The sequence below is a fragment of the Dendropsophus ebraccatus genome, chromosome 3 (genome assembly GCF_027789765.1).
Source record: "Dendropsophus ebraccatus isolate aDenEbr1 chromosome 3, aDenEbr1.pat, whole genome shotgun sequence".
NCBI lineage: Eukaryota > Metazoa > Chordata > Amphibia > Anura > Hylidae > Dendropsophus > Dendropsophus ebraccatus.
The window spans coordinates 149155240-149227328 of record NC_091456.1 but is presented as its reverse complement, the minus strand read 5'-3'; the positions used below and the strand labels follow the sequence as shown (position 1 = coordinate 149227328).

General features: G+C 42.0%; 1 protein-coding gene and 1 long non-coding RNA gene across 5 annotated transcripts; one reads left to right on the top strand and one right to left on the bottom strand.

Annotated features, from left to right (window-relative positions):
* Window positions 1-19650: 19650 nt before the first annotated feature.
* Window positions 19651-38411, bottom strand: LOC138787380 (uncharacterized). Of its 3 annotated transcripts, none has more exons than XR_011362361.1 (3): window positions 38198-38411; window positions 22364-22461; window positions 19651-19925 (listed from the first exon to the last, which is right to left on the bottom strand). It is a non-coding gene; the product is annotated as an uncharacterized lncRNA (long non-coding RNA). The 3 variants fall into 3 exon arrangements; XR_011362360.1 differs by lacking the exon at window positions 38198-38411 and adding an exon at window positions 26488-26596 and having other exon boundaries at window positions 22342-22461; XR_011362359.1 differs by lacking the exon at window positions 38198-38411 and adding an exon at window positions 26488-26596.
* A 349-nt stretch (window positions 38412-38760) lies between these two features.
* ARRDC3 (arrestin domain containing 3) lies at window positions 38761-48938 on the top strand. 2 transcript variants are annotated; one of them, XM_069962910.1, is made up of 8 exons: window positions 38761-39306; window positions 43171-43252; window positions 43579-43726; window positions 44245-44347; window positions 44595-44851; window positions 45275-45434; window positions 45654-45805; window positions 46419-48938. In XM_069962910.1, the coding sequence occupies exons 1-8, from the start codon at window positions 39027-39029 to the stop codon at window positions 46473-46475; spliced, it is 1239 nt and encodes a 412-aa protein (XP_069819011.1). In that variant the 5' UTR covers window positions 38761-39026; the 3' UTR covers window positions 46476-48938. The 2 variants fall into 2 exon arrangements, with proteins under 2 accessions (XP_069819011.1, XP_069819013.1); XM_069962912.1 differs by lacking the exons at window positions 38761-39306; window positions 43579-43726 and adding an exon at window positions 42476-42762.
* Window positions 48939-72089: the final 23151 nt, after the last annotated feature.

Sequence of the window (72089 nt, the reverse complement as noted above, 5' to 3'; positions counted from 1 at the left end):
GTGCTTTCAGTGATAGCTGATTATGAAAGGTGTGTGCCATTTTGATGACTTGCGCAAAGGCACTCATGACAAATGACCGTCAAGACTATGTAAAAAAAATTACTTCAAATACGCAATGATAAACTGCCCCCTAAGAGAGTGAAAGAGAAGCAAATACTGGGATAGAAGCAAGAGTCTGTGGGAAGAATTTGTACTGCATGTGGGGGTCTCTATTAGTTCATGCTGCAAAAGACAATACATCATATGGTTACATGGGTAGGGGGGGGGGGGGGAGTTATTGCTTTTGGATTGTGACAATGAAATAAGAACCCCCTAAGCCAAGATAAACCAAACTGCTTGAGATGAAATTACAGTTTGTACCCACAAGATGGCAGCATATTATTAGCACATAAATGTCAACTGAGCACTCATTCCCTTCACTATATGCAGAACTCTGAAATCCTCTGTCAGAGGGATATGTCAAAAGTTTTGATCGATCAGGGTCTAAGTGTTCAAACCATAATTGATCAGGAGAGCAGGCCGGGAAAAGTCTGCACGCCTCACATTCACTCCCGTCTGTGTCACGCAAACTAGTCAAACGTCCAGTATAAGTCTATGAAGTCTGACCAGGATGGAGACACAGAGCAGGGAGAGGAACATGCGGTTGTCTCCCCCACTCATTCTATACATCGGTCATGGTCTCAATACTCAATATAACTCAACTTTGCCTGCTTCATATGGCTTCATATCTCACCCTTTTCCCCTTTCCTTCATCCTCCTCCCTTCCTACCTTATCCTTTCTTTTTCCCCTGGCATCAGAGGAGAGTTAGAGACTGTAGACAGCCTATTAGTTAATACTGCCTGTGTTAATCCATAGTGCTTACCAGGGTTTTTAGGAGTAGGTTCCAGAATCTTTTTACTTCAAAATCAAACGGTTTCAGAAAGCCACACAGATTTGAAATTTACTTCTATTGAAAAATTCCAAGTGTTCCCATACTTTTCAGCTGCTGTATGTCCTGCAGAAAGTGGTGTTTTCTTTTCAGTCTGACACAGTGCTCTCTGCTGCTACCTGACGCCGGCCCTGCCCCTGTAATCCTCGTCTGCTGTCCTTGGATCTCCCTCACTTCCGGGTTGCGGAGCAGTGAATGGAAGAGAAAAGGCTGCTGGAGCACCCCCATGCAATAATATATCTCTTCTCTATATTATCTACCTCAGCTACACCTATATCCTATCTTCCCTTATTTAGTTTTATGTCAAGATTCATACATTTGCACCCAGTAATATTCTCAATGAAGATACATGTGTCTACAGCTTTTTAAGGCCATGTAGTTACTCTCACTTCGGCGCGATCACTGGTAAAGGGCATGTGCACAGCTTCTGTGTTTTTGACCCACTCTTGGTTTTGGTTGAAAAAAGACTGACGGAAATACTATGTGTGAACATAGCCTATAAGTAACTTTTATTTTGTTAGGTGTTATGGCACTCTCATTGTTATTGCTAATGGTGCGTTTACACGGAACAATTATTGTTTGAATTTTCGCATTTGAGCGATAATCGGCTCGTGTAAACACAGCGAACGATGAAGTGACGAGCGAAAAATCGTTCATTGTGATCTTTCAACATGTTCTCAAATCGTCGTTGGTCGTTCGCTAAAGATTCACAGATCGCTTTGTGTAAACAGTTTTTCAAAGATTCACCCTATGTGTGACATGGGCTTAAGCGATCTTAAAAACGATCGCAATAACGATTTTTCTGACGAATTTTCTAACAATTTTTCTAACAATCTATTCGTCTAAACGCTGATCGTTATAAAAACTAAATGGTTGCTCCAAAATCATTAAACGATCGATTGGGCGAATTATCGCTTCGTGTAAACGCAGCATAACTCGAATTCAATAAAAGTGCCGCATGTACTTATAGGTTTATTTCCATATTGTTTATATGAAGATGGTGAAAGATCACTCTTAAGTACTATTTCCCAATGTCTTCTGTTTTAAAGAGATGACTAACGCCTTGAAGAGAAAAGCTTGTGTAAGTTCAGATGAGAAAAGTTAAATGTCAGAGTTTTGCAATATCTGCTGAGAACAGGATATGTCAGTGTCTGTGCTGTTTTCTAAGGAGAAAGGCTTGGTGATGACGTCAATGGTTTTCTCCCAGTTGACCACTAGGTGGCAATAGTAATTAGTTTTCCAGTAAGTCATTAACTATAAACTATTTCTAGCACGTCTAGGAAGTTCCAGAGGGATAGGAAGGAGAAGTATAATCCTTCCTATAAATTACCCATTCCTTCTGAATCAACATCTAAAAAAAACCTGAATGAAAACTTCCCCCTAAGGAAGCTACTTCCTAGACGTTGTCCCTGATTATTATTGTGTCATAAATGATCCCGGGGGTTCACTTTCCAGCACATCCCCTATTAGTTGCAAGTTCCGTTACCAATATTGCACATTGCAATCCCAAATTTTTAAAGTTTTAAAATTACAGCAATTATTTGCAATTAAATAGCGTCAATTCAATTTTAACAGCATGTGAACATAGCGTTTCAATCCACTCAGGGTTTTGGTTGAAAAAATACTGACCAAAATACTGAATAAAAATACTGTGTGGGAACATAGCCTTATAATGTATTATAGCCCAATCTGACTGTTCCAGTCATCAGAAACATGGTCAGGTTGGGACTTAATACGGACATAATACATCATCACTGGGTATAATACGGATATAAAAATACATCAGTATTAAGCTACTGGAAACCAATTCTTATGTTACATTGACACCTAGTTTTTTCAGGACCGTATATTATGTCTGGAATTTTTATTCTGTGATTCACAAAAATGCATTCATATTTGCAAATCCATAAAAATGGTGGAAAACACTACAAAAAAGGAGGAGAAATTGTCAAAATGATGACGCTAGTTAGAATTATGGATCTGTATTGTTTTGCAGATGTTACAGAAGGAACATAAGTAACATCCAAAAAAAAAAAATAAAAATCCCATAAATTTCTTTTGAAGTACCAACTATGGACAAACTTACAGAATGTGTGAATGTAGCCTAAATCTCACTTCATGAAAGGACTCTGGTTATGTATAACACCTACAGTCCGATGCTATATGGTTTATATTGCTATAATGCTATTAGTGATTTATAGTAAAAGTTTTAGGCTTTGAAACTATCCGTATTCCAATACAGTGGTACCTTGGTTTAAGAGTAACTTGGATTGAAAGCGTTTGGGTTTAAGAGCTCACATTTTTTTAAAATTGTAACTTGGTTTAAGAGCATTGCTTTGGTTTAAGAGCTCCCTGTACAGGATGGGAGGGGGAGTGGGGGAGGGGCATGGTCTGCACAGGGTGGTCTACAGCTCTGTACTCTGACCCAGGAAGTCTCCCTCACCTTCCAAATCATAGCAGATCCACTTCAGGCTGGGGCCTGCATCAGGGGACAGGACTGTGGAGGTAATTTTTTCATAGCTGTAACCTCTATCTCCTTAGAGTGCTGCATGTAAGTGCCCACATGTATGTTCTTACATGCCCTGCTCATTCCTTCATGCTCCCTGCAGTCTCAGTCAGTCTTTGTGTTTTCCATCCTCTCCATTCCTGCTATAATTTGTCTGCACTTCCACTCAGCCATTCACACTGCTGCTATAATGTGCCTACACTTACACTCACCTATACACACTTCTGCTATAATGTGCCTGCACTTACATTCAGCTATACACATTGATGCTATAATGTGCCTGCACTCACACTCACCTATACACACTGCTGTTATAATGTGTCTGCACTTACACTCAGCTATACACACACTGCTGCTATAATGTGCATGCACTTACACTCAGCTATACACACACTGCTGCTATAATGTGCCTGCCCTTACACTCAGCTATACACACTGCTGTTATAATTTGCCTGTTCTTGTACTCAGCCATTTACACTGCTGTATAGTGAGGTTTCTCTCACTGTCCTCCTGCACAGCTGTGTGATTCTCACTTCCTCATTGGTCCATGCTGAACACACCCCTTCCTCACTGCTGTAATGTGACCACACAGACAGCAGCCCTGCTTCTCTTTTCCATCCTGTATCTACAAAGTGCTGCAGTTTTTTTCAGCTTTTTGGGGTGTGGAACCAATTGTCTGCATATCAGTGATTTCTTATGGGAAAATTTGCTTTGGTTTAAGAGTGGATTTGGGTTACAAGCACGGTCCCGGAACGAATTATGCTCGTAATCCAAGGTACCACTGTATATATATTACTGCATACTTGACTTTAATCCACCAAGCATTTGTTTTACTAAACATTTACAGCAAAGTAAATAAAACCCTGACATACAAAGATATAAACAAATATAAATTTCTATTTTCTTGCTGTTAATGCATATTCAGCCGGGAGGGAGGTGCCGTATTTGTTTAGCAGATGACCAGCAGTTTCACAACTTCCCTCTCAACAATGACCAAACCTTGACATGAAATGTAAGCAGCGGTAAAACATCTATGTCCTCCAGTCTTCATGCTGCCAGTCTTCATGCTGTATTATTGGATATAATGCGTTTGAATCAATGATCACTTGCATGCAGACTATTCCATACTTTATGTGATAGCTGTAAAACTGTAAAAGATTGTCGATGTACATCAAAGCAGCCGCCGTCTCTATAGACCTCAGAGAAGATGATTATGTATCAAGCACAAGTAATAATTAAACCCAAGCTCGGTGATATAGAGGAGGAGAGTTAAAGGGGTTATCCAGCGAAAATCTTTTTATTTCAAGTCAACTGGTTTCAGGAAGTTATATAGATTTGTAATTTACTTCTATTTAATAAAAATCTCCAGTCTTCCCATACTTATCAGTTGCTGTATGTCCTGTAGGAAGTGGTGTTTTCTTTTCAGTCTGACACAGTGCTCTCTGCTGCCACCTTTGTCTGAGACAGGAACTGTCCAGGGTAGGAGAGGTTTTCTATGGGGATTTGCTGCTGCTCTGTACAGTTTCTTTCTTGGGCAGAGGTGGCAGCAGAGAGCACTGTGCCAGACTGGAAAGAAAACAAGATTTCCTGTAGGGCATACAGCAGCTGATAAATGTGGGAAAACTTGAGATTTTTAAATAGATACAAATTAGAAATCTATATCACTTTCTGAAACCAGTTGATTTTAAAGAAAAAGATTTTCGCAGCTTCATGTCCAGAGACTGATTACGACCTCATATAATGAGCCATAGCTGTACACCTGTAGACTGTTATGATGACCTACTGTACTTCTGTAGAGAGGCATCTCTGTGCCATCTTATGCCAACGTACAGAATATCTCCAACGTATGCCATAGCATCATAACTGTGTGCAGGAGGCTGCATGGTAGCTCATGGACTCCTCTGCAGCAGCATACTCCTGATCCAGACTCTATATAGCCTCCAGTACATGGATCATTCTCCGTTATGTAACATCAGGATGTGGTATTTTTTCCACTGGATAAAAAAAAAAAATCTGAAACACTGGCCGCAGGCTCTTTTTTACATTGGTGTCATGGCTTCAATTACCTGAAGTTTCCATTACAGATGTGTTTTATATGGGTCAAAATAGAAGCCTAACTTATCCAGCTGGCATATGGGATACATCAGGTTTTCAGTTTTTCAATGGGAAGTATAGTATAGAGGTTTTGGCTGTCAGGGCATGATGATGTTTTTAGCAACAGCTAGAGAGTCACAGTCTGGGGAACAGTGGTATAGATGTTTACTTTGCTTTATCAGCATAATCCACATACAGAAGCTAAGGCTGGGTTTACACTGCATTTTTTTTTTACTTTTAGTACCGGATCCACAGCAGATTTCACAATGTGAATTTGCAGCAAAATCCACTGCGGATCCCTTGCCTGTTAGTTTCTATGAGAATACATACTCGCAGTGGTATGTCGACTTGCTTCAGTGGTTCCAGGCTGGACAACCCGCTCAGCCAATCAGTGCGCTGCCCCACTGCAGCCCACTGATTGGCTGAGCGTGTTATCCAGATGCCAGAAGCCCCCAAAGCAAGCCGGAGCATGGAGAAGGTAAAGTATGCTCCGGCCTGTGGGGGATTAACAGGGCAGTCACATACTGGCAGCGGGATGTCAATACTGCTGTGAGTATGTATTCTCATAGAAACCAACAGGAAGGGATCCGCAGTGGATTTCGCTGCGTAAAAGCTGCTGCGGATCTGGTGCAAGTGAATCTGGCCTTAACATATATTTTTTTATACTCTTGAACAGGATAAAATAATATACTGTGTTCTTCTGTATGCCATAAATCAGAATCCATTTTCCATTGACTTACATAAGGCATAGTCTACAACGCTTTGTATACAGCTAATTTCTATGTAATGCAATTGGAACAAAAACAAAACTTATTGCATCTATCAATAGAAACCCGTAATTGAAACCAATGGAGACATCAATGCAAACATTCATCTATGGTTTTATGCAAAAATCAAGAAAATACTAGTGTAGACAGATCCATAACCAGTCGTGTACATGTGTCCGCTGGAAGTGATCAAAACAGGTATTCAGCTTCTCGATGTAAACAGGAATGGTACTGTTCACTGAAAACAAGGCATGGAACTTATAGAAATTCAAGTTACCCACAAAGCTCCCTTCTAGACATCAGTCTATAGTGTGCGTTAAGAATGCCTTCCCTATGTAAATGGAGCAAGAAGATGTCACAATGTAGGATGGTAACTGAGTTATTTTATCTGCTGTCAGAACCAGAATGGCAGCCAAGGGGTACTTAAAGGGAACCTTTCATCATGTCATGTCTACCAAACAACATCAGAGGTGAAGGGGCAATGTTGACAATAATATTGGAAAATGCCCCCAGGACATAATTTAAAGAGACCATGTCAGTAGGTTCATGTTGTCCTATCTAAGGGTAGCATGAAGTAGTGACAGAAAAGCTAAACAGAGATATCCTCCTGAATAACATGGACAATAAGGTGTCCTCTCCAATATGAGCATGAGCCCAGTAGTCCCGGATATTCATGAAAAGCAAAAAATTCCGCCCACTGGCAGCTGATTTGCAATTATCTATCTTTCTATAGCTGTGTATAGGAAGTGAACTGTCAATCAGCAGCTGGAGGGCAGAGGAAGGGGTGTGGCAAAATCCTATTCTCCTGCATATTAGGAGAACAGCTGAACAGAATAATGTAAGTAATACACCGATCTGTTCAGCATTTCTGTCACTAGTTTATGCTGTCCTCATTTAATGCAGCATAAACCTAGAGACAGATTTCCTTCAACATGTAAGGAGACATTTCACTTTAAATGCAAAATCACAACACATTTGTATTCAGAATATGTATTCACTACATTCTTTCCACTTTAACTGCCTTTCTATGCTGAAATATTTAAGTTCAAAGAGCTGCAATGGTGACAACTGCCTCCACGAGGGTCAGTCACCATAATAAATAACATGGTGACGTTATACACACACAGACGGATACATAAACCTTCACTTTCAGCTGCTTCCCCGAACAAGAGAACAGACTGGCACAGTTGTCTTTCTCATCATGCGATGCTCCATTTAGCTTCCTGTCTCAAAGGAAAGGGAAACAAGTCCTTTCAAGACGGCTGTACTCATTTTCAGGAAAGCACGAGAACTCTGGAGAGTATTTATAGGATACAACACTGAACAGACTATATTAAACTAGACAGAAGTGAAAAGAGCCCCCAAACTTATCTTTCTTACATTAAGGGGAAATTATCAGCAGGTTAGCAGTATCTAACCTGCTGATATCTCCCTATAGTGTACGAGGCGCTGCGGATAAAAGTAATTTTCTTACCTTGATCCTCAGCGACATTTTTGGGATATGTGCCGGTTATTTCATATGCTACTGCTCTCAGCGCACCAATCTATCCCCGCCAGCCCCACACCACCCCAATATTTATTTGGAGGGACAGGCCGTCTAAGGCAGAAAGTTGCACTGAGGGATGTAGCTCCACCCCCAGTGCACCAAAACGTCCCATTAGCATAAGAAGTAGGTACAAAAATTACTTTTATCCTCAATGCCCTGTGTGCTATAGGGAGAAATCAGATGTTTCTAACCTGCTGATAGTTTCAACAAAACACAGCAATCACTGAGATCAGGGAGATCAGTAAACAAAAATCCAATAAAGTACTCACTAAAGCATCTCCATTAATACATTGTCCCCTATAAATTTAAACATGCAAAGAAGGGGTCCGTGGGGCCTCAGTTGCGAGTCTCAAAACACTGGAATAGCCAAATATCCCTCCAGGGAAGGAAACCTGTTGCCAAGGGGGTGACTCCCAGTGGGGAGATCACCAAACCACTCTGATACATGGCCCCTTTAGTCCCACTTGGTTGTGAGTATTGGAACATAAATATGGAAACAGCAGGGTGGCCTTTTTCCTGGATATCTGGCTATCCCTGTTTCTGCTGATAGTTTCCCTTTAGGGTGCGTTCACACCTACAGGATCTGCAGCTGATTTTCTGCAGCAGATTTCAGTTAAATAACTGAACACAGCATCAAATCTGATGCTGTTTTCAGTTATTTAACTGAAATCTGCTGCAGAAAATCAGCTGCAGATCCTGTAGGTGTGAACGCACCATTAATCTTCTTACTGGTGACACCCAAGTTATTGCAACACCCATAGCAATCAAAGAATACAAAACTATGCAAAGAAACTGAAAGACGTGTGGAAACCCAATGCATGTACAGAAACTGTAAGGTATTTCCCAAATAATGGAGTGAAATGATGTAAGGGACCAGCCATACAGCCAGAAGATGTGGTGAGTAACAGTATGAGTCATGACAATGATTCCCTTCCTACTGATGTAACAGAAATGTCTATCACTATCCTTAGTCTATACTTACCTGCTTACTTTTTCACCTGTTAACATTGTCCATTGCTTTCCTTCTTCTTTACCAGCATCTTTCACCACTTTACTATACTGTATAATGGCAGCTGTAGGGCTCATGCATAGGGTGGTATTATTAGGGTTTTGTGTTTTACCAGTCAATAATGGCCCACCGAATGGTATGGTCTCATGCACTACCTCCTTATTTCCTTTATTTTTTAGGGCAGCACATTTTGGCAGTTGTTGGCTTTAATGGCATCTAAACCTCTACTGACTTGTTTTATGGGAGGTATACAAAAAAATATATATACTGTATACATATACAGTGGTACCTTGGTTTAAGATTAACTTGGTTTAAGTGCTCCCAGTTTGTCAAAATTGTGACTTTGTGTAAGAGCATTGCTTTGGTTTAACCCTTAGAGGATGGGGCCAATTTTAAATTTAGCGTTTTCGTTTTTCCCTCCTTGTGCTTAAAAGGCCGTAGCACTTCCATTTTTCCACCTAGAAACCCACATGAGCCCTTATTTTTTGCGCCACTAATTGTACTTTGCAATGGCAGGCTGAATTTTTTCATAAAGTACACTGCAAAACCAGAAAAAAATTCAATGTGTGGTGAAATGTTTTTAAAAAAAGCATTTTTTTCATTTTTTTTCATTTTTACGTCGTTCGCCCTGGGGTAAAACTGACTTGTTATATATGTTCCTCAAGTCGTTACGATTACAACGATATGTGACATGTATAACTTTCATTGTATCTGATGGCCATAAAAAATTCAAACCATTGTTAACAAATATATGTTCCTTAAAATCGCTCCATTCCCATACTTATATCGCTTTTATCCTTTGGTCTGTGGGGCTGTGTGAGGTGTCATTTTTTGCGCCATGATGTGTTTTTTCTATTGGTACCTTGGTTGCGCATATGCAACTTTTTGATCGCTTTTTATTACAATTTTTCTGGATTTGATGAAACCAAAAATGCACAATTCTGCACTTTGGGATTTTTTGGCGCTTACGCCATTTACCGTGCGAGATCAGGAATGTGATTAATTAATAGTTCGGGCGATTACGCACGCGGTGATACCAAACATGTTTATTTATTTTTGTTTATTTATAACATAGGAAAAGGGGGTGATTCAAACTTTTATTAGGGGAGGGGGCTTTTTATTGATAATAACACTTTTTTTTTTTACACTTATACTAAAAGCCCCCATGTGGGACTTCTAGTATAAGTGCACTGATCTCTCATTGTGATCTATGCTGCATAGATATGCAGCATAGATCGATGAGATAGGCACATTGATTGCTTCCAGCTGCTGCAGCCAGAAAATCGAGTGCCGAGCCGCAATCAGCGCCATTACGGCACTGAGCCCCGGCAAAGAAGGATGTGTGCGATCCACCCCACTAGACAACAGGGAACGGCTGCATCAAGTAATCGGATGCAGCAGTCAACTTTGACAGCTGCATCCGATTACTTTATTAGCGGGCACGGGGATCAGACCGTTCCCGCTAATAGCCGCGGTCCCGGGCTACGAGCGGCACCCGGGACCGCTGCAGTTCAAAGCACGGCCGCCGCGTGGCCCCACTCTGAACACATAGAGGCGGCCCAGGACGTACGGGTACGTCCAGGGTCGCCTAAGGGTTAAGAGCTCCCTGTACTGGGTGGGAGCGCAAGTAGAGGAGGGGCAGGGTCGGTATAGTGTAGTCTACAGTCTCCCTCACCTTCCAAATCATAGCAGATTCACTTCAGGCTGGGGCTTGCATCAGAGGACAGGACTGTGGAGGTAATCTTTTTATAGCTGTAACCCCTCTCTCCCTAGACAGAGAGTTCTGCTATACTGTGCCCACATATGTCCTGCTTATTTTTTCATGCTCCCTGCAGTCTCTGTCAGCCCTTGTGTTTCCCATCCTCTCCAGTACTGTACAGTAACTTATATTATCACATATTCTGCTGTTTCTGAATGTTTGTTTCATCTGTTTTACATGTTATTCAGAATAATAAATCATTATTTTTGGGGTGTGGAACCAATTGTCTACATTTCTATGATTTCTAATTTGAAAATTTGCTTTGGTTTAAGAGTGATTTGGATTACAAGCACGGTCCCGGAACGAATTATGCTCGTAATCCAAGGCACCATTGTATATATTAAGCATCAATACTAATGTAAAGTCCTATGCCACTTTCTTTGCTGTAGCATAAACCAGAACATATGCCACAATTATATATTTAGAAAATGTAAGGATTCTTTGTTTTTTTTTAAAGTGCAGAAGGGGCCAAATCTGTATTGAGCAAGAGAATCTAGAGTTAACCAATGAGGTATTGCACTAGTCTCTCCCAAGACATGTGTTGGCAGGAACTTACTGGTTTTATCTAACCAACAAATCTCTTCTTATTTTGTCTGCAAACTTATCAGTTTTAAACCGGCAAGAAGCCACCATTTCTCATTTCAACCCAGGCACATCCATCCATCTGTGTGTAGCGATGTGCAGCTCCTTGGAGGCTCGAGCTGTGAAGCCCACAATTCTTAAATAAATATTGTAGTTCATGTATTGTACCATAAGGTGGCAGTAAAAGTTATAAAATGAATCGCTGGTAACAAACACAGTAGTCATCTACTGGCTGGAAAAATATAATTAGGTAGTGTTTCCTTCGTAGCATGAAAAAATGGAAATTCGGAGCCTAGAAAAGCAGATTTTTAAGTCAGTTCTTCCTCTTTCCCTATAAAAGCTCAGTTGATTTTTCCACCATGTTGTATCCACATACTTTCTGCTAGTTTAACTGGTTTAATGGGCTTATAGCAAAGCTCAATTATTACATGCCTTCGTTTTTATAGTATAATGTATGCTAACAGAATATCCTCCATTAACCTCCATAGCCATCATCTATTACGAGTTATTTTATAGATAACCAGTCATATGGTGAATCCTTATAGGCTCCGCCTGCTTTATACACCATTGAATGAGAATACACGTCACTGAGATGTCTGTAAATCATATTTGTATAAAGCCACATTCTGATTCCAGAAGCCACCTGTCATACATCTTTGTATTTAAGTAATATAATGCACAACTATATAAATGGACAATACTAAGAGCTTTCTAATGATCTTTTTACACTATGGCCTGTAATCGTGACAAGGAGGCATCCTCTGTGGAGGGTTCACTATCATCACAAAAAGGATTCTTTACTGTAAGAGCAGTGACACAGTGGAACTCTATGCCAAGCAGTGTACTAATAGTTGATTCACTGAACATGTTCAGAAATGGACCTAGACATCTTTATTGAAGATCGTAGATTTTAGATTTTTGTTGGTGGGACATTGTGGGAAATAAGCATTGGCTAGATTCTGGGGGAATTCTATGGTTGGCACTATGGCATGAAATCTGGCAAACATCTGTGACTTACACACTCTAGGAGACATCACTGTGGCTGGCAATAAGGGGAACATTTCTCTGGCAGACACATTATAGAGAAACTGAGACTTACTGGGCATCTGAGTGTAGAGATAAGCGAATTTGCCGAAGTTCGGGTTCGTATGAACCTGAACTATCGGCTTCTGATTCCCGCTGTCTGCCCGCTCCGTAAACAGGGTGGATACAGTGTAAGGACCGCCTGGAAAACTGGGATACAGCCTTTGCCAATGTCTGTATCCCAGTTCTCTGGGCGGTCCGTAAGGCTGTATCCACCCTGTTTACGGAGGCTGCAGACAGCGGCAATCAGAAGCCAATAGTTCAGGTTCATACGAACCCGAACCTCGGCAAATTCGCTCATCTCTAGTCAATAGTACCTTGTAGGTTTGGGTACAGCGTTCGTAAACTCTGCCCATAATTCTCAGATGAGGCTAAATAAACAACTTGCTTCAGCCACTCAATAAGTAGACATGGGGATGGAGCTGTAGACAAGCTTCCCTGCCTTCCTCCAAGCCACTTGAATGACAACCCTGAGTGCTGGGAACTTCAAGCATTGAGGGTGACAATCAAGCCTAAAGGCCCTATTCCGCGGAAACGATTATCGGCCGATAATCGCCTAGTGGAATTGAAGGCAACGATCAGCTGACATCGTTCATGTTGGCTGATTGTTGCAGTCGTTTGTTTGGGTATCTGTTGCTGGCATACACTGTGTGAGAAGACTATGGGGTTACAATGAGGTGGACTGGTTTTCCAGGAGGGAGTGAGGAGCCAATCGAGAAATCTTTGCACTGGGTCCAAATTGCCAGTTAACATGTATGTACTAAATAACTAGTATGTTCATTGCTCATAGAACATTATAACTTCTCATAATAATAATAATTTCTCCTTAGTTTTGTAAGAAATTACATTGTTATATGCTGCACATCAGAAAACAAGAATGTTCTGATCTATGTAAAAAAAATATGACTATAGATATATAGATTTGTAGGAATATTGTATGGTTATGTGCCATAACGTGCAGTCATTTGAAACTTCCTGACAATATGGTGATGAGCAGCCAATAGGCCAAACAATACATGGTAAAGACATGAATGGTTATGAACTGGCTCAGGATTGTGCGTGCCCAAAACAACTAGGCTAGGAAAACATGCCAAAGTGGATGGTGTTGCACTGCAATATGGGACAGGACTGTGACAGGACCATGACCAGACAGTATCTGTGTATATGCAGATATGAAGTGCATTAGCGTGCAAGCAGTGTTGGTGAGGCTATGTTTAGACTGCGTAAGGGACTGGCCTGGTCACGGAACGGCTGGTCTGTGAAAAGATTAGCCCGCATCAGACCTCCCCACTGCACACTATGGAGCACCATAGTGTGCACTGACAGGGTTTTCACTGAATAGCGGCAAATATGCGGAAAATGACATGTCAGTTTTCTGCTGCGCCACGAGAGATCCCGGCGGAGTGTATACTGTGGGGGGGATTTATAAAGAGCGGCGTACAAGTACGTCGGTCATATATTGGGCCCCTTTTTCCCCAGCAGGATTCACTAAGCGGCCGGCCGATAACCCGAACCTGCGCCCGGTGAACGAAAACTACACCGATTTACGCCGATTTGCGAGCTGGCGCAAATCATAATTAATGATGCGTGGGAGGAGGCCACGCCTCCTTCCCGCCTTGTCACGCCTCCCCAAGCTCCCCCGGCCTGCCCATCTGGCGAGCAGGGCGCACAAGAGGCATTGGCCAGGGAAAAGGGGCAAATCTGCACCTTTTCACCTCCTGGCTTACGCCTCGGGCGGACGCTTTGTAAATGTCCCCATATGTGTATACGCTCCGGCTGGGATTTCATAGGAGACAAGGCAACAACGTCTGTACTTTTACTGAGAGATACGTTGTGTGAACATAGCCGGATACTGTTTAGTGGACTGGTACAGTGCAAGAAAAGTCATAGAGACAGGAGTGAGAAGATTATGGAGATAGTATTAAATAACTGACAGGACAATGCACTGGTAGTGTAATAGAGACGACGATGGAATAGTAGGGCGGTGCAGCAACAGAGGTGTAAAAAGAAACCAAGGGACCTCATTGCAAAATTTGGAATGGGACTTCATGACTAAGTGAGTTCTTTCTCCCCGACACCACTTTCTCATCAGTGACTGACGGCTGCTGAGTATACACGCAGATATACAGTTACTGGTAACAGCTAACCTCATGGGGGGTTTTTTGCCTTCCTGTCAATGGCAGAAACTGGATGGACAAAGGAATTATTTCAGCCTTGCAAACTATGTTACTATGCAATATTAGTGACTGCAAACCTATAATCCTCATAATTGCCAGTCACAATAAGTAAGGCATGCGCTAGGCAATACATAAATCATTATGATGTGTGATTATCATTATGATGTGTGATAGATAGATAGATAGATAGATAGATAGATAGATAGATAGGAGATAGATAGATAGACAGATGAACTATAATTTTCTAATTATTTTCTCACTATAAGGCAATGTTCACACAGTGTATATAATTTTAATTGCCAACAACAGCCGTTCGTGTCTTAAAAAATACACTGTGAACATAGCCTTACTGTTTTCCCACCTATCCCCAGTGGCGTAACTACCAGGGTCGCAGCGGTTGCCGCTGCGACCCGGCCCGTCACAAAGGGGGGCCCGTAGGGCCCCCCAACAACCACTCTTGTGACCGCAAGCATTGTGTTGCTTGCGGTCGCAAGAGGCCGACACTGTCTGTCCCCGGCTGATGCGCGTCTGCCGGAGGTGTCGCGTCCTATCCCCGGCAGCGTGCGCATCATAGGGATCCCTGTGGCTGTGCGTCTCTAACGGGGGCCATCTATAGGAGGAGGGGGGTTTGAGGGGTGCCATCTATAGGAGTAGGGGGATTGAGGGGGGCCATCTATAGGAGGAAAGGGAGAGGGGGCCATCTATAGGAGGAAGGGGAGAGGGGGCCATCTATAAGGAGGGGGGGAAGAGAGGGGGCCATCTATAAGGAGGGGGGGTAGAGAGGGGGCCATCTATAAGGAGGAAGGGGTAGAGAGGGGGCCATCGATAGGAGGGAGGGGAAGAGAGAGGGCCATCTATAGGGGGTGGGAGAGAAGGGGCCATCTATAAGGGGGGGGGGGGAGGGGGCCATCTATAAGGGGGGGGGGGGAGAGGAGGCCATCTATAAGAGGGGCATCTATAAGGGGGGAGAGGGGGCTATCTATAAGGGGGCAACATAGGGTCTCAGTGTACAGGATTTGGTCAGTTACAGTATGGTGGTAATATGTATGGTGATAATATTTTCTCTTCCTTTATGCTGGTGTTATTGGTAATATCTGTCTTGGTGTATATATATATATATATATATATATATATATATATATATACCATTATCATTACTTGGTCGTGAAGGGGGGGGGGGCACGTTGATCTCTCGCACCAGGGCCCAGGAGACATTAGCTACGCCCCTGCCTATCCCTCATAGATTTATTACAGCCACGTTTTTCACATGCTTTGGGGGGTCTTTTCTCCCCATCCTCGGAATCTTTCACATACTTTTGCAGTTACTCATTGAATGAAGCTACAGACAAGCCTATAAAGATAATTCTTGCATAAAATACGAGTAATTTCATTATTTCAGTCTTGACCCTGAATTTCTCCCTTGAGTCACAATCCCTCACGCCTAAGAAAATGAATTTCTCTAAGAAATAAAGCACAGGCTTGTCGAGTAGCAGGAAGCCATTGCCCTAAGGAAAACCAGTCACACTCCCTGGGATCTGAGGCCAATGTAAGTAATGTAGAGACATAAAGAGATGCCGTGTCATGTCTGACGCATAAGTAGACTCTCTGATGCTGATACAGAGTTTAACATTTTTAGCTGGAATAGAATAGATTTCATAGGAAACAAGCTCTTTTATAACTACAGGCATTTCCTATACTATAACAAAATCTTCAGTCATGTAAACCCCTATAGGACACCAGTAATGATTATGCTTTATAACTGATTGTATGTATGTATGTATGTATTTATGTATATATGAATCCCTCAATACCACACAGTCACTTTCATTTATTGCACCCCATGATTCATGTCTATTTGTCACATGACTGGGAACCTACCCACTGTCAACCATACAGTATATAAAAAGGCATTGACATACTGTACACCTGGATGTATATGTGACACAGGTATGATAATTACTACCGATTGCTACAATTTGGAATCTATACGGAAACAATACTGTTTAAAAACAACACAGACAACAAAGCAATATGTAAACAATGCATCTGTATCCATTGCAATTAAACAGCAATAAAATAAGCCATTATAGTAGTAGATAATACATAGTATCTGTTTTACATAATTTAGATAGCAGTCTTTATCAATGGCATTTGTAATATGTTATCTCGGTGCATTCCATTTGTCTTCCTAAGGCCACAGTCACCTGTAATTGGGGTTTCTTAGTGCGTGCGGCACTAAGGGCCCTATTACACGGGATGATTATCATTCGAAAAATCGTTAGAGCGTTCAGATTTGAACGATAATCGTTTAGTGTAATAGCAGACAACGATTAAACGACCAATAAGAAATCATTGGTCGTTTGATAGAATTTGGACCTATTTTTATCGTTGATCGTTCGCATCGTTCGAATGTAATAAGACGTCGTTCGGACGTTGGCAGTACCGACGAAAGCAATAGCGGCAGCACAACGACCACAAGAACGATCATAAGTAACGATCATCGTTCTGTGCTATTGGGTAAACGATTTCAGGTTGTTTGTTTGAGATCGTTTATCGTTAATCGTTGAGAAATCGCTTCGTGTAATAGTACCCTAAGATTTAATACTTTATTGCTGGATATACTGTGTTCTGACCTCCTGTCTGTCCTGGTTTCTCCCCCTGTTTCTTGAGTTTGGTATCCATATTGTGGTAAATACTTGTGATGAAAGTGTTTTAGAAGTGATACCTTTATTGGCCAACAAAAAATTGTTAGAGCTGTGAGCTTTCGGGATTCACAAGATCCCTTCGTCAGACAAGTTCACAAATGAATGACTTACAGAAACAGCACAACATTTTAGGGATGTTACAAACAAGAAGGGAGAGACATCTGTGAATTTTGGGGGGGGGGGGGGGGGGAGTATATACATCACATAGATAAGCCAGGGTAATAAAAAGGACTTGTTGTAAATTAAAGCTTATTTAGAAGTCCAAGATTCTCGGTCAGTTCAGTCTTATCTGTGGAGTGTGTCCATGTAGTGGGTCATAAATCCAGGTGCCAGGTTTAGTCCATGGGTTAATGACTGGAATGTTTTTATCAATTTGAATTCGGTTTGGTATAAAGGTTTCCTTTCTGTTCTTTATTTTCTGACCCTTATCTGACTGTGCTACTGGGGTTTTCTTCTGGCTTTTGCCTCATTTTGACTATGTTTCTTCTGTCCTGACATGCCTTTCCATTAGTGGCCCGGCTAGTTGACCCTGCCTGCCTCTCTTCTTACTAGTGAATACTTGTATAGGTTTCACCCCTTCAACCTGCACCTATATGTCTGCCCAGGGTCCTACAGCTGCAACCCGGGGCCCTGGCAGCCAAGACCATTTTCCATTTCTGATTTTCTCTCCTATTATCATCTATTGGGATCCATTGGTTTTGGCTTCAAAAATAAGCTGGTCCAGGCGATGCCAAGGAAAGCATGGCCAGGAGTGGATGACCATGTATGCATAGTTGCATTGAGCCTGATTTACGCTCCCACAGCTTCATATTCACACCCTGTAAGCTTGATTTATGCCCCTCCAAACCACACTCCCTGAGCCTGATTCCTATGCCCTAAGGCTGATTCATACCCCCTGAGCCTCAAATTCATACTCCCTGAGACTGAATCCTATGCCCTAAGCCTGATTCATACTCCCTGAGCCTCATATTCACACTCCCTGAGCCTGATTCCTACGCCCTAAGCCTGATTCATACCCCCCTGAGCCTCATATTCACACTCCCTGAGCCTGATTCCTACGCCCTAAGCCTGATTCATACACCCTGAGCCTCATATTCACACTCCCTGAGCCTGATTCCTATGCCCTAAGCCTGATTTATATCCCCTGAGCCTCATATTTACACTCCCTGGGCCTGATTCGCACCCCCTGAGGTTTTTATTTTTTTTAAAGAAGTCACAACCATTCTGAATATTCAGAGAAAAGTGCAGATAGTCAATCAAATAAAAAAAAACACACACTATATTTTGGGCACAGAAACCATACCCATTTCTTCACCAATAGCCATGCAATGTTGTCGGGAGTATTGGCACACACATCACACAACCGCTTGTGGATGTATTTTCTACCTTATTTGAGATTGAAAATGTGGGAACATAGATGAAAGGAAAACGGATTGTCATGATCGTTCCTGAAAAGGCATCGGTGCCACCCTCTGCTGCGAAGATTCGACCTCTGCGCCAAAGACTGCGCTTTTGGCCATGATCCGTTCCTGGTTTTACTGTGTTCTCTGCTTGTGTCATCTGTGTTCCGGTCCATGTTTTCTTAGTTCTCCCTGCACCTTCCTTGCTGTGGTCTGTTTACTAATTGTGTCTGCTGTGTTGTGATTGACAGGTCTGCTCACCTCTGGCTTTGTGTGTTTCTCCTGCTCAGCCTATCTGCTTGGAGTCTGGGACTTCTGCTCCCTTATAAGCTTCTCCCTCCCTTCAGTCTGGGCTCTTGATAGCTTTGTTCAGCTTGTCTGCTTGTTTATTGCCTTTCTTTGTCTTTTGGTTCAGTGTTCCTTGCGCTGTCCCCAGTTCATCTTGCTACATTCTCTGGCTTTGGCTCCACCGTTACCTTGTTGCATCTCTGGCTTTGGCTCCACCGTTACCTTGTTGCATCTCTGGCTTTTGTCCTCCATTGGTTTGGTCCCTTGTTCCTTGCTGCCTTCTTGGTTCTGTCCTTCTGTGTGACTTTGCTTTTTCTACTGTCATTGTACCTTGTTCCTGTACTGTGTCTTGTCTGTGTTTTGCACTTATTTGAGTGCAGGGATCGCTGCCCAGTTGCTCGCCGTCATCTTAGGGCGGTCAGCCATAGGGCCCACTTGTCCTGTGTCTTTGTTCCCTGGGGCCCTGACACGGATGTTGCAAATAATGTATTAACCATACAGGTGAAATAACAAAAAACTTTTTTTCTGGTAAATAAGCAGACACTATTCAAGTCAATCAGGTCCGTTGGGCATCATTGTTGTCTTTCATGTAACACATCTGCTGTTAATTCTCATTGTTCTGCTGTTATAAAGGAGCAGAATGGAAACACCTAGCGCTGTTGTGAATGAAGCCTAAGAACGTGAACTGTTTGCTAAGAAATAAATGTTACTATAAATGGTTTTTAAAAGTTTTATTCAAAGTTTAACATCTATTTTTTACCTACTCTGTAATGTGAAATGTATTTAGATTCCTTCACATCTCAACTACGGATTCTTAAACATCTTCTCATGACACATTGATATTCTCAGACAAAAATGTACGTCCTTCAGCATGGTCAGAGGCAAAAGAGAGAAGATTTATTGGTCATGAAATATAGAAGTACAAGAGGCTTAGGTTACATTTCTCATGACTAAGCATTCAAATTTTGGACAGAACGTTAGGTGTGCAGACGCGTCATAGGAAATGCCACGGTTACTTGTGGACAGACTGCAAGAAGAGCCTCCAAGTATCTGTTCTCATTGAATTTAACCTCTGTAATCCTGGTTAAGAGAAAAAAAAAGTAGGAAATTCATCAGTTTGTTTGTTATATGGCCGAGAGGGTAACAAATGGTTGGATGGGTCCAGCCAGATTATACACATGCATCTTGTCATTTGAATCTCAGACCAAGCAGATGTGACAAGTAGTATGGCTCCTACAGTATAATGAAGATGGAATGCAAAAAAAGATGGAGAGGTTATTGATGAATCTTTACCATCCACTCATCCTATAACAAATATTTAACAAGCAACCCGTCCCATATGAAAACACTCCGACGTGATCAGGTGCACATTCCTGTCCTTGTGATGCAATCATGTATTTGGTACAGTCAGTATAATAAAGGTGTTCAGCTTAGATCAGTCTAAAAATTTCATATGCATTAAGAGGTTTTCTCAATAACTGTTTATATCCACAACCCACAGGTCCAAAAATGTGTGATCTTTGGGGGTCCAACTGCCAGGACTCTCAACAATCTAAAGAATGGTGGTTGCTGAGTGGAGTGTCCCCTGTGTACAGGGTGGAAATGTGACTGTATTACCACCATCATTCCATTCCTTGTTTTTGGGGCAGTTGGAGATTGTGCACAGTATCCACTTTGTCATGTCCTACTCCGTAATCATTTTGTCATGTCCTACATCTATGGTAAAAAAAACTGCCATGTTGCAGACATGGCTTGAGAGTGTAACAAGTGCCAACAACAATTTTGGAAAACTGCATGTGGTTTATGGTGCAGTTTTGCTGTACCCTTTTTGACTGCACAACAAACTGATGTCCTGAGCATGCTAAAGGCGGCTATACACCTTCAACAACTATTTATGAAGGAATACAACCGATCATTGGGTCAACAGTTATCTCTACTGTCCTTCTAATACAACTCTGGTGGCGGCTTATTTCTTCTAAAGTGATTTTTCCATCACGCCTAATCCACGCCTATGTCCACCTAAATCATCTCTTGGTGGAGTCTCAGGAGAGCCCCATACACCTTATACTGATGGCCTGAACCCCAGGACATATGTATTAAGTGTATAAAGACCTTAAGTGTGAACCCAGCCCTAAACATTATTTAAAGGGAACCTGTAGTGTACGTAAATTTGAACTCATCTGGCGTCGCTGGATTGACACCCCTGGCCTACCCATGCCTATCCTTTTACATATATGTAGGAACCCGCTCCAGTTATTCTTAAATAGCTTCTAATTTCGGGGGGAATTTTGGAGGGGAGGGGGAAGGGGTGGGATGGAGTGCAGTTCTTTTCTGTCTCTTATGGGATGGGGAGTAACAATTTTCCAAGATATGAATACCTAATCAGATAGGGACATTCAGGTGCTTATTATGTTCTGTAACTATATAACCCGCACATAGATGGAATGTACTTTAGTTAGTATAAACATCTTTTGGAAATATATGACTTTGCTATTTTTGTTCTTAAATTGTTTAAATGTTTTAACCCCCCCAAAAAAACAAAAAAGTGAAGAATGCCATGAACATTGTCTTTATTGATGTTTCAACTCTTTTTACTTTGTCCTGCGAGACAATTTGATATGTTTTTGTTACTTGCTGGCTTTCTTAAAAAAAAAAAAAAAAAAAAAAGAGGGAACCTGTCACCAAGAATAATCTATTAGGATCAGGTTATAGAGCAGGAATAGCTGAGCAGATTGAGATATATAATTTATATATATATATACACATATATATATACATATATATATATATATATATATATATATATATATATATATATATACACACACACACATATATCTTTGCGGGGAAAGATTCAGTATAACTTGTAACTTCCCAACAGTCCCTATAATTGCTTGCAATGCTAATCTTATGTATTGCACCTTTCTGAAAACTTGATGATGATTCAGGGCTTTAGAGAGAGATCATGACACCCCATTGTTCCAGATCCCAATGGGAACCCAAAGAAGTTTAATTTTCATGTTTGTAGCCAGAAATATAGGTCTGCACAGGAGCTGTGTACATAAAACGGTAGGAGATGTTTAACCAATACTTTTTGCAATGTTTTGAAACAAGAAAACATTTACTATAAAAGTAGCCACTTAGTTAAATAACTTGTAACTTGTTGAATGAAATCCCTGCTCGTTCTAGGTTAAGGAGTCCAGTGGGCGGTGTCACTCAATGGACTGGACTCTTTAGCATGGAAACATCAGAGATTTCCATCAATTAATTACAAGTTAAGTACTGAATTTTTCCCTATAAAAATATATCAATCTGCTCAGCTCCTTCTGCTCTTTAACGTGATGCTGATAGCTTAGGTAGTGTTTTCTTGGTGATGGGTTCCCTTTAAAGCATTGTCTAAAATCTATGTGTAGGATTGCTAAAGGTAAATCTACACTTTACAAAATACTGGAAAGAATGCAATATGTAGTAAGACTTTTACTAAGTGGAACCTTACTCAATGCAAAGCTATGACTCACGGGCCGAGGCTGTTATCACAATCCTGAGCACTTCCTTTGTTTGAGGAGAGGTGACACTTCACTTCTCTGTATGCTATATGAATCATGGATCCAATTGCCTGAAAGACACTCGGCATTAAATGTATTCAGTTTTTAAGGGCACAACAATTATACCGTGAGCAATGATATAAAAAAAAAAATAAAAGTGGTCAGCAAGTGAATATTAAAAGGTGACTAGGAAGAGAGCACAGGTAGCCTATTTTATGAAACGCCAAGAGCTGGCTCCATTCATTTCACCTTGTATTATCTAGTCTTAAACTAAACATAATAGGCATATCTCATATTTGTCTTTAGGTGTGCTCTAATACCTATCATTATAGCAATATTTATAGATGTGACTTCAATGTGAAATGAGTGGTTTGTGCTCGGTGACCTAGTCTCACAAACCAAGCTGCATGCCACTCTCCTACACGCCTTCCCCTGGACTACGCAAACTATGATATAGATTAACAGCAAGCAAACTTGCCAAATGTTCGGGTTTGGCTGAGGCCAAATGCTCAGCCTTTTACTCCCGGTAGCTAGAAAAGTTGAATGCAGCCCTAGGAGTACCAAGAAAACATGCATAAAGCCTATGGCCACATTCACACTACTTATTTTCACATTACCTAACATTACACGATATGGAATCATGCTGTAGTGTATACACTCTATATATTCAGTGAATAACAGCCGCACAAGATAGCCTGTTTTAACAATGTAAAGTACGGCCGTACTTTACATTGTACTCTATGGCTAATTGGAGTGCTAGCACACCCCAATGTGCCTGCATTCCAATTAAAATAAAGTAATGCTCACCCGGCAGATACTGCAGTATGAATATCTGAGACATCACCGTTGTTTGACACATCAAACACTGACGTGTCAAACCACAGAATCATACAGAATGTGAACATGGCCTATGGCTGTATTCATGTTTTCCAGGACTCTAGGAAACGTGAGTAAAATGTTTATCATTCAGGTTCATCCAAACCCAAACATTCGGCAAGTTCTCACATCACTAATAAAGATCCCAGCTGGAGCCAAACATTGGGACTATAGAATTGTGGTTTTATCTTTGATTCCATGAGTTTTTACAATAAAAATTCTCAATGGAGGGTGAAGCATTTGAAGTGACTACCTGCTTTATAAATGTGCTGTAGATTCTTGGTCATGTGGAAGAATTATTTTGTTAGTATCATGCTGATCATACTACCTTTTATTTAAGAAAAAAAAAGGCTGGGTTTACACTACGTTTTTTTTCCATCCATCCAAAAACTGATGAAAAAACGGATGGAAAAATTGTTGCATTTTGATCCATTTTTCCATTGACTTCCATTATGAAAAGAACGGATCAAAACACATCGTTTTTTTTAATGCACACAAAAATGTGTTCGACCCCGTTTTTGTGTATGCTAAAAAAAATTGATGCGTTTTGATACAAACAAATATTTTATTGTGATCAAGATAAAATAAAGAACATCTTCCAGAAAAATAATAATTACAATTAGGACAATACTTTTTTTTTAAAATGGAAGTCAATGGAAAAACAGATCAAAACAAATGCATCTGTTTTTACGTCCTTTTTTTAATTCGTTTTTTATTCCCACTATGTACAGATGAGCACAAACAATTGCCATTGTTGTAAAACCATGTCCGGAATTAATGTTCATAATTAATAATTCCGGCTGTAGTTTGACAACAACAGCCATGGTTTAGCTCTAAACAATGGCCGTTTTCTAAAGAACGGCTGTTGTTAGTACTTAGAACATTGCCTAAAGAAGTACAACACATAAACAGGATAAAAATAAACCATGTCTCAAAAATACCATAAATAATTAAAACTTCATAACAAAGTGTATTACCCACCTCCCCCAAATACCCCACATACCAATTTGTTCATAGATCAGCATATCTACCCTACTGCAGTCAACATTCCTTAAAGGCGCTCCTCAACTGAAACCGGTGTGCCTGGGACATATGTTATACATTGTCTGCACTGCCTTGAAATAATCGCAAACTGTGAAAAGTCAATTGTCCTTTTTGTTTTGTCTGTTTTGTCAAGTTGTGTATTTCACGTCTTATATTACAGGTCATATGAACAGTGTGGAGGGAATAGATGATCATTTTTTAGTCTGTTTTTAGCATACAAAAGTAACACATTTTTGTGCAAAGCTCTGAGGGTTTACACTGCTCTTGCCAACTTGAAAAAAAAAAATGTATGAGGCTTTGTGTAAGGGTCCTTTTACACGGGTTAGCAGGTATGTTCACTGCCGATAACTGGCCCATGTAGAAGGACCAGTGATAAATGTACGAGAAATCTCTTGTTGTTGGCTGATTGCATCTTTTCTGTAGTTATTTAAATACTTATAAATCATCCACATATCTTAGGTTACGTTTACACTGCAGAATACGTGCGGAGAGTTCAAGTGGATTCCGCCGGGCAGTCTCTGCTTGAAGTTACGCCCGTCCCATAGACTTGATGATATTTGCCGGTGGATTCTGCAGTCCGCCTAGAGAATTGACATGTCAATTCTTTGGGTGGATGGCGCAATCTGCTGGCAGTTATCATCGAGTCTATGGGACGGGCGCAACTTCAAGTGGAGGCCACCTGGCAGAATCTGCTTGAACTCTCCGCACGTATTCTGCAGTGTGAACATACCCTTACAGTGTAAACGGGAATGTGCGGCTGACTATGGTGAAGTTATAGGCCGCACAAACGCGTATTTTGTGCAGCCTATTAACTGCATTATAGTCAGCTACACATAACCATTTACGATTTTTTGAGCCTTGTAAAGACTATGAAAGAAAGCATCGATCTTGTGGATCAGAGCTTGCATATGGCACAGCATTGGCATGTGTAAAAGGGCCATATAAATGCACTGGACCTCCATAACTAAGCAGCTTTATTATAGTTGTCCTAAAAACAGACCAAAAAAAAAACAAAAAACGACCAAATGGCTTTTGACTAATTATTTGGGGCTCAAAAAAACTGCCGGAAAACCGGTGTGGGAACATATCCTGATTGTTGGGGGAATAGTTATAAATGTGTGTGAAATTTTGAAAGCCAACAAAAAAAGGCTGACCAGCTAACACCAAGTCAGACCTGACGTACATGGAACGGTTTTGCTAAAGGGTGAAATTCCGTACTGTTTGCATGTTTTTGTGAAATTTTAGATGTAAGTGTTGCTCTTACATGTACATTTAAAGGATGTGTTTATGTAAACCTGCTATAGCATTCAGCTTTGGATGTAACTTCTGCACTTATCAGTGATATCCTGTAGGTCCTATAGCTCAGTGATTGATCTTTGCATGTCTTCCTGCACCATCGGACAATATGATAATATTTGCATCTCTTTAGTATTTTTGATACAAGATGAATGATCAGGAAATGAATTCTGTGCTTTATATTGGTATCTGCAGTATGCAACCTGGCGTACTCATCTGTAGAATAAACTGGCTACATGTTAGTTCAGGTTCTTGTTTGCTCTCCTACCACGGTGAATCACCATCAATCTTATGTCTGCAACCTGAGAGGACCTCACCCAAGAGCTGGATTTATGGGTCCATTAGTAGAGTCCCTTGTCTAAACTTTTTTTGCCCCTGGAGATCACTGGCACCACTGCCGCCTGTGTGCTACTAACTCTGTGTAGGGATTACAAGCATGTTCAGCTATTAGAAGAATGCTGACTGATAACTGTCAATCAATGAGTCATTTTGCCTAATTACACTACTGATTGTCTGTGGCCAAATGGGTTGGGTCATATGCATTAATGTAAAAATTACAAGACTTGTTCACAACATGTTTTCTTCAAGGGATTTTCCACGACTTTTATATTGATGGCCTTCTAACTGCCCTCCAAGCATTATGGTACTTTTAAGCAGCGATAGGTCGATAATGATCTATTCTGCTACCGTGTTTCCCGAAAATAAGAGGCCCTCCTAAAATAAGACACCCCAACTATCTTAACCTCTAGCCTAAAGTAAGCGCCCCCCCCCCCCCCCCCCGAAAATAAAGCACCCCTACCCTAATCTAGGTCACCCCCCCAAAGTAAGGCCCCCCTGAAAGTAAGGCTGCCCACTGCCATCCGCCGCCACCCAGGACTCACCTAGTCTCCTCGTGGAACTTCACTGCCAGAGCCATAGGCAGCTTGGTCCATGGCCTCCATGTCCTCTGCATTACCTGCTGCACGTCTCAAGAGAAATAAGATGTACCCATAAAATAAGACAAAGAGGGAGATTTATCAAACTGGTGTAAAGTAGAATTGTCTTAGTTGCCCTAGCAACCAATCAGATTCCACCTTTCATTTTTCAAAGAATCTGTGAGGAATGAAAGGTGGAATCTGATTGGTTGCTAGGGGCAACTAAGACAATTCTACTTTACACCAGTCTGATAAATCTCCCCCATGGTGCCTGTTTTTGAGTAAAAATTAATATAAGGCACTATTTTATTTTCAACGGAACACGGTTTATGTGTGTAAATCAGTCTAAGTTAATACAAGTGATATGAAGATTACATTATATAGCATAAACTGGAAAAGACACAGTATGGGTCCAGATATTTCCAGAATCTATTACAGATTCATTAGGATCTGTTATGATCACTTTGATATGTTACGTTTTCCCTCCATTGACTTTACATGAGTCTACCAGGTTCCCTTCTTTAGTAGATTCTCAATGTCAAAGAGCACTGGGAACTGAATGAAAAGCATCCAGCAGATGGTCCTAGGCATAACAGGGCTCTGTTCAAAACACATTTTTAGCTTACGTCAGACATATGCATCTGTGCAACAAAAAGGCTATATGGACATATGCTCCACAGTATCCATAAGCTTCTGTTTTTGCAGATAAATTGTATGTTAAAAGGGTGTCATTTTGGCATGAATTTGTTTAAAAAAAGAATACATGTTAAGTTAAAAAGTATCTGCCATGAGAAAAAACTTTTAAACATGTCAAAAAATTTGATCGGTCAGGGTCTGAGTGTTCAGACCGCAACCAATCAGGAGAACAAGATGGGAGACGTCTGTGTGCAGCGCATTCTCTCTTGGCTCTGTGTTATGTGACATGGACGGCTGCATAATGTAAGTCTATGGGGCTGTTCAGGCTGGACGGACACAGAGTAGAGAGAGGAAGGCACAGCAGCATGGACTTCTTCAAGGTATGAGTGTTGAGACCGCAACCAATCAGGAGAATAAGCTGAAAGAAGTCTGTGCGTGGCATATTCTCTCTTGGCTCTGTGTTATGTGACCTGGACAGCCGCATAATGTAAGTTTATGGGGCTGTTCAGGCTGGACGGACCCAAAGTGGGGAGAGGAACGCACAGCAGCATGGACTTCTTCCAGCTCGTTCGCGGGCGGAACACCCTGACTTATCCAAACCTTTCACATGTCTCTGTGGCACGTCAAACATTTTTTCTAATGAAAGGTACTCCTCAAATTTGACCCACTGAGGCATGGGTGCCATAAGATCTCTGAAGGTGTTCTGTGGTTCTAAAACAATAGCAGTAGATCCTTTAAGACTTGTGAATCGTAATGTTTGGGCTCCATAGCTAGTTTTTTTAGAACATCCCACAGATGATTAATCAAATTGAAATATGGGGAATTTGGAGACAAAATCAACACTGTGGACACTTTGTCATGTTCATCATACCATTCCTGAACAATTTTTGCATTGTGGCCGCAGTATTATCCAGCTGACAAATGACACTGTCATTAGGGATGTACTTTGTCTTCAACAATGTTAACACCATCCACATATATGCCAGGACCAAAGGCTTCCTCAAATTACAATGCTCAAAGCATCACACTATGTCTGCCAGCTTATCTGCTTCCCATAGTGCATTCTGTTACTAGTTTCTCCCCAGGCAAGTGATGCACATGCACCCTGCCATCTAAATGATGAATGGACAAACCAGACCACCTTTTTCCATTGCTTAATGATCCAATTCTGATGCACACATCCCCATTGTATGTGCTTTTGGCAGTGGGCAGGGTCAGTACAGATGCTTGGACTGGTCTTTGGCTACACAGCCCTATATGCTGCCAGCTGCGATGCCCTGTGAGTACCCACATCTTTCTATCCTAACCAACCCTTCTTTAGCAATATGTGCTACTGCACATCATCTGTGGGATGTTACCAGATGAGGTACTCCGGACCCTTTTTACCACTTTTGGCAGGTACTTACATTTTTGGAAAGTTTCCCAAAACACCCCACAAGACCTCTGGTCCTATGTCAAAGTCACTCTATAGGAAATGTCCTACATTCACATTCGCAATGCGTTCCAAACAATTTTGAAAACATATTCAAATTTCTTAACCAATAGCCTATTTAGCCTAATTGAGCTTTGGGGAAAGACATGGGGTTTGGTTTCGGTCATTCTGAAGACAGCCTTACACTTATTTTTCCTGCCAGGTGGCGATGTAATAAGATCATCAATAGTACTCACTTTACCTGTTGGTCATGTTAATGTTACTGAGCAGGTATTTCTCACTTAAAGCTGATTGTACTGGTATTGTCAATCCACAGTCTGTTCCTAGAGACACTTTGGAGCCAATAACACAATTTTAAAGAGCAGATAGGAAATCCCAGAAAGAATGAACTAACATATTAAACAAAGTACTATTTTGTACAGCATTAAAATTTATACATAGTAATATGGAAGTACCCACAATCTGACCACCCCAAAACCACTTGTACCTTCAGATACCTGCTTTTAATCTAAGATCTGTCCTGGGGTCCGTTCGGCAGGTGATGGGATTATTGTCCTAAAAAACTACTTTTAAACTTGCAGCCCCGTGCCTAACGGCCGGGGCTTAAAATATCTGTGCTCTAACTTTAAACCACCCCTGTGTTCCTCCTCCCTACTCTCTTTATCATTAGGAATGCCACTGGAACATTTTCTCCTGTCTGAACATTGCATAGGTGCCTTAACGATCCAGCCCATGTACAGTATTCACACAGCTGAGGAATAGGAGACAATCTGCCTGGAGCATTCCTAATGATGAGGAGGGCGGGGAGGAGAGACAGAGAGGTTGTGCCAGCCTATGCATAAACATTGTAAGTCCCGGCCGTTAGGCACAGGGCTGCAAGTTTAAAAAGTTGTTTTTTAGGACAATAACTGCATCACCTGCCGAAAGGACTCCAGGACAGATCTTGGATTAAAAGCAGCTATCTGAAGGTACAAGCAGTTTGGGGGGGTCAGATTGTGGGTTCAGAGTCGCTGTAATCTACAAGCTTACTGAGCTGTAATGGTACGAGGATACAATCTCTGTGTGTAATATTTCAAACACTTGGAATTTTTATTAGTCCATTAGCACATTTTTGCCTATCAAGGAGGTATTCCCGTATTCGGTGCCTCCATAAATAATGAATAGAACTTCGGGATTTCTGCGGTCCCAGTTGTTGGACCCCTGCAATCTCTTGGTCCAGCAGTCCCCAACTTTCTTCTAGCAGCTTTAGACAATACCATAAGTCCACAGGCTAGCGAGCCGGGGGGGGGGGGGGGGGGGGGGGGGGGGTGGCTTTGGTTGTCTTATATGGGCAAGTCTATGGACGGGAGGTTAAACCAGCAGCTGACCCACCATCTACTTGCCCTGACTGATACCGACCGGACAGCAGCGCAGGATCCCCGTCTCATCCCTGTTGCAGTGCCCTACGAGTCCGAGCATAGAATGGAGTCTATGGCACGGGCAGAGAGTCATGCTGGAGCGTGCGGGGGTGAGCGGCGGAATCTGCAGCAAGTTATCTGCGAGAATTCCTTAGTGTGCACATACCCTAAAAGCGTTAATGGCTGTATGTATCAATTTCAATTGCGTCTCCCGCCACCTCTCATTCTTAACATACATTTTAAAGTCATTCCATTGTTTTAAAGCATGTTGGAAGGCATCATAATTGTCTACCCACTTGGACCTATTGGACTTATTACCCAAATATTTTTTTTTTTTAGAGAGGATATCATTCAACTTAAAGTATGTGTACCAAGCAGAGATTGACCTGCTTGGAGGGTTATCAATGAGTTTGTCAAACTGATTGGTTTGCACTTTTCTAGAAACATCAGTAAGACACGAGAACCAAAAGCAACAAATCTGGCTATATTGTATGAAATGCGACTGTGGCATACCGTATTATTCCAGTAACTATGCGGGGGAATACCTCTTTAAAGAGGACCTGTATTCAGTCCACCTTAAAGCCTCGGGTGACTTGACTCTATCCAATACTGTTTCTACTTTCAAGCTATTCCTATTCCTTATTATTATTATTATTATTATTCCTTATTGCTATTCCTTATTCCTGAGATATAGGTATATTATTCATTGGTTTATCTTTTTACCTTTTTAACTTTTCACTAAATAGTCAGAACTTTATTGTAAAATGTTGTATAAATGCTAAGCTCAGGGAATCTGATTAGGAGGCTTGAATCATATTCAGAGGGCTAGGATCATAAAGCTCTTATTCACACGCCCAGAGACAAGCACAGTAAATTCATTAAAAATTACAGATAGTCTACCGAAAAGTTATCAGGAACTAAAGGGCTCGTCAGGAAAGTAAAAAAAAAATTGCTGGTATCAGGGCATCCAATGCTACAGTGTAATACAGTATAAAACACAAATTTTTTGGCCTGCCCATGGGTGCAGGTACAATGCAAGTACTTTCCTAAAAATTCCATCCATGATGAGTATAAAATATTTTGCAAGAAAAAAAAAATATTAATACATAAGTATAAGTGTACAGATCCAGGCATCTGAAAAAGACATGTAAGAACCACATATTAACACCACTCTGCCTTTCTGTGTGGTGCTAGTTGCTAGCCTTCTTTACATATGGTGTTTCCTGACACCTTTTCTCTCTTAACTACAATAGAGGAAAATCAGTTAAACACGAGTGTAATGCCAGTAGTAAAGTTACTGACTAGAGTGCCTCGTGTTAATCGGCAACCTTATGTTATTTCTCAGACAAATAGAAGGTGACATGCAAGGGGGTTTGCAAGAGGTTAAGGTATTTATTGACCTGCACCAAAAATGACCTTTAGGTTCACGTCCCATATGACCCCTAGTCTCCTGTACACTACGTAAATACACTACACAGCTATATATACACACTATATAATATATATACACACTTCGGAGACTTTACAAGTCAATGTATGCCTACAACTTGATATTTTTCTAAGGCTATGGTCACACGTAGTAAGAGACAGGCCGTTCCATGACCCGGCTGGGTCACAGAACGGCCGGTCTCAGAAAAGATCATCCCGGCCAGTACTGCAGTACCGGCCAGATGATCTTTAGGGCCACTGAGTTCTGATACAGGCGCATCCGTGCGCGCCCGCATCAAAACTCTCCACTGCACACAATGGAGCTTGCGGCCGAAGCCGCATGCTCCATAGTGTGCACTGACAGGGTTTTCTGCAGCCGCTATTCATGTACGTTTTTTGCGGCGCCGCTAGGGATCCCGGACGGAGTGTATACTATGTGTATACACTCCGGCCGGGATTCCATAGACGGCAAGTAACATATATTTTGGTAATAATCCCGGCCGTTGTTGCAATTGGCAACAATGGCCTTAATTTTACAAAAATATACGTTGTGTGAACATGGCCTAAGGCTGGATTCATGCTGCGTTTTTGCAGTCCATTTACACATCTGTTTTATGGGGAAAAATACAGATGCAATTGTGTGCTTCCATTTAAATCTGTTTTTCCATTGACTTTTTCCATCCACTTTTTTTAGCATACACAGAAATGTAGTTGACCGTGTCTTTCTGTGCGTTAAAAGTAACCAAAGATGGATCCATTAAACAGATTGCAGTGTAAACCTAGCCTAAGCCATCTGTGCCGTGCTAACAGACCCTCACTTTGTTACTACAGCACTGTTCATTGAAACAAGCCATATTACTAATATATGGTATTTTTTCCATAAATGGAGTACATGGGCAGAAATATGGTAGTTTTTCAAGGTGATAGTCCAAAGAAAAATGTTTTACATCCACCTAATCAGGGTGGTAGTAAACATAAAAACATGTACCCACCTGTCACAGATATCCCTGGCAGTCCTGTTTCACGTCATCAGTATTGCTGCTCAGGGTTTTTATAATCTCAGTCTCAACAATGGCTGAGTGATCACTGTTTGTTCAGACAAAAAAGTCAGATAACTTCCACTTCAATACATACTACACGTTACAAGGCCGGACCGGCCTCTTCCTCAGGCGTTTTATTCTTCAGATTCAGATAAAAAGAGGAAGCTCTGGGCAGCAGGAATAGCACAAGGTAATGCTATGTTTTTTTTTTTATTTTTTATTTTACAGCCACCCTAGACGCTTCTTTATATTTTTTTTCTCTGGACAATGCATTCAAATTCTGTATTCATAAAATCTATTGCTTGTATTAAAATAACACATGCAAATAATAATTAATAAATAACGGAAAGTCCTATACATCACCTGCTATTAACAAAATCCATGTTTCTCCGGAGAATGTAAAATTTTGAATTATCTATATTTAAAGGGGTACTCCAGCTATTTTCTTTTTCTTTCAAATCAACTGGTTTCACAAAAATTTATAGATTTGTAATTTACTTCCATTTGAAAATCTCAAGTCTTCCCATACTTATCAACTGCTGTATGTTGTTTTCTTTTAAGTCTGACACAGTGCTCTATGCTGACATCACTGTCCGGAGCAGTAGCAAATCCCCATAGAAAACCTTTCCTGCTCTGGACAGTTCCTGTTTTGGCCAGAGATGTCAGCAGAGAGCACCAGGTTATACTGAAAAGAAACATTATTTTCCAGGTAATTATCTTCCTCTGGTCCCCAAAGATGTAATGGCAAATTGTCCCACTATGACCCACATTTAATGGACTTTCTACAAAAACACTAACATTTCTAAAGCTTGTGGACACATACAGTAGTTTAGCAAAAGAGCTGGTGTCGTGGGTGCTGGTACCCCTGCACAGGTAGCCACATTGGACTCCTGCAGTATTAAATGAGCTACATATGAGGGTGTTGCTGGGTGTATAGGAAAAAGACTTCTGGAGAGATTAGCACTGTTCCTAGCATGCATTAGGATAGATCATTTATCATTTTTCCCAAAAATACCGGCCTCACATGAGAGTAAAGACCGTATTACATGGCCTGATATTAAGGTGCAAGCGAGCGCCGACCTGTCAGGTTATCACTCGCTTTCTACTCATTCCCCACTCGCTGTCTGTGCTATTACACGCACCAACAGCGAGTGTGGAGAGGCAGAGGGGCTACGGGGAGCAGCAGGAGGGGCTGCCTAAGCGATTGGCCCATAGAAGATAGCGGAGGTCAGCTGCTGCCACTCCTATTGCACGGAGAGATGGGCAGCAGACCGTCACTATCGTTGTTGTTCTTTCTGAACATGTTCAAAGACAACGATCAGCCAAAATCCTGCATATTGGCTGATCGTTGCTTTTGGACAAGCCCTATTACACCAAGCAATCTGTGGCCAGATCAGTTGGTAATCAGCCAAGTACGGGCGATCATCACTATGTGTAATAGGGCCTTAAGTCGTAAAAATGGGTCTTCCTAGGTCTCCAATGTTCAGCATGGTAACTGTCCATGGCCAGCCTTAAGGTAGATGGCACCCTGTGTGGATTCTGCTTTTGGTGACAAACAACCCCCACCCCCAACACCACCAGTGCTATCACAATCAACAGGGCATAGGACCAAAATGTATACAAGGACTGTGTTCATATATTCTGCAGGGAAAGCAAGCCCAACTTGCCCGCATAAACCCCCTTTACGGACACAGTCTAAGTCTACCCACACAGTATGGTGCCTCCTTTAACATACAGTATAATGCCCTCAAACTGGGAGAAGAGACACACTAGAAGAGGCCACAACAGGCCTCTAACCTGCTGTTATGTTTCCATACCGTATGGGATGCCGAGAATGAAAGTAACTTTCTTACCTCAGCATCATTTTCTTATAATTTTCTGTTTCCTTATTATGTAAGTTAAGTGGTTTGTTGAAAATATTACCTTCAGTGCAAACATACCCCTCCCCTTCCCGCTGACCCCTACTCATCAATATTCACCCAGGGCTCTGTAATAGTGGGAAGGTGACACATGACTAGTTTAAGCCTCGCTGCTTACACCCAGTGCTCTGTAGTGATGAGGGCAGAGTGACGTGACTGCAGAGCATCACCTCCATATTTATCAGGAGGGGTCGGTGGGCTGGATCTGAGCACTAAGGGTGGTAGTCCCACCCACAGTGCACCACATATCCCAATTTAAATATTAATTAAACTGAAGATTTTACAAAAACTTTCATTCTCATCATCCCATACATATGGGAAGATAACATATTAAAATCTTCTAACTTGCTGTTAGCTTCCCTATAACCGGAAAAGCCCCATTTACATCTATTGTATTGATTTCCATTGAAGCTGCTGGGCCACAGCCCTGTTTAATACAAACCCAGGCTGCTAAAGAACCTCTATTTTATATTAAAAAAAAAAAAAAAAGTCCTGCAGCCCTGTGCTATGTATTATAAAGAATCGTCCAACAGCTACTGCTAAAACTTTAAATACACAGATCAGCGGCTGAAGCAGTGTTGCCTATGTTTTTGAACAGTCTGTAACATAGAAGAATTTAGTCCTCAAAAAAAATTACATGTGCAGGTTATTGTGGATGTAATGATCATCATTTTACAGGTCACTGCAAGGGTGCTGTGGTAACTGCTCGTGGTTCACAGCCTAACATTGTGATTTTGCAGCAAGTACAGCAAATAAAGTGTGGTTAGCACCGCTCAGTCGCATCTTTCATGAACACTTTAAAGGGAAGTAGTCGGCTAAAAACAAATGTTCCAAACTGCTTACATAGCTACATAGTTATGTATGCAGCAAGGCTACAGGTCTGTAATGTAGTTCTCTAAAGCTGCAATATTATAAAAAAGTATTCTTATTATCGCTCTGAAGTGTCATAGAGGCAGGGCCTGGGCAGTCAAGTGCATTGAAGTCCTTGGCCACACCGCTATGAAAAAAAAAACATTTTTTTTTTTCTGATTGCAGCCTCAGACAACTACAGTAAGGTACTGTAACCACTTACTAAGCTGTGTCACCATGTAAGCAGTATATAACTTTGTAATATGCTTCAATCACCTATCTGTCCCTCTTCCCTATCTCCCCCCCCCCCCTCAACCCCCCCACCAGGAAGTGAAGTAAACTCAATCTTACCTAATGACTGTTGACCCCACGCTGCTCTGTGGAAGCCATTTTGTGACAATGACGTCATCAAGAGGGAGGCGGGTCTAAGCCCTGTTAAGCCAACCTCTCTTTGTCAGATGTCTCAGGTTGCTCAGCTCTGATCACAGGAGACAAAGACATCACAGGAGACAACCCCCCACCAGGAAGTAAAAAAAATAAAGCCACCAACTGGAGCTTCAGGGACCTTCAAACAGCGGGAAATTCAAACGGAGACAGACTCAGTTTTGTTTTGTTTTTTTATCAGCGCCGGAGTACCCCTTTCAGGGGAAAAAAAAACCCTACATGCATTAGCAATAGTTTTTTGTCCAGTTTTGTCCTGGATGGATAGGAGCGGAAAACCCAAGTGACCCTGTTAAACACTCTGACACACTCCGCCAGTGTCAATTGTTCCGGACTGGCTGCTACTGTGTACCAGAGACTAACAATGCAAATGTGAATCTAGCTTTAAAGTATCTGATCTGCATCATGTGCTTTTCATATTATCACAGGACTTTTAAGTGACTAATGATAAGAAGATTTTCTTTTTATTTATATACAAATAATATTGCACCCTTTATACTGGATCTATAGGGAATATAACTGTTATGTATCATTCTTACAGCAAAAAGAAGAAATGTTAAAGGGGTGTACCACTCAAACATAACTTTGATATGCTGCTGCCCATTGTGAAACTAACCATTAATTCCATATTTGTTATTATCTATTCAGTCTGCTTTCCCCAGTTCTGAGCTGCTGCTTTCTGTTGAAGACACAAAAATCTGTGTGTGAGCCTTCCTCTCTGTCTCCCCCTCCTCCTTTCTGAGACAGCTGATATAAACAAGTCCCTGACTGGCTTTATCTGCAACATTGTAGCTTCTGAGGTCAAATTGCTAATGAACTCACTGTCATTAAAGGGGTTGTCCGGCGATAAAAAATTATTCACAGAATAACACACATTACAAAGTTATACAACTTTGTAATGTATGTTATGTCTGTGAATGGCCCCCTTCCCCGTGTCCCACCACCCCCACCCGTGTACCCGGAAGTGTGGTGCGCTATACATTACCTGTCACGTGCCGACCACGGTCTCCGATCCTCAGCAGTGACGTCTTCTTCGGGAGTCCAGCGGATCTTCCCGAGTGCCGGCCGCCCTCTGCAGCGTCATCCGAAGCTCAGCCGCGATTGGCTGAGCATAACTGTGCTCAGCCAATCGCGGCTGAGCAGCTGATGACGTGGCCGCGTCATCAGCCACTCAGCCGCGATTGGCTGAGCACAGTTATGCTCAGCCAATCGCGGCTGAGCTTCGGATGACGCTGCAGAGGGTGGCCGGCACTCGGGAAGATCCGCCGGCCTCCCGAAGAAGACGTCACTGCTGACGATCAGAGACCGTGGACGACACGAGATGCGGTGAGTATAATGCACCACACTTCCGGGTCTAGCGTGGGTGGGGGGAAACACGGGGAAGGGGGCCATTCACAGACATAACATACATTACAAAGTTGTATAACTTTGTAATGTGTGTTATTCTGTGAATAATTTTTTATCGCCGGACAACCCCTTTAACCCTCCCAGGATTACAAAAATACTACAATGTTGCAGATAAAGCCAGTCAGGGACTTGTTTACATCAGCTGTCTCAGAAGGGAGGGAGAGGAGGGGGAGACAGAGAGAAAGGCTTACACACAGATTTTTGTGTTTTTGTTGTGCAGAGAGCAGAGAGCAGCAGCTAATAACTTAAAGGAGACTGAATAGATAATAACACGTATGGAATTAATTGTTAAGTTCACCATGGGCAGCCACATATTAAAAGTTATATTTGAGTGGAATACCCCTTTAATAAGTCTAGGGCTCCATACTGTACCTCCATGTGCCTTTAATTTCACAGGACATACATTTTTTCTATTTACAGGACAAAAATGCAGATGTAATATTGAGGCTAGGTTCATACACTGTAAGAGACCGGCTGGTCTAAGAAAAGACCATCCTGGCCGGTACTGAAGTACTGGCTGGATAATCTTTAGCACCGCTGAGTTCTGATGGGGGCGCATCAGTGCACGCCCGCATCAGAACTCCCCACTGCACACAATGGAGCATACGGCCGGAGCCGCTCGCTCTATTGTGTGCACTGACAGGGTTTTTTATCAGTTTTCTACGGCGCCGCTAGAGATCCCGGCCGGACTGTATACTATGTGTATACACTCCAGACGGGATTCCCTCAGCCTACAGCACAATGTAAGTACCGCACTAATCACAGCCGTTGCGACAACAACCGTGATTACCGCGCAACTTACGTTGTGTGAACATAGCCTAAGACTGTATATGTGTGTGGAACTGGCCTTATGCAGTATACACCCTACAGAGCCCTAGTTTTTATACATAATATTATTTCTTATAGTTAATCAATGATCCAATGAGGTACTTTAAACATAAATAATACAAATAAATAAGGTAATAATAATAATATAATAATAATAATAATAATAATAATAATAATAATAATAATTTAGGGGCAATTTCCAATGACTATTCTTATATTCTTCATTATGGACAGAAGAGCTCTCATACAGTATGTGAATCTGATGCCGAGATTTATAACACATTACCTTTAACCGCATACCTTTTAGAACACATAGTTGCTCCTAACTTCATTCATAGCACCTAAAACCAAGGGAAAAGCCAGTGCACATTCAGTCCCAGCTCTCCTCTATGTAAGTGTACAGTCTATATGAGTGTATCCTCTATATAAGTGTACAGGTCCCAGTGCAGCAGAAAGACATGACTCTGCATCCTCCTGGAGTCTTCAGACATCTTAGAGCTAGTAAGCATGGCAGCTCCTCTATCTGCTCCCAACCTCCTGTATCTACCCTCCTCAGTGCTTTCCCTTTGTCATATATATCTGCAGGATTACAGGAGGAGTACTAAGCACCTTCACTTGCTGCAAAATGTTAATGCATCAAACCTATATCATGCTAAAACCTATGAATCCACATCTAGGCATGTAAGAAGCTGAAATCTCTGCAACATTATATTAAATAAACAAGTGCAAAAAAAGGGCACGTCCTGCAAAGTTTTCTAGAAGAAGGGATAAAGGGCTAGGAGGAGTGGAGGTGTCAGTGGGTGGCGCATGCGCAGTCAGGTTGTTTTTCACAGAGCTCTCCATAAAGTGAGCCGGCAGACTGCAGCCAGGCGTCTTTGTAAGGAGACCACTGAGCTGAGCACTGTGACAGCAGCAGCCGCTGCAGCAGCCCTGCTGTTACCTCTCCTCCCCACTCTCCCCAATGAACTGCCTGCACAGACAGCACTGACCCAGCAGTGCAATACAAGATCACATTTTATATGAGATCTTAACTTTTTCTTCTTCTTTTTTTTTTTTTCTTCTTCTTCTTTCTTTCCTCCCCATTTTCCACCATTACACAGCATCTATTTTTCTATATTTTCTTACAATCATGGTGCTGGGGAAGGTAAAGAGTTTGACCATCAGCTTTGACTGTCTGAATGGCAGCCATGTCCCTGTCTTTTCCAGTGGGGACACAGTCTCAGGAAAGGTAAATCTGGAAGTTACTGGGGAGATCCGAGTGAAATCCCTGAAGATCCATGCCAGGGGACATGCCAAAGTGAGATGGACTGAATCTAGGAATGCTGGATCTAATACTGCCTATACCCAGAATTACACCGAAGAAGTGGAGTACTTCACCCACAAAGACATCCTGATCGGCCATGAAAGAGGTGAGTGGACTGTCAGCTGCCACTAGTGCTGCCACTACTGCTGCCAGGCAGACATCAATGGCCATTGCATGTTATAAAGCATCAGTGTCCATTGAGTTATTGCATGTTATATGGTCACTGACTTATTGCATGTTATAAAGCAACAATAGCCATTGTCTTGTTACAAAGTAGCACTGTGCATTGTCATCTGAGTTACTGACTGTTACAAAGTAGCAATGGCAGCTGCTCTTATATCCCCCATGTCTGTGTAGTGACAGCTGATCTCTGCTGCTCCCCAACTTTGCAGTGTATTCTGCATCTCCCTTAGTAGGGAGATTGAATGGGAGAAGTCATTGCATGGATGATGAAGAAGAAGAAGAAGAGGAGGAGGAGGGGAGGGGGGGTGAAGGAATCATCTTGTTTTTCTGAAGTTTCCAGCAGCCTTTGTTAGAAGCGGTTCAATCCTGTTTTGGGCTAGTGGTGTCAGTGGAGAGAGAGCTGTGAGTGGGAGGGGGAGCCTCCTCTGCTCACCAGCCATTGGCTGCATGGCTGTCAGGTGGGGCCAATGACTTCATATCTTCTTCCACAAGAGAATGGCACACACTGAAGAAGAAGAAGAGGACAGTTCTCCAAAAACAACATCTAGCTAACACAGCCTCCTTGTCTATGGAGGAAGGCATCGTGTGTTCCCCTGCTGTCCTGATGCATGGTGGCCATTACATAGTCATACTAAGCCAGATCTACGACTAGGCTCTCACAATGCTATAACTATAACCAGACACATGATTTATTTGTTACTATACAAGTGTCTGTATAGCATGCAGTCAGTGCATCCCTGTATATGGTGTGCTGCCTTCTCCCTTGCTGTCCTGATGCATTGTGGTCATTACATAGTCATACTAAGCCAGGTCTATGGCTCTCACAATGCTATAGCTAGACACATGATTTATATGTTACTATACAAGTGTCTGTAACATGCAGTCAGTGCATCCCTGTATATGGAGTGCTGCCTGCTCCCTTGCTGTCCTGATGCATGGTGGCCATTACCTAGTCATACTAAGCCAAATCTATGGCTAGGATCTCACAATGATATAGCTAGACACATGATTTATACGTTACTATACAAGTGTCTATAACATGCAGTCAGTGCATCCCTATATATGGATATATGGAGTGCTGCCTATACCATTGGAGGCAGTCAGTACATTTCTGTATAGAGATTGCAGCCTTTACCTAGAACATTGGGTGCAGTCAGTATATTACTGTATAAGGGTGCTGCTTTGTACCTAGAACATTGGATGCTATCAGTATATTTCTATATTTTGCTATTGGGAGATTTTTTTGTGTTGCTGTATGCTGCACTATTATTCCATAGACAAGTTGCTGGGCGCGGCAGTGAAGGGGTTAATCGGGTCCCTCTCCTGTTACGTGCGGCTCAGCAAGCGGCTCTCACACAAGCTTAGTTATGGGGACAGGAGGGGGGAGCAGGGAGAGCTGCACCCAGCCAGCAGCTGATTGGACGCCGGGCTTTTGTTAGGCTGTTGCCGTGGAGATGACTTTGTGCTGTGATTGGTTGAGGCTGTTGCTTAGGGCACCCGGGAGCAGGTGGAGAGAGAGGTGGGCGTGACAGTGACGCTGGTTATCTGGCTGTAGCTGGGGACAGTAGTGTCAGTGTGAGCAGCGGCGTGTGGAGAGTGCGCTCTGCCCTCAATAAACGTGCTATGTTATAGATGGTAGTCACGTGTGTGGGGCAATGACCTGTGGATAATTGGTCACCATGGAGACGGGACCCCTAGCCTGTAATGGCCGTAAATGAGGAACAATAGCAGCCCTTTCATCCTTGGCCTTTGTAAAAGTGCAGCTCATTATGTCCTATTGGTGCATGCTGGGAGTTGTAGTTCAGCGATGGCTGCCGGTTTTACTACATTGCCCAAAGTGTTTGGTTATCTTCTAAAAATGTGGGGTCCCCAATGCTTTATTTATAGCACTGGTCTTCTCCTATAATACACTAATATAACTTCACCCTCTATAGTAATGCACCTGGTTATCTCCCAGGGGTCACCATGAAAGACCATAGGATGCCAGTGCTTATGGTGTGCCATGATCTCCTGTAACCAACAATCAATAGTATTGATCAGGTGCCCACAGGTACCAAACCTCCTAAAACCTCCTCTAATACAGTATACAATATAGAGATGGTGCCGCCGGTCCCAGTCACTGCCTCTAGTGCCGCCGGTCCCAGTCACTGCCTCTCGTGCTGCCGATCCCAGTCACTGCCTCTAGTGCTGCTGGTCCCAGTCACTGCCTCTAGTGCCGCCGGTCCCAGTCACTGCCTCTCGTGCTGCCGGTCCCAGTCACTGCCTCTAGTGCCGCCGGTCCCAGTCACTGCCTCTCGTGCTGCCGGTCCCAGTCACTGCCTCTAGTGCCGCCGGTCCCAGTCACTGCCACAGTACATTGCGAGGACTATTGTAGTTACTATATAACATTACGTTTATACCCATCTCAGTGGGGTCTTGATTTGGCATCAGTTAAATCCAACGAATAGAAGAACAGTCTATTCATACAAAAATACTCAAACTCAGCGAGGTGCGGATAAGGTCGTAGAGTTTCTGGGAGGTTAGAAATGAAGGCTGATTGTTATAAAGGTAGAATGTAGCGCGCTATATGGCGGGCTTAGAGGCTGTGCTGCTATCTAGGAACAGTTGAGCGTCCGCCCTCGAGACATCTCCTCGTGTTAGAGTGAATGACCCCGTCGGCCATAGTCTCATGTCTTCTAGTATACGGATACGACTAGTGATAGATAATTTTGGAATGCACAGCCACAGGGGCCGGCAGGCACGTTGCCTTTTTGCACAATCCAGCGTGGTCTACAGTAGACCCGGAAGAGGTGGGCGGGAGTGACTAAGAGAGTGTAGGCAGAGCTCCAGCAGGTTAGGCTGTCCATGAGCTGTCTCTGCAGCGAGCTACGTCATGTCTATGCATATGAGAGACTGGCTGAGGATCTGCTTGCACCGGTTCAGGCCGGTCCTCTCCTGCTAGAGTCTGTCTGTGATTGACAGCTCAGCACTTGTTTACCACACTGTACTGCTGCTGCTAGTGCTCCTTTCCCAGAGATTGCTGAGCTGGCATTATAAAAAAAAAAAAAAAAAAAAACTTTGCAGCAGAGGAAAGAAAGTACAGCATGTATTTTTTTTTTCAACGTTATAATAAAAAAGAGAAATGAACATTAAATAAAATATTAAAGGGTGAAGCCTGTTATTATAGTTATTATCCAGATTACATCGGCAAGTGGCTTTAGGGCTTCAATAAAGAGAAATGCTTTTATTAAAATTATGGGAATATATTATTACATTTATAATCGATTTTATGTTACGAGATTGTATAATTTTTTATTTATTTTACGTTCTGTGCTCTGCATTCTCATACACCTCTACACACCCAGATCCTGATAAAATATCACCGGTGAACACGCAAAAGGTAGATTATGAAGGTCAAGTTGTTTACTGCCAATCCGAACCCCTCCTTAATAGCTCAGATGTCTGGGTGGGGTTTGACCTCAATGCCTTGGACTAGATTTCATTGTTTCCTAAAGACTAGTTAGTTGGCTTTTTTATCGTATTGTTCTTTCTCTCGGGCTATTTGGGAGAGTTGCTAGGCAGGTGGAAGTGCAGAACATTATCAGTCCTTTTAATTAAAAAAAAATACATTGCGGACTGCAATACTGACAACTTTTCATTTGCAAACACGTAGTACCAGATTTTACGGGATTAACCCTTGTGCGTCTAGGAGTGGTGTTCACTCAAAACGTGTACATATCGGTACTGCCTTATGATCATGGCTGAAACAGGAAGTTAACCCTCTGCCATTTTCTTGCCCGTTTTCTAGATGATGATAATTCTGAAGAAGGACTGACCACTATCCATTCAGGACGCCATGAATATGCATTTAGTTTCGAGCTTCCACAGACGTAAGTATCTATCCTTGGCTCCTGATTTTTTTTTCTAAAGGCCACACCACTCCCTAATATAGAAACTCCTCACCAGATATACAATTCTAACCTCCACGTAATATGTATGCATAATGCAGGGGGCGGGTACCCTAATGTAATAGGGTCTAATTTCTAACATCCTTAGTTCACGACTGGCCAGGGTGATTCCTATACAAAATTTTCACCCATTTCTGCCCTAATGGTGTAATTTGCTGAACCTAGGCCTCTGCTGCACATGGCGTTGGGCTGTATGGAGGAGCCGGTAATGAACACTGTCACTAATCTTGCCTTCCTCTCTTGCGCAGACCACTTGCTACCTCATTTGAAGGCAGACACGGCAGTGTACGTTATTGGGTAAAAGCAGAGTTGCACAGAGCCTGGCTGCTACCAGTAAAATTAAAGAAGGAATTCACCGTGTTTGAACATATAGATATCAACACTCCTTCATTACTGGTAAGGAATTTTGGAATTTTTTACAGCAAATTTCCATAAATACAAATTGGATTTTTATATATATATATATATATATATTTTTTATAACCACTCCTCAGAGTTGGGTTTTTGATGTGGTAACAAACTTATGCAGATCTAAGCATTGAATGCTGAAGGCCTATTGTTAACCTTTGCCTGGCCAGATTATATACTATTATAAGCCTTTAGAAGAGATATTTTTTTTCCCTTTTTTTTCTCTTCTATTACATTTATATTTTTTTATTGACAATAAAAACTATATAAATCTTTTCCTACAAAGATTTTTTTTTTGTATTATCGCCCCCTATCTGTAGGAACTATTTTTTTATTTCATGTCCCATGAATATATATAAATGGAGACTTGATAATCATACCTTCTATTGCTATAAAATTTTAGATGCCTTTCTCACCATCCATAATAATTTAGTCTTGTGCATATAATTTTCTTCAGTTTTACGCGTTTTTAATTTTATTAAAATGAGTTTTCTTTTCCTTTTCAGTCACCACAAGCAGGCACAAAAGAGAAAACTCTGTGTTGCTGGTTCTGTACCTCAGGTCCAATATCCTTAAGTGCCAAAATCGAGAGGAAGGGCTATACACCAGGTAAGCAAGTGGAAAGAAAACTCCCCCCCCCCCCCCCCCCCCACCTATTTTTTATTGTTATTGATGGAAAAGCCTTGAAGACTAAGTAGAGAGTGAAATAGTCTCCTTGGCTACTTGATAGCTGAAAACAAAGATAAATGTTGGGTGTCGCTGATTAAGTTACATAATGGTTTTTGTCATAACATATTTCCTCGCTGCTGCCGATTTATTAAAGCCAATGTTTTTTTATTTATTTTTTTCCTTGAAGGTGAATCAATTCAGATCTTCGCAGAGATTGAGAATTGCTCTTCCAGAATGGTTGTGCCTAAGGCGGCCATTTATCAAACACAGACTTTCTATGCCAAAGGGAAAATGAAGGAGGTGAAGCAGCTTGTGGCCAACTTGCGGGGCGAATCACTTTCTTCTGGAAAAACAGAGACCTGGAATGGCAAGCTGCTTAAAATCCCGCCTGTGTCCCCCTCAATCATTGACTGCAGCATTATCCGCGTAGAATATTCTCTCATGGTACGTATGACCGGATGATGCTGTATCTATGACTGCCCGTTTTGTTTGTTAAGAAGCCAGTAAAGAGCAAGTCGCATGTAGAGTCACTACTTCTAGTCAAGCACTTGGTCCACTGCCATTTTACCACTTGCCTCCCTCCTGCACAGACGCCACCATTGCTTAGTGGCAACGTGGTCAAAGGTGAAGGCAGTGGACTGGACACCAATATGTACAGCTCTCCTGGTGTCTTATATTTTTCAGAGATCCCCTAACTTGCTATCGCCAGAACTAGTACACGGTTCTCTATTTATTATTATCATCATTTATACTTGATCACTTTTAAAGGGACAGTCTATTCTTTGCAATATCAAGTTTCATGTTATCGCATTCTTTTTTTCTTGTTAAAGTTCTAATTTAAAATCTAATTTTGTTTCTTCTTTTTAGGTCTATGTGGATATCCCGGGTGCTATGGATTTATTTCTTAACTTACCTCTAGTCATTGGAACAATTCCTTTGCACCCATTTGGCAGCCGGACATCTAGTGTAAGCAGTCAGTACAGCATGAATAACTGGCTGGGATTAGTTCTACCAGAACGACCTGAAGGTAATTTTGCAATACTTTTTTTTTTTTTTTAAATTTGCTTTTGATGGGTGTTGCAATCACAGCATGTTCTTCCACGTGCTCTCCCTATCCACAGGCATGTGCACGATCATGCGGCTGTATTGTATAGTACTAGTAAATGGAACATCCCGCATCACTTAAACCCTATAATTATTCTTTTAATTTAACGGCTATTTACAAGATTTTTCTTTTCTGTTTTAGCACCTCCAAGCTATGCAGAAATTGTCACAGAAGAGCAAAGACAGAACATGGTATCCTCAAATATTTGTGATAATTTTGAGTTGGCACTTCAAGGACCACTGTTTGCTTATATCCAAGAATTTCGTTACCTGCCTCCACCTCTTTACTCAGAGGTAAGAAAATGTTTAGTTACGACTTAAAGGGGTTATCCAGGATTAGGAAAAACATGGCTACTTTCTTGCCGCAACAGCACCACCCCTGTCTTTAGTTTGTGTTCAGTATTACAGTTCATCTTCGTTCAGTTCAGTGAAGCTGAGCTGGAACAAGAATAGTGCTGTTTCTGGAAGAAAGTGGCTGGCTATGTTTTTTTAAAATCTTTGTGGGATTGAAAGTACAGCTAACTATACCACTTGTTTTGTTGGTGCAGTATTTTATGGGCACTATTGGAAGCTGCTTTTAGTTCTAGCTAGATAGTGAAGGAAGCTTTGTGGCTTTTCTCTGCCATGTGAGGAGCAGATGAACATACTTTGTGAAATATATAAAATGTTAAACATTACAGTAACTTAATAAAGTATGTCACTCTATCCATTGTTATATTTATAATATAATTAATAGAACATAGGAATACAAATGGGTGCCCTATTGCCTTAATTTTACATAGGCCCCTTAATACATTTCTTAGAGGCTTCTTTCTCTGTATTACTCTATCTCTGTATCGAAATATTGAATATTTTGGTGCTCATGTGAAATACTGACCTAGAAATCCTACTTTTTATTTTTTCTTAGGTTGATCCAAACCCAGATCAGCCAGTGGAAGAACATCCATCCTGTCCATCTCGCTGAAGTAATCTGCAATGTTCAGCTGATGAGACTTAAGTTAACTGCCGACAATGAGACATGGCAGCCATAATGGAGACTCTTTCAGAAAATACAGTTTGAGTCTCTCCTTGGAAGCTGCAAACTGAATCAACCTGTGGTCATGATTATGGCGCTTACAGCTTTGTAACACGTTTGCGCTCCATCCTTTTGGAAGTTAGACTGCCTTGCCGTTGGCACACAAAGATGCTGCGCTCTTATGGCACACAGTCAAGCGGCAAGATGCTCGGCGCGTAGTGAAACGAGGATCCGGGTTCCTCTAACACTGAATTCCCAAACCTTCAGTGTGTATGTAGAGCAGCTTGGAATCACTACAGCTTTCCTCCTTAAACTTGGTTGTGTTGTGCACACCAAGAAGCAAGCAAAAGAGACAATGCAGTGACAAATGCACTAATAGATTTAGTTTTCTTGTAGCCTGGGCTCTACATGCTTTGTATTGTCCACTATGGCTGCATGTGAACCATCTTCAGCTTGCATACAGCAATGGATTTCTTTAAACCCATCAAATGCCTTCATGCCAGTTTATTGCTGTTATGTTTTGCGGCCTACTGTTGTAGAATAGCAACAACTCCAGTGGGTTAGATACAAATACAAAAAAAGAGAGAACGAGAGAGGAGAAAAAAAAATGACACAAGGAAAATCAGACTTTCTTTAAGATTGTATGCTTAGTTTCTATCAAAGACGTTTTGCCTTTATACTGTCACCCCAAGCAGGATTTTGTTACAGACTTCCTACAAATCACTTAATCTCAGGAGATTTCATCACTTGCCAAACTTTGGAATGCTATATGTGTCTTTTACGTTGCACTGTACAATGTGGGGAGTTATAAGGTGGTGTTAGCTAACATGCACAAGAAAGCGAAACAAAAAGAAAAAAATAACTCCTATTCCTTTTTTTTTCTTTTTCTTTTTTTATATATATTGCACAGCGCATAAAGTTAGGGCATTAATGTTTTTGTATTTTGTTCCTTAAAGCACTAGTGGGAGATTATATGAGTTATATGGGAATACTTTGTACCTGATATTATTTTGTGTATCTGTACTCATGCTTTTTTTTTTTAAATTGCTTATAATGAAAGGCATACATGCACTCTGTCTTTCTTTCTTTTTTGACCCCCTAAGTGTTCCCTTTTAACAAGCATATTAGTTTGCATGACTGGTATAACACTTAACCGATGCACAAATTATGAAAAGAAAAAAAAATGTTACAGCTCCACAAATTTGGCACATGGTGTTTTTTTTTTTTTTTTTTGCAATTTGATTAACAGTGTTATCAAATCATTAGTCATTGCTGTAACGAAGAAACCTTTTTAATGGGATATTAAATGGCTTACTGTATTACTGCATTCATCACTTTCCCTACAAAATTGTTACAAAAAAAAAAAAAAGTAGCACGTGGTGAGTGCTGGCATCAACCCAAGTCATGTCCGCACAACACTATACGTCGTACAGCAGAGCAGAAAGGTTGGGGAATATTAAACAAATACGGTTCTCTTGTGACGAGGAAGTTATTCTAGAAGTACTTGTGACATCCACTAAAATCCATGCTTTTTGCAAGTGTCCTTTTTTAAGCTAATTTAGTTAAGAGTTTCAGTTTAAAAAGAAAAAAAAATCCTTCCACAGTGAAGATATATAAAAATAATTAGTCACGTTTTAAGTGATTCATCTGACGTCTTGGTTTTCTCTATCTGACATAAGAGGAAATGACAGTAGTTTTGACTTTTTCCCTTTTTTTTCCCCCTTATACCTCCATTTGTTATTATTGTTTTAAGTGCTGATTTTTTTCTCATGTTATTAGCATTAAAACATTTTTTTTTATTTTGTCAAAACTATTGTTCCATTTTTTTTTCCATAATTTTGAAAATGGGGAACAATTCCTGACTTGTCTATGAAGCTATAGGCAAATTTTATGTCTGAATAGGGTTGACCAATATTAATAGCCACTGCAAATGTATGTGAGGTTTAGCATTAAAGCCACTGGCACTGTATCGCATGTAATGTGGTAAATCAACAATGCTTAAAAACTTCTGCAAAGTTTGTGATATTTATTTACTCTGTTGTTTAGAGGCATTATTATTATTTTTTTCTTTTTTTTTTTTTTTTTACATGTATTGGTCAATTTCTTTAAAAAAAATGAAAAAGAGAAAAAAAAATGTTGGCAGATATAGCCCAGTATTCATGATGGTTTCCTAACTAGGAACAAACGAATGAATCCAAATTTCTAGAGAAATAAAGTGCAATATTATGTGTATGCTTATAGATACTAATCTATGGCTGTTTGTACATTTTTCTTTTTTTTTTATATATATATTTGTTTTGGTGCTGAAAATGTTATTGTAAGCTCCAGTTCAAAACAAACCTATGTGGAAAATGTTAAATTTTCCTATTGTTCTTCCTTGTTTCAAAAAATAAAAATTCATTTTTTTATAAATGTTTGGATTTCTTTTCTTTTTTTTTTAACCCAACAGACATAACATTCTAAAAAAATTCTTGAAATGAAACACACACATGCAATAGTAAAAAAAAATGATGAGCTGTATATCAGAGTACAAGCATGTAGCTTGGATGATGACCTGAACAAACAAAGTGAATCTTATTGAAGTGGTCTATATTATATCCCCCGTAAATTTATACCATTTGGTTAATCTAGGATCTGAGGATTCCACAAATTTATTATAATCCAAAAGAAAAATGAGCTCACATGAATTGATATTTCTGATAAGAAAATATATAAAATTTCTATATTCTATTAACCTCTAAGTCCTATGAATTTTGCTTCTCTGATACACAAGAACATTTCAAATCTTAGTTCATTTTAATTCAATTTAAATAATTTAATAAACATTTTGATCACCTCTGTCGTTGAATACAAAAATCTATAGTAAGATTATTCAAACCTAAATCTAATTAAACGGCAATGTAATGTTAGAAAAAAACACCACTACTTTCCTGCAAAATGGGTATCACCCCTTTCCTAAAGTTATGTGTGGTATTACAAATTAGCTTCATTCACTTCAATAGAACCAAGTTGCAGAACCCCCACACCCAATCTGGTGCCAAGAGTGGTGCTGTTTCTAGAAGAAAGGAACTTCTCCATGGAAAAGTCGGCGGAATTGACAGACATCAAAAAGTTTGTTTTCCACAGAAGTTGAGTAAATATATCAGGAGATATAGCGGATATAAACACAAATGCACTGTGCACAAGAAGGTGAGAACCATAAGATAGGGCGTATTAGCAAAGTAGTGAGAAGTGCATTCTCCTTATATAGATTTAAAATGAGCACATAAAGTGTCAATAAGTGGTTCTGCTTTTCTCTCAGTGATCAATTGGCATCAGGTTATAATAATATCAGAGAGTTCAGACTTCGCCCAGAGAAACCACCATTGAAGGACAACAGTTTTTTTCTTCCAAATATTCAACATGTTTCTACAGTCTTAGACTATCTTCATCAGGTCCACTTGTTTGCACACAGTGAAAGCCAAGCTTCTGCATCCCTTTATGAACCAGAAGCCAGGATGTGGGGTCAAATCTTAATTCTTAAAAAAACATATTAAATTATAATCCTTAATAAATGGATAATAAAATAAAAAAATATATATAGTGATCTTGCTGTGTGGCCTTAATTTTGTAATATTTATTGAAAATTGATAGCCACTAAATGGCTGTAATAGATCACTATGTTAGCTTCTTGACAAACTTACTGTGATCAGGTAAGCCATCTATGGATTTAAAAAAGGATATTCTAGTATGTGTTAAAAACATCTTAAATCCATCTATATCAATATCCTGAACCCAGACCAGCAGTGTTACATGAAAAAAAGAATTATGCACAAAAAAGTCCGACTTACTGAATGCAACCAATGCCACGTTTGAAATGCACCTGAAGGGTAAGCCATCAGGCATAGCAGCTAGAAGACAAATTTATAAATTGCGAAAATCTGATTTGGGCACAGAAGTTGGTGCAAATAGACCAGCCAAAGCAGGTCTTACATAGTAAATCTGGTAGCTTTCAGTTGTGAAGATACTTCTAATTTATCAGAGTCCATGTGACAACTTAATAAATCAGGTGCACAGTTGAAGGCTGCGTTCACACTACGTATATTTCAGTCAGTATTGTGGTCCTCATATTGCAACCAAAACCAGGAGTGGATTAAAAACACAAAAAGGATCTGTTCACACAATGTTGAAATTGAGTGGATGGCCGCCATTTAATGGCAAATATTTGCTGTTATTTTAGAACAACGGCTGTTATATTGAAATAATGGCCGTTATTTACTGTTATATGGCGGCCATCCACTCAATTTCACCATTGTGTGAACAGAGCCTTTCTGTGTTTTTAATCCACTCCTGGTTTTGGTTGCAATATGAGGACCACAATACTGACTGAAATATACGTAGTGTGAACCCAGCTTAAATATGCACCAGTGAACGTCTACAGATAGACCAGATGTCAAAAACACTGTAAATGATAAATTCCTCCCTAGTTTTTACCAGCTCATGCTTATGCAGGTTTCAGTGTCTGAAGCTCCAGGCCTGTGTTTGTCATTCTTTGCCTTTTCTCCCCTTAATAAATATAGGGGGGACATTTATGACTTGGTGCAGGTGCAAGCTTGTGGCCCAGATGCAAATAAATATATTCATACACGCTTGTTTTGCAAATATTTTATTTGCGTGTCTTCCCTCTACTCCACTGGCGCCCGACATCTGGGCCACCGGGGCATTTTAGGAGCAGAGCTGAAAACGCCTGTCTTAAAGGAGAAGCGTGGCAAAAATGTTTATTAAAGTATGGAATTGCCCCCAAAAGTTATACAAATCACCAATATACACTTATTACAGGAAATGCTTATAAAGTGCCTTTTTCCCTGCACTTACTTCTGCATCAAGGCTTCACTTTCTGGATAAAATGGTGATGTCACGACCCGACTCCCAGAGCTGCTGGAGAGGATGATGGCAGGGGGACACTGAGGGACACAGGGCACTGGTGGGACACTGAGCATCCCCCTACCATCATCCTCTCCGGCAGCCACAGCCCACACAACTCTGGGAGTCGGGTCGTGACATCACCATGTGGCCATTATGGCCATTAGCAAAGATAAAAGCATCACTTGTTTTATCTCCCTATCACCAATCTGCCTGTGTCTATAGCTCTGTACCTGGTATGGCCCTGACAGATTCCCTTTAAACCACAATCCCCCACAGTGATGTATACAAGTGTACAAAGAATGCTTAGAATGTTCTCCCATAGTAAATCCACTGTAGCTGAAAGTAAACATGCCTGAGTTGTCCATCCATCAGTTGTCCATCCATCATCTATGAGGTTCCTATAAAGAATATCTGAAATGATAATAATAATAATAATAATAATAATAATAATAAATAGAATAAAAAAATATTCATTAGTACCTGGTTTTATAGGGGTTTCTGTTCCTTTTTGCAACAATGACATGAGGTGCCTAGACCTCCTATAGTTCAACTGATCTGAATTAAATCATAATGATACCCTATATCTTTGTAGCACGTGTGGCTCAAATCAGTAATGTGGACACTTAAAGAGGGTCCTCTGATCCTGCTAGTGCTCTGGAGAATGTGTAAGCACTGTAGCTGTATGTGACCGTAGGCCCCCTTTACCTGTACCACCCGCTGCGGAAAGACTTTGGGCGGTTGTAAGGTGGTTAATGAGAACTGTAGGCACTCTAGCTGAGATACATAGTAGCACCTACTGCTTTGAGTCCTCCATAGTGTTTGATTAGAGACTGTTAGCACAGTCTCCGGTTCAGCACTTCAGGTGACAGCATACCTCCTTATGAAGTGAAGATGTCTTCACATGATACTTTTTAAAATCAGTTTTCCAGATGTTATATGGATGAACTGACAACTGGAATGAATTGATAAAAGACTTTCCTACAAAACCTTTGTATTTTCTTATCATACCATTACTTGACGTTACTGTATGGTTTTCCTAATATACAGTGCATGGTTGGTCACTTGGCATATGACAACAATACATCACATGTTTATAAGAATTTTTCTTACATACTTAAGTTTATATGCAATACTAGGAAATTGGGCTGTGCCGATAGTTCCTGGAATTTGTTTTCACTTAGGAACGCTATTCACATAGTTTTCTCCTGCACAGCTGTGCTCCACTGACCATGTGATGTCTGAGGCTCAAAACATCTGCACTGCTGTAGTACATACACGAAAAGCTGTTATTGTCACATTTCCTTGAGAAAAAGTGACCCTATGCAATGTTAGTAATAATATAAAATGTTTAAAGGGTGTCAACACCCTGAACCACCTCAGATCAGCTGTTCAGCATAGCCGCAGAGCCCACTGTGAATGGGTTTGGAAACAGTTGACTAGACGAAAATGCTACTGTAGGCAAGTAAGTCATCCATGTGCATGTTTACCCACCAGAGCGCCAATGGCCCCAAGTACTGACACAGATATGAGCTCCAAAGAGTTAGCAGCCCCACTGAAGCTTTTGGAACTTAAAGGGGTATTCCAGGAAAATTTAACTTATGCCCTTTCCACAAGATAGGGGAAAAGTAGGAGATCCCGGGGGATCCGACTTCTGTACCCCCTCTGCCAATCTCCCTATCGGGACCTGGCTTCTGTATTATGAATAGAGCCGCGGGTCATGTGCCGTACCCGCGCCTTTATTCATAATACAGAAGCCAGGTCCCGATAGGGAGATTGGCAGAGGGGGTACAGAAGTCGGATCCCCCGCGATCTCCTACTTTTCCCCTATCTTGTGGATAGGGCATAAGTTAATTTTTCCTGGAATACCCCTTTAATTCTTGGCACCCAAAAGCTTTAGTGGGGCTGCTAACTCTTTACATTCCTAACTCTATACATTCCTATGGAGCAACGGAAAGAGCCAAGTACGCCGAAAGATCACTGTACTCGGCTCTTTCCATTGCTCCATAAGAATGAACAGAGTCCCGGGTCACGTGCTGTACCCGCAGCTCTATTCATAATACAGAAGCCAAGATAGAGAGATTGGCAGGCGGCCCCCCCCCTTGAGGTGGCTGGGATGAGGTGGACTTCAATTGACGAGACAACTCTCATTCCATTAATGAGAGTTGTGTAAATGACTTAACCTGACAAATAAACAGTGTAGCTTGTAGCTCTTTGTCATTTACACAACCCCCTTTATCATCAATGGGAGTATGCAAATTGTGTAAATCCTGCTTCAACAGTTTCCATATTATGGGCCACCTCAGGCTGCCATAAACAGCCTGGAGGGCCCCAGGAAGCCATGATTATGTGGCATGGAAATACCCCTTTAAAGACCTTAGAAGTATATGTTTTAGACAGTAATGGACCCTTTGAAAAATTGCCCTGGGGGCACGCAATGGCCAAGGGAAGGAGAAAACATACTCACGCCTGTGCTCACCACCAACCAAATGAGCTGCACTGCTGATGGTGCACACACAGATGAGGAGCTGATGAATAGAAACATCCAATATAGCAGTATGAGCACAAGGCCCTAACTCCAAATACTAATACCAAGCATTTGTAGAAAAAGCATAGGGCATAATCTCAATCAATAAACACTGGTAGGATAATAAAAGAAAGGTAAATAAGAATCAAGAGTCTTTTATAGTGCCCTGTGTATACCCTGTCTAAAGTATGTGGTGAACAGGTACATTTTTATATGTCCAAAATATATGGCCCTTCCTACCCTGGTGGGGTACACTCTGTGGGCTGGACACTCTGCACCCTATGCATGAAATGTAAAATCCACAGGTTTCTAAAGCTTTGCCAGGACTGTCTTTTAACATTCAGGACAGTCCTGACTGTTAGCAACTACAGTTCACACGTATTGATTGCCTAGCATTCACCATTTTTATCAAACAGCCACTTCTAAATGATATTCTTTGTATTGCTTGTTTGTTATTTTAGAAGTAGTAGTATTTTTTACTTGACTATGTATTTATTTTTTATTTTTTTTTAACCTGCCCCCAAAAGATCACAGCAGCTGAAAGAGGCTCTGTTAGAGCCATCTGTATGGTTGTCCGATTTTTGGCTGTGACAACAGTCACGTACAGTAGCGACCCATGGCCACCTAAAAAAAGGAAACAAATGTAGCCTTTTTTTACTGCAATTTTGCACAAATCAGGGCAAAATTGCAACCAGAAGACAATTCAGTAACATTACAGAACATACTGAAGGACCTTAACATGAGACTATGATGTCACCACAGGTCCTGTACAGTCTGCACTATGAAGGAGAAAGACTAAAGCTACAGGTATGTAGAAAAGGGACCGGGAGGACAATAAGCGAAGAGAGGTTTACAGGGTTACAAGTCTGGGGTGGGGGCAAGAGGATACAGAGTGACCAGTCTGGGGGTGTGGGCAGGGGGATACACTGCAACCAGTCTGGGGTGAGGGCAGGTGGATACAGGGTGACCAGTTTAGGGTGGGGGCAGAGCAGTACATGATGAACAGTCTAGGATGGGATAGGGGGATTTCATGGGGACCAGTGTAGGATTGGGGCAGGAGGATACAGGGAGAACAGTATGGCAAGGGGGCTGGAGGATACAGTATGACCAGTCTAGGGTGTTGACAGAAGAATAAAGGATGACCAGTCTACGGGGGGATAAAGAGTGACTAGTCTAAGGTGGGAGCAGGAGGAAGCAGGGTGAACACTTTGAGGTGGGGGCAGGAGGATACAGGGTTTCCAGTTTGGGGGGGGGGGATAAAGGTGAGCGGTCTGGATTGGCGGCAGGAGGAATCCGGGTGAACACTCTGGGGCTGGGGCAGGAGGATAAAGGGTGACCAATCTGGGGAGGATAAAGGAGGAACCAGTTTCGGATAGGGGCAGGAGGATACAGGCGGACCAGTCTGGGGTGGAGGTAGGGAGATACAGGGTGACCAGTCTGGGGTGGGGGCAGAGGAATACAGGCAACCAGTCTGGGGTGGGGACAGGGGGATACAAGTTGACCAGTCTAGGATGGAGGCAAGGGAGTAAGTAAATGGTGACCAGTCTAGGGTGGGGCAGGAGGATACAGCGCAATCAGTCTAGGTTTGGGGCAGGGGGATATAGAGTTACCAGTGTGGGGTGGAGGCAGGAGGATACAGGGTGACTAGTCTGAGTGGGGGCAGGGGGATACAGAGTGACCAGTCTGTGTGTGGGGGCAGGAGGATACAGGGTGACCAGTCTGGGGTGGAGGCAGGGAGATACAGGGTGACCAGTCTGGGGTGGGGGCAGGGAAATACAGGCAACTAGTCTGGGGTGGGGACAGGGGGATAAAGGGTGACCAGTCTAGGGTGGGGGCAAGGGAGTAAGTAAATGGTGACCAGTCTAGGGTGGGGCAGGAGGATACAACGTGATCAGTTTAGGGTGGGGGCAGGGGGATATAGGGCTACCAGTGTGGGGTGGAGGCAGGAGGATACAGGGTGACTAGTCGGAGTGGAGGCAGGGGGATACAGGGTGACCAGTCTGTATGTGTGTGGGAGGGTGGGTGGGCAGGAGGATACAGGGTCAACAGTCTAGGGTGAAGGCAGTAGGATACATGGTTACCAATCTGGAATGGTGGCATGGGGGTACAGGGCAACCAGTCTGGGATGGGGGCAGGAGGATACAGGGTGACCAATGTAGGGTGGGTGCAGGAGGATACAGGGTGAATACTTTGGGGTGGAAGCTGGGGGATACAGGGTGACCAATCTTGCGTGGGGGAAGGGGGATACAGGGTGACCAGTATCTGGTGTGGGCAGGAGAATACAGGGTGAACACTCTGGGCTTGAGGCAGGGGCATACAGAGTGACCAGTCTGGGGTGGGGACAGGGGGATACAGGGTGAACAGTCTGGGGTGGGGACAGGGGGATACAGGGTGAACAGTCTGGGGTGGGGACAGGGGGATACAGGGTGAACAGTCTGGGATGGGGGCAGGGGGATACAGGGTGGCCAGTCTGGGGTGGGGGCAGGGGGATACAGGGTGAACAGTCTGGGGTGGGGACAGGGGGATACAGGGTGAACAGTCTGGGGTGGGTAAAGGGGGATACAGGTTGAACAGTCTGGGATGGGGGCAGGGGGATACAGGGTGGCCAGTCTGGGGTGGGGGCAGAATTATACAGGGTGACCTTTCTGGGGTGGGGGCAGGAGGATAGAGGGTGACCAGTCTAGGCTGCGGAAAGGAGGATACAGGGTGACCTGTCTGTGGTGGGGGTAGGGATACAGGAGAGCAGGGTCTTGGGAGCAGTGTGTGTGTGTGGGAGGATGTGTGTGAAGTAATTTTGGGGTCCAGTGTCTGTATTTAGGGGTCTGGTTGAGGTCTGGAATAATGTTGTAAATTGAAAAGGGAGGGGGGTAGTACATTATTTAATACTTTAACTTCTTCTTGTCACCCGTCTCCAGCCTTGTGCCATAGAATACCATAGAATTACACTGGGGTTCAAGCTGGAGATCGATCAAGAAGCTCTGCCTCCTAATTCACAGGTACAGACAGCAGGGAGGGGATATAACGGAGCCTCCACAGGTATAGACAGCAGGGTGCAGAAACAATGGCACCTCTTTTAAGGTATTTAGGCGCCAAATTTAAAATGGAAGTCATTTAAAAAATAAAAAATGAGCACAGTTATGAGAAGGTCAGAGTCCACAAAAGATCTTTTTGCTGCAAAAACATTGTAGATTTATAGTAAAATATGCAAGTGTGGATTTTCATACACATTAGGGCTGATTTACTAACATGTTCTCGGCAGCGAATTGCCTGGGTTTTTGTGCATTCAATTTTAAAGACATACTATCTATTAAATAAAAGAGCTAGACACCATGTTTTAGTGAAGGTAGGAAAGGACGCAGCCATTTATTAAAGACTAGAAAATGGACCCGGCGCTGCCCGGGTATAAAGTGTCAGTGTGTATAGGGGGTCCTGTATACCTGTAGTATAGAGTTGGTGGAGGTGCTGTATACCTGTAGTATAGAGTTGGTGGAGGTGCTGTATACCTGTAGTATAGAGTTGGTGAAGGTCTTGTATACCTTAAGTATATAGTTTGGGGGTCCTGTATACCTGTAGTGTATAGTTTGAGGGTCCTGTATACCTGTAGTATATAGTTGGTGGAGTTCCTGTATACCTGTAGTGTATAGTTTTGGGGTCCTGAATACCTGTAGTGTATAGTTTGGGGTTCTGTATACCTGTAGTATAGAGTTGGTGTAGGTGCTGTGGCAGTGTTATCCAGTCACAGTATGGTGGTATTGGTCAGGTCTGGTATGGCAGTGTTATCCAGTCACAGTATGGTGGTATTGGTCAGGTCTGGTATGGCAGATTCATCCAGTCCCAGTATGGCGGTATTGGTAAGGTCTGGTATAGCGGTGTTATCCAGTCACAGTATGGCGGTATTGGTCAGGTCTGGTATGGCGGTGTTATCCAGTCACAGTGTGTCGGTATTGGTCAGGTCTGGTATGGCAGTGTTATCCAGTCACAGTGTGGTGGTATTGGTCAGGTTTGGTGTGGTGGTGTTATCCAGTCACAGTGTGGCCGTATTGGTCAGGTGTGGTATGGCAGTGTTATCCAGTCACAGTGTGGCCGTATTGGTCAGGTCTGGTATGGCGGTGTTATCCAGTCACAGTGTGGCGGTATTGGTCAGGTCTGGTATGGCGGTGTTATCCAGTCACAGTGTGGTGGTATTGGTCAGGTCTGGTGTGGCGGTGTTATCCAGTCACAGTATGGTGGTATTGGTCGGGTCTGGTATGGCAGTGTTATCCAGTCACAGTATGGCGGTATTGGTCAGGTCTGGTGTGGCGGTGTTAAATGTGATGTCTGGAGCTATTACCTACCAATCCTGATGCTAATTGGTGAGTGAGGATGGGGTGTCCTCAGATTTAGCGCTTAGGGCAGCAGCAGCTGGTAATACTGCCCTGTATACATGTACTGTATAGTAGGAGTAGATGATCCTGTATACCTGTAATGTCCTGTATACATGTACTGTATAGATGGAGTAGGGAATCCTGTATACATGTACTGTATAGATGGAGTAGGGGGTCCTGTATACATGTACTGTATAGATGGAGTAGGGGGCCCTGTATACATGTACTGTATAGATGGAGTAGGGGGTCCTGTATACATGTACTGTATAGATGGAGTAGGGGGCCCTGTGTAAATGTACTGTATAGATGGAGTAGGGGGCCCTGTGTACATGTACTGTATAGATAGAGTAGGGGGGCCTGTATACATGTACTGTATAGATGGAGTAGGGGGTCCTGTATACATGTACTGTATAGATGGAGTAGGGGGTCCTCTATACATGTACTGTATAGATGGAGTAGGGGGTCCTCTATACATGTACTGTATAGATGGAGTAGGGAGCCCTGTATACATGTACTGTATAGATGGAGTAGGGGGTCCTGTATAAATGTACTGTATAGATGGAGTAGGGGGTCCTGTATACATGTACTGTATACATGGAGTAGGGGGTCTACCACTTATTTCTGTGGATGTTGTGAGGCAGCTGCCCTAGCAACAACAACTCCCTGTGAAAATGAAAGCAGTAATCCTATTGGTTGCTAAGGCTCTCAACTGCCGTTTTCTCTGGGCAGCTGCAGCTAATTATGTGTGTGCAGTGTGGAGATTTTCCAATTCATCTCTATGGGGCGCCGCTCCTCCCCCTCCCCTCCTGTACATCTGGCGGGGACGGGACCTTCGCTAAAACCTTCCCGGGCACCCAATGTATCTGTGTGCCAAATTTGGGGTCAAACGGTTCAGGCGTTTTGAATTCTATATGGGACAGACGGACAGACAGACAGACTTTCATTTTTATGATATAGATATATAACTTTGTACTTTATCCCCTTAACGACATCGGGCGTAAACTTACGCCCTCGCGCCCTGGTACTTGGCGCATCAGGGCGTAAATTTACGCCCGATGTTTCCCCGATCGCTGCGTGTTCACACACAGCGGTCGGGGAAGATGGCCTGCTATAAATCATAGCAGGCCATCTTAGCTTCACGGCACGGGGGGTGGTTAACACCCCCCGTGCTTACGATCGCCGCTATAGGCTGATCAATTCAGATCAGCCAATAGCGGCGATCGGAACCTTTCCGGGTCATCGGCGACCCGATGACCCGGAAAAAAATGGCGGTCGGTGCTGTCCGAGGACGGCACCGACCGCCATTACTGTAAAAAGTAATGGTGATCGCCGTGCCACCGGCCCGATCGCCGTGAATGGCCGGCCGGTACCGGCCGGCCATTCACGGCGATCGGGCCGGTGGCACGGCGATCAGAGTCCCACAATATAGTAAATACCTGGCCTGGACCCCTCAGCTAGGTAGCCGAGGGGTCCAGAGCAGGTATTTGTACATTACTCACCTGTCCCGGGCTCCTGATCGGCGTCTTCCGGGTTCGCGGCATCCTCGTCTTCGTTCGGGTCTTCGGCTTCTTCCGTGACGTCACGTTCGGCTTCTCTCGGCTATTTTCGGCTCCAGCGTCGGCTCTTTCCGTATTTTGCGCTCTGCTGCCCTCTAGCGGCTGATATGTGTAATACACTTATCAGCAGCTACAGGGATGTTCAAATGTAGAAATTTATTTATTTATTTTTTTTCAAATTTTTTTTTTTCTATTTTCCGCACCCTATCGCCGCTGAGTGTTGATCAGCATCGCACGAAAGTGCGCTGCTAATCAGCAACTCCTCCTTTTTGGCGTAGGGTGTTTTTTTTCTATATTCTACTGCCACGGTCTGCTTATAAGTGCCGCACATAAGTGCGGCATTTATCAGCAACTCCTTTGTTGGCGTAGGTTTTTTTTTTATACTTACTGTAAAAAAAACACGTAAAAAACACTACATTACACCACACTACATTGAATAAAGTTTGACACTACACCACTACATACCCCATATACCAATCCCCGTATAAAGATGGCCCCCAGGGTGTTTTCGGCGTCAGAGGGATACGTTATTATTACCTCCGACACCGAAACAGCCAGTGAGGATGAATGGGGGGTCCTTCGTTCCTCCATTCATCCTCATCATCCTCATCCTCCAATGACGTATCTAGGGGTAGCGTAGCGTACGCTGCCCCCCAGACACATCTTTTCCGCCAGTACCGTCCCAATAAGAGATGACGGTATGGTGTGAAATTCTACAAACTCTGTGAGCGTGCCTTAGGGTACACTTACAGATTTCGGGTACATGCACACTGCGGAATGGCGAAGGATAACCCTTTGTGCATTCCACCGCTGGCACCCACCGGCGGACTGATGCAGGCATGTGTCTCCACCCGTGTCATAGAATCCATTCTATGCACGGGCGGATTCCATCGTCCATCCAAAGAATGAACACGTTGGACGGAGAGCGGAATCCGCCCGTGCATAGAATGGAGTCTATGACACGTGTGGAGACGTGCGCCTGCATCAGTCCGCCGGTGGGTGCCAGCTGTGGAATGCACGAAGGGTTATCTGTCGCGATTCCGCAGTGTGCATGTACCCTTAGAATGTATGTAGGAAGGGACACCCGAATCCAGCCCCCAGATGCCCCCCGCCCCCCCATCCTCGGAGTTAGTGGGAAGATCGTCCGGGAACTGATCTTCCCACTGCTGGATAAAGGTCACCACCTGTACGGGGATAACTTTTATACCAGCGCCCCCTCCTCTGGTCTCTCGCTGCCCTGTAGCTTGCGGCACGATCCGAACATATCAGAAGCAGTAATAGCGCCCTAATATTTAGCAGCCATGGAGCGGACCCAGCACTTCTGGATATGGAGGACCCCGTATCGCACCAGGGCAACATTTTCCAGGTGACGTCCCCCACACTGGAGAACGGGAGACCCCAGAAGAAGTGCAGAGTGTGGCGTAACAGGGGGATCAGGAAGGACAACATTTTCCAGTGTGACGCCTGTCCTGATCCCCCCGGCCTCTGCATACTGGATCGCTTCAAGGCGCACCACACGTCATTGGGGTTCTACATTATCTAAATTCTGTCCCTTATTCCTATTTCAGGGGTCACGTTGATCCAGGGATTATTCTGATCGCCATTATGGAGTCAGGAAGGAATTTTTCCCCTGTGATGAGGCTACTGTCGTCTGCCTTAAGAGGGTTTTTTGCCTTCCTCTGGATCAACACAGGTTGAGTTTGATGGACACCTGTCATTTCCAACCTTATAAACTAATAATTGGCCTAATACCCCCAAATAAATTAGAATTGTCCCTTTTCCCCAGCTAAGTAGGTATGGCCGCCATTTCCATTAGAGGATGCCATGTCGCAATTACAAAGCCTCTGTGCGGCCAGGACAGTAGAAACCCCCCACAAGTGACCCCATTCTGGAAACTACACCCCATAAGGAATCTAAGAAGGGGGGCAGCGGGGATATGGCCCCCTGGTGACGGCCACATTTGGGACGTGAAAATGAAAAAAATTGTATTTTTTATTTTCTCGGCACATGTTCTACGTAAGTGCCCGTCACCAGTGGGGTCCATATGCTCACTGCACCCCTTGTTAGATTCCTTATGGGGTGTAGTTTCCAGAATGGGGTCACTTGTCTGGGATTTCTACTGTCCTGGCAGCACAGGAGCTTTGTAATTGCGACATGGCCTCCATCCTCCATTCCAGCCTCTAAATGGCGCTCTGTCCCTTTGGTGACTTGCCCTGTGCCCATATGGCACATTATGTCCACATGTGGGGTATTTTCGTACTCAGGGGACACTACCCTACACGTTTTGTGTTCATTTTCTTTTTTAACCCCTTGTGGAAATGGAAAAAAAATCAAGGCTAGACCAACATTTAGTGTAATTTTTGTAAAATTTTTACTCTAAATCATTAATCTTGTCATGTTTTTTCATTTTCACAAGGGGTTAAAAGATAAAAAAAAACATTTAATGTGTAGAGCAATTTCCCCTGAGTCCGTAAATACCCCACATGTGGACATAAAGCGCCATGCGGGTGCAGGGTAAGCCTCCGAAGGGAAGAAGCGCCATTTGGTTTTTGAAGGCTGGATTTGGATGGAATGGATTTCGAGGGGCCATGTTGCATTCAAAAGGCCCCTGTGTTGCCAAGACAGTTGAAACCCCCCACAAGTGACCCCATTATGGAAACTGCACCCCTCAAGGAATGTAACAAGGGGTGTAGTGAGCATATGGACCCCACTGGTGACGGACACAAATGTGGAACAATGTGGCGTGAAAATGAAATATTACATTTTTTACACTATAATGTTGGTTTAGCCTTGAATATATCATTTTCACAAGGGGTTAAAAGAGGAGAAAAAAAACAAAATGTGTAGCTCAATTTCCCCCGAGTCCGTAAATACCCCACATGTGGACATAAAGCGCCATGCGGGTGCAGGGTAAGCCTCCGAAGGGAAGGAGCACCATTTCGTTTTTGAAGGCTGGATTTGGATGGAATGGATTTCGAGGGGCCATGTTGCATTCAAAAGGCCTCTGTGTTGCCAAGACAGTTGAAACCCCCCACAAGTGACCCCATTATGGAAACTACACCCCTCAGGGAATGTAACAAGGGGTGTAGTGAGCATATGGACCCCACTGGTGACGGGCACAAATGTGGAACAATGTGGCGTGAAAATGAAATATTACATTTTTTACACTATAATGTTGGTTTAGCCTTGAATTTATCATTTTCACAAGGGGTTAAAAGAGAAAAAAAACACACAATATGTGTAGAGCAATTTCCCCCGAGTCCGTAAATACCCCACATGTGGACATAAAGCACCATGTGGGCGCAGGGCAAGCCTCCGAAGGGAAGGAGCGCCATTTGGATTTTGGAGGTTGGATTTGGCTAGAATGGATGATGAACGCCATGTCGCATTTACAGAGCCCTCCTGCTGCCAAAACACTGGAAACCCCCCACAAGTGACCCCATTCTGGAAACTGCACCCCTCAAGGAATCTAACAAGGGGTGCAGTGAGGATATGGACCCCTTGATGACGGGCACATTTGTGCCATGAAAGTGAAAAAAATGAAATTTTTCCCTTTCACGTCACATTGTTCCACATTTGTGCCCGTCACCAGTGGGGTCCATATGCTCACTGCACCCCTTGTTAGATTCCTTGAGGGGTGTAGTTTCCAGAATGGAATCACTTGTGGGGGGTTTCCAGTGTTTTGGCAGCACGAGGGCTCTGTAAATGCGACATGGCCCTTGAAATCCTTTTCAGTGAAATTCAGCTTCCAAAAGCCAATTGGCGCTCCTTCCCTTTGGAGGCTCGTCCTGCGCCCCCTTGGCACTCTATCGCCACATGTGGGGTATTTCTGTACTCGGGAGAAACTGCGCTACACATTTTTTGTCTTTTTTTGCCTCTTATCCCTTTAAGAAAATGAAAAATTGAAGGCTAGAACAACGTTTTAGTGTAAAAAATAAATTTTTCTTTTTTCACGCCATATTGTTCGGAAAATCTGTGAAGCACCTGTGGGGTCCAGATGCTCACCGCACCCCTTGTTACATTCCTTGAGGGGTGTAGTTTTCTAAATGGTGTCCCTTTAGGGGTGTTTTTTAGGTTTTGACACCCCAGAGCCTCTGCCAACCTGAAGTGGTACAGTCAAAAATGACCAAATATAACGGAGGCGTTGAAATTCACTAGGCGCTCCCTTATATCTGAGGCTTGTGGTTGCGTCAAATAGCGCAATAGGGCCACATATGGGGTATTTCTATAAACTGCAGAAACGGGGCAATAATTATTGGGGTGCATTTCTCTGGTAATAGGTTTATAATTATGAAAAATATTGGATTACAATAAAATCTCTGCACAGAAAATTAAAATTTTCAAATTCCTTACACACTTGGCTTTTATTTCTGTGACTCCCCTAAAGGGTTAAAACACTTTCTGGATGTGCTTTTGCAGAGTTTGGGGGGTGCAGTTTCTGAAATGGGGTGCTTTGTGGGGCTTTCTAACATACAGGCCCCTCAAATACACTTTAAACCTGAACAGGTCCCTAAAAATATCTGATTTTGAAATTTTACTGAAAATTTGGAAATTTGCTGCTAATGTTTTAAGCTTCCTATCGTCTAAAAAAAATGAAAGATAGTTTAATAAATGCCGCCAACATAAAGTAGACATGTTGCTAATGCTATTTAATATATAATTTATGTGGTATAACCACTTTCTGTATACGCAAAGAAGTTTCAAAGTTGGAAAAATGCATTTTTTCACATTTTTTCACATTATTTGGGTTTTTTTCATAAAGATTTGTTATGAGTATCGACTCCAATTTACCAGAAATGTAAAGTACAATATGTCACGAGAAAACAATCTCAGAATCAGCCGGATAGGTAAAAGCATCCCGAAGTTATTAATGACTAAAGTGACACTGGTCATATTCATAAAATTTGTCTCTGTCATTAAGGCCATTTCAGGCTCTGTCCTTAAGGGGTTATTCACCATAAACTTAACTCATGAAAAAAATTCAATAAACCGTCAATAAAGCCGAGCTATAAGCTTAGACCTGACACCACAAATAATGTGTTCACTTGTGTGAGCAGCATTACCCCCTCCTTCTAAGAGATGACCGCGTCAAGGAGAAAAGAAAAGGAATTAAATGGGAGGGATGATAAACAGAAGAGCAGGTGAGCAGTCTTCAGAGAGCTGAGGTAAAATGGACCTCTCACACATAAACCTGAGAACATATAACATTAAGCCAGGAGGATCATGGGAGGGTAAGGACCAATGATCCTCCCATGATTGGGGCACGGTACGATTCTGACACCCCCAGCAACTGCTTCCTATAGGCCGCCAACTGACCTATGAGGAGCCGTTGCTACCCAGATGTAGAATAGCATCTCATCTGCAGAAACCCCTCAGATACCATTTCCCTCCAAACCTCCCAAGCCCAATCAGATGTCCCCAAATTCCATGTAGAGCCCTCCATAATGTCTGGGCTCTTGCCATTTTTCCTCTCGGTTCAGTGTTCCGACATGTTTACTAAAGGTGTGCGACACACAACCCAACAAAACCCAACAAAAAAACAAACATAATTTTTGGCCAAAAACCCGCCAGGTGGGCGTGTTGTGGGTGGGTCATGGGTGTGTCCTATAAACCCCACCACAACCAACAGATTTATTAAGCAAACCATCATTTTTGACAGGTTTTCTATTCTAAAAACCAGCCACTTCTAGAGTGGTGGGATGGTTGTGTTTTAGTTTTGTCCTCTGAAAAATTATTCAGATTTACTAAGGGCATGCGACAATACAGTGAATTTGACATGCAAAAAAAAAAAAAAAAAACAACAACAAATCCGAACCAAAATCTGTAAAATAAAAGAAAAATATGGCCTTCATTTTTGGTCAAAGTGCAGTCTCATTTTTAACATAAGGCCATGTTCACACATTGTAAAACACCGGCCGTTCTGTGACCCGGTTTTACTGAAGATTATCCTGGCTGAAGCCGCACGCTCTATTGTGTGATTTGACATGTTCTGTGCGCCCGCTATTTAATCAATAGCGGACGCACAAAACTGACATGTTAGTTTTTTGTGCAGCCGGTTAGAATCCCAGCCAGAGCGTATACTATGTGCATACACTCGGGCTGGGATTCCATTCATGCACATACACTGTATGTTTTGTATAAATCATGTCTGATATTGAAAATTGCAACAACGGCTGTGATTTATAGAAAAACATACGTTGTGTGAACATGGCCTAATAATGCTCTCCGTTAAAGTGATACTGTCACCCCCTTACTTTATGAGGACTTCTCTACACAGCTGTAAAACCTAAATTCTGCAGTTTTCATAACTTACTTTACTTTTCTTGGTGCTTGGTCCAGGGAAAAAAGTTTTTTTTTTAATTGTTGGTGGATTTTGCCACCTGGGCGGGTTTTAACGGCTGCCACTTGGCCTGCCCACATCCCTTCTGTAGGCCCAGCCACTAGGTGACATTTTAGTTGTCTGGGCCCCGCCCCCTCAGAGGCCATTGAAATGGGCTGACCTCGAGGGGGTGGCCCCTAGACCTCTAGGCCAGCCCATTCCATTGGCCACTGAGGGCCTATATAATGATGACGTCACAGAGGGGCTGGCCTACAGAGCCGAGATGTGGGCGGTGGAGCTGAAGTCATTAAGCCCTGGCCAGGTGGCACAATCCACCAACGATAAAAAGCATTATTCACTGGACCAAGCACCAAGAAATCTATATGAAAACTGCAGGAAGAATGAAAGGCAAAAAAATGCAGCGCTCAGAGATTGGGACTCGTATGTATAGAAAATGAACCGTAAGCACGGTATGGAGCACTTACTTCACAATGGGGGAAAGGCTGAATCCATTCAAGCCAGACCCCCTCCAAGGCGCCTGTTAATAGTATATGTCAGTGGAATCCACCTCGTAAGTTCCAAAGGTTCCGTTTATTTAAGGCAACGCGTTTCAATGGGATTACACCCACCTTTATCAAGCCAACATATATACAATAACAAACAATATTTATACTATGTACCCACTCACATGTTCAGATGGTGTGCGTTCACATCCCGCGCTAGACCGGAAATGACGTCATTCACTGGCGCCTCCGGTCCGGCCGGATATGACATACCGCAATTCTCCGGAGAGTCTTGCGTTCCACTGATGCGTTCCACCTATACCGGAAGTGGCACCGGATATGGCGGATGCGGTTCATATGCGTTCCACATAGTGGATTAACAATTGCGATATGTAACTATTTATGAAATTCATATACTGTTACTTATATCGACTATAGTAAAAAACATATTTGATATATATACACATTCAAGAAATGCAATTTATATGAAAATATATACATGAATAGATGAATGAATATATATCGGTGGTTACCTATTTAAAAGTCATAATTAAATTTTAAAAAATGTAAGATCTCCACACATTGGTACCTAGAGCATTATAACAATTATAAATAATCCATAAAGGTAAAATATAAATAGATACATAAGTGCAAAAATACATATGTATGTACACACACACACTCACATGCACATACGTATGCACACACACACACACATGATCACACATGATCACACATCTATATACACACACATACATGTCCATACTCGTATATACCCACATACACTGACACTTCTACATATATACACAACCCTACATACTTGTACACTGGAATGTGTATATAAATACGTATATTCACACACACACGTATACATATTCATTCACACACATATGCATATACATATATGAGTGCTGGCCCTCACAAGCATACACACACATACACCTGTACACTTCCATACACATTCACTAACACGTTTATAGATATACATACTCCTACATATATATATAACCACACACACATACATATACACACACACACGTGTACACATGCATATATCAGTACCGAACTGTATAATGACAATATTAATAATAACAATAGTTCCATTAATATGGGTGTGTTAAATGGATATCTACAATTTTATCAAAATAACCTATGTGTGTGGTAAGTGGATTAAAATACTTGTTCTAAAGACTCATTTAAACCATGGGGATTCAGCGTATTGAGTCTGAAAATCCAAAACATTTCTTTATGACACAGACTTTTGTAATCATTCTGTGGGATTCTCTCTATTGGGGTAATATGTAATAATTTAGAATCACTATTATGATATTCTAAAAAGTGTCGTGAAACACTGTGTAGTTGATAACCATGGTTTATATTAAACCTATGTTTATTGAGGCGTTGTCTTAGAGTGTTTTTAGTTCTACTTACATATCTGAGCGCACAAGGGCACTCTAACATGTAGATCACATAATTGGTCTCACATGTTAAACGTTGTTTTATAATAAAAGGATCTTTTTCATCCGTTATTGATATTTCTTTCCTTTTATGTCTAATGTGAGAACAACATTTGCATCTGGAGCTGCCACATTTAAAACTCCCTGGTTCCATTAACCAACTATTAGTAATGTCACTCGGTCTACTTTTCTCCATCTTGGGGAGTTTTAAATGTGGCAGCTCCAGATGCAAATGTTGTTCTCACATTAGACATAAAAGGAAAGAAATATCAATAACGGATGAAAAAGATCCTTTTATTATAAAACAACGTTTAACATGTGAGACCAATTATGTGATCTACATGTTAGAGTGCCCTTGTGCGCTCAGATATGTAGGTAGAACTAAAAACACTCTAAGACAACGCCTCAATAAACATAGGTTTAATATAAACCATGGTTATCAACTACACAGTGTTTCACGACACTTTTTAGAATATCATAATAGTGATTCTAAATTATTACATATTACCCCAATAGAGAGAATCCCACAGAATGATTACAAAAGTCTGTGTCATAAAGAAATGTTTTGGATTTTCAGACTCAATACGCTGAATCCCCATGGTTTAAATGAGTCTTTAGAACAAGTATTTTAATCCACTTACCACACACATAGGTTATTTTGATAAAATTGTAGATATCCATTTAACACACCCATATTAATGGAACTATTGTTATTATTAATATTGTCATTATACAGTTCGGTACTGATATATGCATGTGTACACGTGTGTGTGTGTATATGTATGTGTGTGTGGTTATATATATATGTAGGAGTATGTATATCTATAAACGTGTTAGTGAATGTGTATGGAAGTGTACAGGTGTATGTGTGTGTATGCTTGTGAGGGCCAGCACTCATATATGTATATGCATATGTGTGTGAATGAATATGTATACGTGTGTGTGTGAATATACGTATTTATATACACATTCCAGTGTACAAGTATGTAGGGTTGTGTATATATGTAGAAGTGTCAGTGTATGTGGGTATATACGAGTATGGACATGTATGTGTGTGTATATAGATGTGTGATCATGTGTGATCATGTGTGTGTGTGTGTGCATACGTATGTGCATGTGAGTGTGTGTGTGTACATACATATGTATTTTTGCACTTATGTATCTATTTATATTTTACCTTTATGGATTATTTATAATTGTTATAATGCTCTAGGTACCAATGTGTGGAGATCTTACATTTTTTAAAATTTAATTATGACTTTTAAATAGGTAACCACCGATATATATTCATTCATCTATTCATGTATATATTTTCATATAAATTGCATTTCTTGAATGTGTATATATACCAAATATGTTTTTTACTATAGTCGATATAAGTAACAGTATATGAATTTCATAAATAGTTACATATCGCAATTGTTAATCCACTATGTGGAACGCATATGAACCGCATCCGCCATATCCGGTGCCACTTCCGGTATAGGTGGAACGCATCAGTGGAACGCAAGACTCTCCGGAGAATTGCGGTATGTCATATCCGGCCGGACCGGAGGCGCCAGTGAATGACGTCATTTCCGGTCTAGCGCGGGATGTGAACGCACACCATCTGAACATGTGAGTGGGTACATAGTATAAATATTGTTTGTTATTGTATATATGTTGGCTTGATAAAGGTGGGTGTAATCCCATTGAAACGCGTTGCCTTAAATAAACGGAACCTTTGGAACTTACGAGGTGGATTCCACTGACATATACTATTAACAGGCGCCTTGGAGGGGGTCTGGCTTGAATGGATTCAGCCTTTCCCCCATTGTGAAGTAAGTGCTCCATACCGTGCTTACGGTTCATTTTCTATACATACGAGTCCCAATCTCTGAGCGCTGCATTTTTTTGCCTTTCATTCTTCCTACATATATACCGAGGTGGTCTTCCCTTCTCGGGTTATGCTGAGCGCCCTCCGTGTGGATGTTACATTTTAACAGAGACTGGTGAATAACTACGTTCTTGGATACTGGTGTAGTGGGATTAGGGAGGAAAATTCCTCACACCCACATACACCGGGTGAGTCCCTTTCTTTTACATTTCCCCATTATATACCCTTGGATGAGCGCTGTCCCCCCCCATTTGCAGTTATATGAAAACTGCAGAATTTAGGCTTTACAGCTGTGTAGAGAAGTCTTCATACAGAAAGGAGGTGACAGTATCACTTTAAAGTCTATAGGAAATTGGCTGGCAGTAAACACACAGTATAGAATAACGGCCGTAATTGAATATGACTATCCAAATAATGAATACGCTTATTATTTACAACCTGCTTTTGCTAAATACGGCAGTTTTTTTTTTTTTTTTCTTCATCTTTTTACACCTTGTTTTATTAATAATTAAATTACGGCTGTATTTAGCTTTTACATTAATGTGTGTGATCATAGCCTTATGCTTCCTTAAAAATTTGGAGTCTGGAATAATTATTCATTATTAGCTAATCCTTTCGGTTTCATTGGCCAATGTCACCGTTCAGTTTATTTTAAGGCAACAGGTAGCGTTTCAGCGCGTTATATATAGACTCATGGATGGTAAATGAGTCATGTCTGGATCTAAAAGTTTCTGTTCATGTGATGAGTCATCATGGGCCAGAAAAGACCGGCTGGAGCCGTGCTCGGGAGAAGCAGCTGTTTGAAGTGATAATGATTGCTGCTCGCAAGTCTGCGCTGCCTGAAGCTTCTAGACATGCTCCGAGCGCACTGCTTGCCCTTAAAAGACCTTTAAATAGAAACCAATGATTAAGGCTTATGTAATACCTTAGCTTTTCATTTCCTTTTTACAAGTAGCCTGTATAAATACATCCATCCTTTTCATCCGTGGAGCCCTTAAAAATTGTGCAGCCCGAGTCTCCGTGAAATAATTGCTTTTCAAGACCTTAGAATCCATACGAGCTTTCTTTTTAGCCAACACTAAAGATTATTGAGTATAATTTAGATGCATTAGGGCTGTGGATGTAGAATAAACCCAATATGCATCCTAATCACTGTAATCACACCATCAAAGCAATCGATTACAGCTTATCCCAAAACTTGTAAAAATGATGTGCTTTTTCTTTTCATTCTCCTCTAATTTCCGGGTCTTATTTTCAGATATATGACATATATGACCGTAATAATGTGTGGTCCTGTCCTAAATAGATGCTGATCTGTCACCAATTTTTAGGAACTCTGTCGAAATTATATTTCTTTTAAATCTACTGGTGTCAGAAAGTTACATAGAATTGTAATTTACTTCTATTTAAAAATCTCAAGTCTTCCAGCACGTATCAGCTGCTGTATGTCCTGGTGGAAATGGTGTATTCTTTCTAGTCTGACACAGTGCTCTCTATTTATTGGTGTATTCTTTCTAGTCTGATACAGTGCTCTCTATTGTTTTATATGGGGATTTGCTACTGCTCTGGACAGTTCCTGTCCCGGACAGAGGTGGCAGCAGAGAGCACTGTGTCAGGCTGGAAAGAATACACCACTTCCTGCAGTACATATAGCAGCTGATAAGTACTGGAAGACTTGAGATTTTTAAATAGAAGTAAATCTCAAATCTATATAACTTTCTAACAACAGTAGATTTGAAAGGGAAAAAAAATCGCTGGAGTATTTAATATTTTTACCAGGATAAACTATATGGACAAACATATAGGGACTCCCACATATTACACCTACAGGTTTTATTTTATTTATTTTTTTCAGAAATCAATAGAAGAGGCGATTTTAAGAAACTTTGTACTAGGGTTTATTAGGCAAGTTTGCCATTATCTTCATTCAAAAAGCCTTTCCCAGGTCCCCCCCCCCCTCTCTCTCTCTCATTCACTGCTCATTATCAGGAAATCTCGACTCTTTTACATCAGTCAGGCCCTGTGTAACCTATGGAGAGGGGAGGGGGGGAGGAGGGAG

What these genes read in the sequence shown, in the direction of transcription:
- ARRDC3 (XM_069962910.1), top strand. Translation starts at nt 39,027, where the DNA reads ATGGTGCTGGGGAAGGTAAAGAGTTTGACCATCAGCTTTGACTGTCTG. An exon ending in CCTGATCGGCCATGAAAGAG is followed by an intron (nt 39,307 to 43,170) that starts GTGAGTGGACTG and finishes CCCGTTTTCTAG; the next exon opens with ATGATGATAATTCTGAAGAA. An exon ending in TCAACACTCCTTCATTACTG is followed by an intron (nt 43,727 to 44,244) that starts GTAAGGAATTTT and finishes TTTCCTTTTCAG; the next exon opens with TCACCACAAGCAGGCACAAA.